The 72,089-nt window shown below is 39.7% G+C and overlaps 1 protein-coding gene across 2 annotated transcripts; it reads right to left on the bottom strand.

Moving 5' to 3' along the window:
• Nucleotides 1-21,600: 21,600 nt before the first annotated feature.
• Nucleotides 21,601-37,713, bottom strand: VGLL2 (vestigial like family member 2). Of its 2 annotated transcripts, none has more exons than XM_007432450.3 (4): nt 37,633-37,713; nt 32,747-33,056; nt 23,399-23,908; nt 21,601-21,748 (listed from the first exon to the last, which is right to left on the bottom strand). In XM_007432450.3, exons 1-4 carry the CDS (start codon nt 37,711-37,713, stop codon nt 21,705-21,707), a joined length of 945 nt encoding a protein of 314 aa, XP_007432512.1. In that variant the 3' UTR covers nt 21,601-21,704. The 2 variants fall into 2 exon arrangements, with proteins under 2 accessions (XP_007432512.1, XP_088007016.1); XM_088150890.1 differs by lacking the exon at nt 21,601-21,748 and adding an exon at nt 22,386-22,438.
• Between the last annotated feature and the right edge of the window lie 34,376 nt (nt 37,714-72,089).

Raw genomic sequence — 72,089 nt, 5'->3', positions numbered from 1 at the left:
CTTTTATGAAAATGCATTACAAAAAGAACAGTATGGTAATTTACCCTCTAAATTCTTTTTATACCTTTCATTCCTCTCTATTTTCACAAAAGTGAGGCAGTGTTTATTAAACCATTCTTGCTATACCAGTGTTTGTTTTGGAGCAGCAATGAAACTTCATACACACATACACACTCCTTTTCCCTTTGCTACTAAGGCATAGCAAGCTTATGAAATGTGAAGGATTGACAGCCATGGCATCACTAAACATATTTGATGCTGTATAAGCTTTCATCCAGGCATACTTTCCTGGTGCTGTAAACCAGCAGCATAGAGTTCTGTGAATATATGGTAGTACTGAACTACCTACGATAATATAGAGGATCTGCTAAACTTTTTTTCTTCTGTTGTCCATGTAAGGCTTTGCAAAGTTGCTCTCCCGCACCCCAAGACTGTATACCTTATAAATAAACATGTCTCCATTTAAGAAAGGACTTTTACTCTGTGTTACCACATTCCTGTTGCTGATTTAACAATCAAATGACTTTGCCTGCCAAATTATATAATGTAAATTAAGAAAGCTCATGGAGAAAAACAGGAATAGATTTTTGTGCGAAATGACTGGAGCTTGGTTCTGTTCTGGTACTGAAAAAAAATTTCTGAGCTCAGGATACACTCAGTATGCCTTTCATTTTAATTTTATTTCTTTTTCACTTGGCTCTGGTTGGGGGATAGGGAGACTCTAACAAAACAAAATAGACCCAACCAATCTGAAGACTATCCATCTATGGTCTACTTCAGTTCTTCACTTTCCTCTCCATCTGCCAGAAGCTCAGCTAATTTCTTGGTTTTGGACAACAGAAAGTGTGGGTGGGTGTGAATGACATTTGCAGTACATGCTGGGTAAATTATATTAGGATTAATGGATCTTGAGTTGACTGACAATTAGTGGCTTTTCCAGTGGCTTCTTAGTGAGTTTGCATTCTAGAGATGATTTGGCCTGTTTTACAAACATAGATGTACATGAGCACTTACTTCTGGTATGGAGGCTGCCTTTCATATAAAAGAAGGCTGGGTTGTTTATATGAGGAAAAAGCATGTGCCTTTGAAGCATTCTTGACTCCTGATGACTGCCTGGACAAATCCCTGCAGATTTCTTGGCAAGATTTTCAGAAATGGTTTGGCCATTGCCGCCTTCTTCTTCTTTCTAGGACTGAGAGAAAGTGACTATCCAAAGTCACCCAGCTGGCTTTGTGCCTAAGGCAGGACTAGAACTCACTGTCTCCTGGTTTTTATTGGTGCCTTTAACTACTACCCCAAACTGATTCTCATATGAAGAAAAAGGGTGTATGAATCCAGTTACTCTTTGGAGGTAGATTCCATATGCCAGTCCTTTGGCATCTACAGCTAAAAAGTTCTGATTGCAGGAAAGGCATTGGTCAAAAATCCTAAAGGACCTCCATTGGAATAGGCAACATTACCTAGATCAGGATCTGGAACTCAGTCAACATAAGGCAGCTTCATATAATCCAGTGTAGCTTCTCCCTTCAGTTGTAAGCAGTTGGATTGATCCTATTTGCTTGCTTGTTTGTTTGCTTGGCATATTTTTGTGGTGAGCATTGCTTCTTATTCCTGTTGGTAATCATGACAGTAAAATAATACTTCCAAAGCTAGGACTGTCATAAATAAGCAAATTATTATATATGCCTTCACAAACAAAAAGTCCACGCTAGAAATGTTTGCTTAAAAGATCTGCAATCCCACAAAAATATGCCCTCCCAAATAATTGAGATGAATAACTGTGTTTGCTGTTTATTTATTAAATTTCCAAGCTACTTTTAATACCTAAAACACTGCCAAAGTGGGAATGCTAAATATTCAAACAAGTTTATAATAAAAACAATTTTGCACTGCTCCCACCCTAAACAGCCCCAGTTTTAAAAACAGGCAACTTACTAATTGCTGTTGCAACAGTCACTTCAGGATAGCATTGAACAACAAGATAAAGTGATATTTTAGTCAGAGTTTGTACATTGTTGCTGTGGCTGACATTGTTATTTGCACATTTAATTTGCTCCAGCAATCCAGGAAGGAGAGGAGCTACGAACAGGTATGGATAAGCTCTCTTCTTAGCAATGTGGCTCTTGGAATACAAATCAGCCCCTGATTCTGATGCAGAATCTTGCTTTTCTCCATTGGCTTGCTAACATTCATTTCCTTGGGGATTATATTATTTGACAGTTCAAAATGAGACCCTGTAGAAGGGCACCGCAATATACTTGACAGCCAGCTAAAAACTATGAGAAACTTGCTGGCTGAACTGAGATGGCTTTTCCTGCCAAGGTCATGCCATTCCTTCTCTCTCAACCAGTTAAGCCTTCCACAGGAAAAGAACTCTTGGATCTTGGGCAGCCAACTAATCTCTTGTGGAGTCAGACAACCAAAGTGTATTGCTTCAGAAAATAACGCGCACACACCAGATTTTGACCTCCTGGCCACAGGGGTCAAAACTAAAAAGAGTACAAAGAATGCTCCAGCTTTCTGAATTTGGATGTGCTGTCATCTTCTTTTCTATGCCAGGCTAAAGATGTGTGGTGTTCTTCTCATCAGTATGCTATTATGATTGCCGCATTTTGCAACCAGTCAGTCCTGGAGATGTGGAATAACACAGAAGGGAGATTTTGTCTGCAGGTGCAGATTGAAAGAACTTGAGATGATGGGAAGAGGAGTAGTAAACAATACCTCTCATTACTGGCAATATGTATTGATGTGGTATATATTATAAAGGAACAAACAAGCCCTTAGTTCAAACCAATTAAAGACCATTGTAGATGATAACTAATGATGAATTATCTTTTTCCTCCTTGACTGAAGGTATGAGGAAGCCAAAACTGAACATCTTCAAATTGTTATTTTTAACAGCGAAAGCTGAAAATGAACCTCTGCACATCATGCGCTACTATATTGCTCAAGAAAGGCAAGCAGTGAACTGTGATCTGAATATAATTTATGGTCAGCTGGATTATCTGATACCTCATCTGCTCTGAAGCATGTAAGTAAGGTATATAACCATCTTCCAGGATGCTGTGAACTTAGTGTACCCTTTGAAATTAATAAAAGATGTGAGTGGCCAGCATCTTGTAATATTGGGCCTGATGCCTGGAAAAGTTGACTCATCTTTCACTGATACCTAGAGCTAGGTTTTCAAGGGTTCAGCTTTCAAATTGGCACCTAAATAAAGGACAGATTTTTTCACATGTGCTCAGAAATCAGCAGCTCCAACTTTAAAACGAAGGGCAAAAGTGCCACAGGCCCAAAATTAAAATAGCTAGGGCAATTCTGCCAAAGAACACAGACCTGGAAAAGACAAGAAAAAAATTATCCCATCCACTCCAATCTCTGTGTGTAATAAGGCACATTTTCAAATCAGAATTTTAGAAATGTGTGCTTTTCAATAGATATAGCTACAATTCATTGGTATAAATTAATACAACCGTGCAATTTCTGTGAAATTCACATGAGATTAAGCCCCCCCCATTACTGAACTTTCACTAGAAAATATACAAGGTGATCCAAAGCATGTTTAATAGGCTATCCTGCTGAATTCACTGGGGCTTCCTCTGTAGCTATTGCACGTAGGCGTGAAACCATTAGGTGCATGCTTTCAATCAATCAATCAATCAATCTGAAATCAATGAATCAAACTGTAAAATATCAATTTTGTGAGATAGTATTCTAATATTATTTGAATACATTATTTATTAAATTTAAAAACATTATAAATAACATTTCTGGAAAATCATTGATTAATAGTTTGTAATATTATATATCAACTAAGTAAGCCATACTACAATTGTGTAAAACACAATATACTTTAAAGAAGAAATCCATCCATCCATCCATCCATCCATCCATCCATCCATCCATCCATCCATCCAGTACCACTGTGTGTGTATGTGTATGTAGATGGTGGTAGGAAGTTGATAAATAAAGATGAACGGGTGGTTTGATTATAAGCCACTTTGAAATAAGTAGGAGAGAGACTACAGCTTTCGTTCCATGGAGTCATGTGGTATAGCAATTAGAGTGCTGGACTGAGATTTTGGAAACTCCACTTCAAATCTACATATAGTCATAAACCTCATGGGGTGACTTTGGACCATTCACTGTCTCTCATCATCTTCTGTCCATGTCACTCTTAGGTCCCTCTAGTCCTTTTACTCTACCCTTCCATGCCTAGCATCGATTGCCCCATTCATGTTAATGGCTGTAACCATCCACATTACAGCTGCTTAAATCCTAAAATCCTCTGGTGCTTAGCCAAGCTGGATGCAACCTGATCCGAACAGATCCCAGAGTTCCCTACAGGGACCAGCTGTCCCAGAAATTCTCCATTGGAAAAAGTAACCACTATGCATCAACGGTCTGTGAGAGCAGCTGAAAACCACTATTATTTTTATCTTACCATTTCTGACTGACTCTCATCATTCATCATCATCCTCTTCAATCTGCATCTGTTTTGAGCTAAAAGGATTTTCATCTGCATTCCTACTTAACAGTGAGTGAATCCCCTTCACCTTGTCCTTGCTATGAAACAATAAACTTGCTTTGGACTGAGAGAAACCACAAAATGATACTGAATTAAGCTGCCTGTGAAATGGGAATCAGATATATTCTCATGAGAACTCAGCATATCTTATAAAGTTGTTGTGCAGATAAACAAGGGCCAAAGAAATTAAATTTTATTTGAGGCAACCTGTGAAATGTTCAGAATTTGCCTTCTTTAGAGCAAAGGGACCACACACTGATTTGGATCTTAAAGAAATCCATGGAAAGAAGGTTTACAGTCTCCTCTGTTCCCTCAATAGATGCCTTTTTCCAGTTTTTTTTTTTTAACTCATGTTACTCAGGAAAATTTTGTTCAGTGAACTTCCTTATGTCAATTTGGCTTAGGAACCAAGCCATTGTATCTTGTGCTATCAGGGTATAATACCCACAACACAAGTTTAACGTTCAAAGATCTGATTGAATTCTCTTTGGATTCCTGCAACCATTTTTAGCTCAGCAAGGGATCACACAGCACCTGCACACACATTCAGTCAGCCAAGTAAACACCTTATTGCCCCCTACTTGTCACTGTTAGTAAAGAAATACTCCAATTCTTTGAATTCTTTTCTCCTTCTGTATTGGCCAGTGGCAGTAATTAATCACACCTCCCCTGCATTTTAGCTTCCTCACAGATATTTTACAAAATAGCAATCAAAAATAGGAAAACCCACAAAGGTTGAAATACTTGTGCTAAAAAGTGCTTTGGAGTTTGTGGGACATCTTAAAAGTGGTGAAGAACTGCCAGGGAGTTGTCAGACTTCAAACCACCTTAAGTGGATGGAAATTTGTGACACATGTAAGCAACAGAAAAGAAGGGTTTGTTCTGTTTTTATTTGAAAGAAAAATGCCTATGGAAGTTCATTACTGATTTCAAGAGAAAGCAGGACTAGCCTTCAAAACATGTTCAGAGGAGCAGGAATGAGATCAAGCACTTAGACCAGTGTTTCTCAACCTCAGCAACTTTAAGATGTGTGGACTTGAAGTCCCCCAGCATGCTGGCTGGGGGACTTGAAGTCCACACATCTTAAAGTTGCTGAGAGAGTTGAAGTCCACACATGTTAAGGTTGCTGAGAAACACTGACTTAGACTCAGCACTAGTGGAAAGTCAAAAGCATGGTCTATTGCCCTTAACTCTGTTCCTAATAATCCATACAGGGCCAGAGTTCTGTCTCCCCAGTCACACAAAGCATTTCAGCTTCCAGTAGGAGAGCCAGAAGGCAGGAAAGCAATCATGAGATTATGCAGAAAAACACTTAGTACAGGCTACTGTACTCAGGAGTAGGCTGGTGATTTAAATAGCCAAGTTCTGAGATGACATTCATTCTGGGACAGTGTTGGTTATGCTGAGGTAGAGGCTGAAAACTTCCTGTATTTAAGGACTCACATAGGTACTATACATTGCTGAAACAATTCTTTGGAGTAGTTCAACTTTATCTTGTACTTCAGACCTCTTGATCCTTACCTGGAATGGATGGTACAGATTGCCTTCTCTTGAAACTTGGTAGCTAGTAAGAGCTCTGTGTAACTGGAATGTGGACTAGAGATGTCTATAGCTTGCCTGACAAAATTCACTATTGTTATTGATTTATAACCTTGAATTGTTGGTTATCTAACTCTATTCTAAGGGACTAGAGTTACAATTATTATTTTACATTTACTGGAAAACTAGCAAAATTACTTCTTTATGATAGGTATGGTTCAGAGAAGACTTGTATATGGAAAGGCCTAATATATTTCTGTGTTTCATTATGCAGAAGGACATCAAACCCACTCCATGGTGCATCTCAGAGAAGGTCCATCAGCCAAGTCTTGGTCTCACCAAAATAAAAGTAAGGGCAGTAATGTATTGATTTAAAAGTTGTTTTTATTTAGAAGAGTATAGGAATGTGAAAAATGAATAAATAATATATATGTATACATGCATGGAAGAAAACAGCATATTCAAAGTCTCACTGAAGCTCAAGATTTCTTTTTTTTAATCCTGTGATTGATACACAGCAATGATTGGAGTATGATCTGATCTATAATGAAACATTCAAACTAGTGTTTTTGCCAGCTTACATCATTTGATTTGTGAAAAAAGGTTTAGTATCAGGGATTAGAGCAAAATGTCCAAAGCCCACGTCTCATATCATTAGCTTGCTTTTTACCCCTACAACAAAACTTAATGAAATGAAGTACTTTTCTATTTACAGCGTTACACTGAAACTATCAGCCAAAACACACAATCAAATATTTCTGCCCATGAAGGTAGACAATTCTTGGATGTGATTTGGATAAACCATAGAAAATATGGCTGAAGTCTGCAATTCTGCTACATATGCTTGCTTGCTTTCTCTCTCTCTCTCTCTCTCTCTCTAAGATAGGTGGTCAGTGGATGCCTGCTGGAATTCTTAATGAGGCCTTGCTTTACTGTGCCACACTTAACATACTTGAATTCCTACCAAGGTCTGCACTGGGATCACACTGGCAGATCTGCCTTCTTGGCCCATACTATTTCTGTGTATAGTCCTCAATACCTGCACTTTGTTCTTTGTTCATGGCAAAAGCATCATTCCTTCTCTTTTTTTATTCCTGCCTTTCCCCATAAATACAATTTGTCTTCTATAGAATTCCTAGGTGGAACTCCAGATTGCTATCCATTTCTGTCCCACAAATGTGGTTTCCGGTGTGTATGTGTGCACTGATATGGATGTGGATATGGATATAGATATAGATAAATTGGCTTTTTTGCTACAAAGCATTTTCTCAAAGAGCATCATTTCCTAGCATAGCCATAGGCGACTGGACATACAATGGCATGGCCAAGAAACTAATGAGCTGAGTTCCAAGAAATACTAGGCTCAAGACTTGTCACCTCTTCAGTAGATTGCCTTAGGTAAGCCATCACCTGGCCTCAGCTCAGTTTACAATTCGGGAGGAAAAAAAAAGCTGACTTTGCAAAGTTGCCAGGATGCATGAGATAGTCCATGGATGGGAAAAAGTTACTATATGAGTTGTTGTTCAGTCGTTAAGTCGTGTCTGACTCTTCGTGACCCCATGAACCATATTGCGCCAGGCCTTCCTGTCCTTCACTGCCTCCCTGAGTTTGCTCAGTCTCATGCTCATTGCTTCAGTGATGCTATCTAACCATCTCATCCTCTGCCGTCCCCTTCTCCTTTTTCCTTCCATCTTTCCCAGCATCAGGGTCTTTTCCAAAGAGTCCTCTCTTCGCATTAGGTGACCAAAGTATCTGAGCTTGAGCTTCATTATCAATCCTTCCAATGAGCTTATCAATCCTTCCAATGAGCACTATATGAGTAGGGTCTATTATATTTGCTCTAGGACAGTGTTTCTTAAAGTGTGGTCTTGGATCCTTGAGGGTATCTCCTCTCAAGGGTCTCTGAAATCAAAATTATTTGCCAGCTTAAGTTGAAAAATAATTCAGTATTAAAATCCCATCAAACAATCATGAGAAGCAGTAGCAACAACAAATTCATCAAATTTAATTTTTAATACAGTAAATATTGATAAATATAACCCACACAAAAGCTCTTTTGGGGTCCTCCATAATTTTTAAAAGTGGGGAGGGGTCCTGAGAGACAAAAGTTTAAGAAACACTGCTGTAGGAAATGGGTATTTGGCACCTGTTTGTGGCAATTTAAGATAAAGAATACAGATACTTATTGTGCATGTGATATGTTTTTACTTTTTACTTTTCCTCCTAGTATTGGATTGGGTTGTAGGCTCCTTTAGGACCTTCTCAAGAACATAACATATCATATGTCAGACTTCTACAACCTGGTGTTCTCTAAAGTCTCAGGACTGCAATTCCCCAAATTCCTATTTAGCTGTTCTGGGAGTGCAGACCCAACACATCTGGAGTGTGCCAGGTTGTGGGAAGATGCGTATATGTGCTTCACAGGTATTGAGCAGAATCTTGGATAAGTATTCAGTTAGGCCCTTTTCTATATGCAATTTAAATCATCTCCAGAATGCTGTGATCACCAATATATTTCTTCACATTCACATGATGCTGGCTTCATCTTGCCAGCAGTCCAGAATTTAATCTTACATGGTCACTTTGCATATGATCATAAAAGGACTTTTTTCCTTTTAACCCAACTCTGTTCTACCATAGTTTCAAATTATATTAAATCTATAGTCCTTCCCATGTATATGGTCATGGATATGAAGTCAGGTGACCTCTTGTGCATATGAACAGAGATTATTTAGAGGTCAGAGATTCAGAGATTTAAGTTATTTATAACTTTAAGATGTGTGGACTTCAATTCCCAGAATTCCCCAGCCAGCACTGACTGGGGAATTCTGGGAGTTGAAGTCCACACATCTTTCAGTTGCCAAGTTTGAAAAACATTGATTTAAAGCATCCAGAGGTACAGAGATGCTCCCTTTTCCCTGGCCAGTGGCCACCATCTGCTATTATCATTTGCCTCCCAGGGCTTACCTTTTCATTTTGGGTGAGGTCTCTACATATTTTCTGTCCTCCCTTTTTCTAAAATTACATTCTCCAAGCAGCCAGTCTTCCAAACCTACTGAAGAACAGGAGAGGACAACCAAGCTCTGTAAGTCACTGGACAGGGGAAGAAGAGGAAGCAAATTTGTACAACTCCAAAGTGGTGCCAGGAGTCAAGCGTCAGGCGGCATTCAGTAGTCCCTCATACAACATCCTGAAAATAATGAGAAATGTTGTTTTTTGTTGCTTATATGCCAGTTGCTGTGTCACATCTAAATGCTCCTTTGTGTGCTGTTGCTGCAGTGAGCTTTCACTGATCTTGCCTTTGCCTCCAAATATCAATAGTTGTGGTGCAGGGAAGGAAGAAACTTTTAGTTCCACAAATGAGGAAGGCAATAGGTTGGTAATATGAACACATGTGAATTCAGTAGGAATGTCTTTATTGATGCACGCATGGTATATGTGTTTATGTTTGTGTGTGTGTGCGTTTTCTTGATCAGGAGAACATATGATTTCATTTTAAATGCTGAGTATTTTTAGAGCTCTTTTTAGGAAATGGTGTGATCTGCAGGAACAGATAGGGTGAAAATGCTTAAATTGTATACTTTTCATCTGGTTGATGAGTAATTGTGAGTTTTCGTCAAGTACAGTGATAAAAACAAGTTTCTTACAACATATAGGCCTCTTTTCAATACATTCCCATCATTTGATGCATGATTGCTCATGTATCAAATTGGAATTTGCATATTTTAAAAGTTAATAGGGAGGAAAAAGTGAGGGGCCGATAAGCAGTATTTTGTTTATTGTGGGATCCTTTTGATAAAAGAATAAACAATCTATATACTGTATCTGGTAAAAAAACACAGTGACATCATACATATTTGTACATAGCTCGGCTCATCAGCTCTAGATATTTATGCAAGGAAAAAATGTGATTGCTTCTCCAATGTTCTAAACTTAGTTGGGTCTATTTATGATAGTCTGTCCTTTATGTCCCTGTGACAGTCTTTATTAATCAAAAAATTAAATACCAAAATAACATATTTGGAGAAAAGGTTTGAATGACTAAATATTACTTTGATTCTAACAGGACTGCAAGTATGAATTTTTTTCTTAGCTATTTGTCATCATGGTTGAGAAATTTATTTGTTTAAAAAACTCTTTCCTTCTTGTCAGCCTGGTTGTAAATGTATCTTTTGGAACTATAATTTTAACTAGTAATACTACCCATTATCCAACCATGTAAAATTAATTTAAAAACTGAACCAAAAAGAATGAAACTATATTGCCTTTTCTTCCTAAATGACTGCAAATCTGAACAATGCCTTTTGCAATACAACATGTAATGTAACGTTGAGATTAATTAAAAAGAATTAACCTACTGAATAGTTGGTATAATCATAAACAAACATTACCATAGCTTTATCTTTGTGATCATGGCACAAATAAAGCTGCATGTATTAATTCAGGTGAGGGTTGGGCAGGAATCCATTCTTCAGTTACTCTGGAGCAGGTTTTATGAGGAGGGAGTCCAAGAAGTTTCAAGGGAGAAGGTTCAATCTTTTTTTAAAAAATTATTTGTATGCTGCCCATCTCCCCCAATGGGTGACTCTGGGCGGCTCACAATTAAAATCAAAACCCCATAAACAATTAAAAATACCCCATAAATAATTAAAATTAATTAATCCATTAAAAATCTTCAGCAAAGACTAGACAACCCGTGACCTGTTGGGTTCACGTCTCAGAGATATTTTCTTATCTAAACAGAGAAACAGAATGAGTGCAGGTGGGCAAAAAAGCAGTGGGAGTGGGAGTGACTTCCAACATCCTGCTGGCTTCTCCATTAACTTTCCTTGTGGGAAGCTGGCAGGGAGCCTCCCTCCCTCCCTCCCTTCCTCCCTCCTTTCCTTCCTGACCCATGCTGCACTCCCATGCACCCTCCCTGATCTGCTTTACGCCCTCGTGCACTGTCTCTGACCCACGCTGCACCTCTTGTGCATTCCGTCGCTCCCTCCCTCACCCAGCAGCAGTCACCTGCCTGTTGGTCTTGGGCTTGCAACTTCCACTGGTTTCCCCACTGACATTGCTTATGAGAAGCTGGCAGGGAGCATCAGCAATCACAATTGAGTTTAGGCTTCCTTCTGGCTTCCCCATTGACTTGTGGGAAGCTGTCAGGGAGTGTTGGAAATGACAATCACGTGACTGCAGCTGACCGTGGTAGTGCGGTGGTGCTAAAGCGGCTACAACTTTGCCAAATTTCAATCCCACGGGAGTAATGAGTCCCAGATTTTGGACGCATCCTGTAAGTTAGCCCATTTGAGGTACCTTGGTTCAAAAATTGTTGCCCTATGACACACCTTTTCGGCCAATTGAAGGTGATGAACAGACAAACAGACAGGAGAGTTTTAGTAGTATATAGATTACTTATTCCATTCCATGAGATGGTTTATATGCTGGAGCATAAGCTTCTCAAATTAGTTGAACTTTCTCCAGCTTGCTCTTCTCAAAAAAGAGCAAAAGGAAATAAGGATGTATTTGTACTGTATACAAATATATGCAGTATTTGTAGCAGGAACAACAAAAACAATTTATCATTAACATGTTATTGTTATCTGCACTGCCTGAGTCTACGGGATGAAGTGGAATGAAATCCACTACTGTATTATACTATTTCCATTTCCCTATTGGTCACTTACAGTATCTTCTAGCATCACCCAGCAATTGCTAAAGCCTGTCATTATTGTTATATATGGACAATAATGGTTAGATGAAACTAGAAGATGCTCTAAATTACTGTTGGGGACATGGCTTGGACCCAAAGAACCCAGCACCCAGAAATTGCAGATAAAACTCCCCAGGGCTGAAAGTTCAAAGCTATGGGTATTATTCCATAATCACATAATAAGATGGTTAGCAGACAGTATGTGACTTCCTTTTATATTTTATGAAAACTGCCCTGTGTGACCTTAAGTATGCTGGCATGCCTGCAGCATATATCATAACAATGCACTGAGTTGCATGACAATATTTTTGGTGACACAAATATTTACAATGCATGAAGGTGGGCAGAAAATACAGAAGTCATCCTTATATACTTATATATTTCCAACTTTATCTTGTAGCATTTTAAATTATAAGTTGCTGTGTACAGTATGTCCATGTGTGTGTGAAGTGGGATAGGTGAAGGGAGAAGGTAAGTTATTGATAATTATTAAAATAATTATCTTAATAATTATTAAGAATTAAAAATATGGAGGGGACATATACCATGCACAACACTTCAGCACTCTCCTTTCTTCCTGGTTCCTGCTGACATCCTGCTTTCCCAAATAAGCAGTTTACATGGTAAAAAAAATTACAGTTTGATGTCAATAAAAGGTTTTTCTCTGCAAATAGCATCTTCTAAGGAGAGAGTTTCAAGACAACAGCAGGGTGGAAAAGGATGATGTCCTTTCCATATGTGCTGTAATCCAAATAAATATTGTTCCAAATTTGCCATCATTTGTTAGAGTTGCTGGTTCTTTTAAGGTTTAGTTCAGCAAAATCTGTTTTTTCTTCCCCACAATATATACAATGGGCTTGCATCTCAGTATGCATCAGCCCATTTTCTGGTAGCCTCTTCACATACAGTAAATCTTACAAACTTTAATGTGATATAAAGTCTCATTAAGTTTACTTAATTCTGTTGTGCAATTTGCCAAATGCAACAAGACTAGATTATCAGAGACCACACTTATGTACACATGCCCAACAAATACCTCATTATCAGCCCTAAAATATTTTGACATAACATATCCATCGAAATATCTTTTCACCCCTTGTTTTCAAACAGCTTGAATTTTTCTTTAAGATGTCCTTGTGTTCATATTCTGGAGAAAAGATACTTGACCTCTTAATCTACAAACTCAATTTTCTGGCTATTTTTAGCCAAATCATGGCTGCCCCATGGCTTTCTGAAAACAGGAGTCATGACAAAAGGTAAGAATCAGGACTTTTCTGGCTCTCAATGACTCAAGCTCTGTTTTTTCCCAGCTTTTTCATGCTGGACTCAGTTTAAAGGAGCCAGGATTAGGAAGCCATGAAGCCCAGTTCACAAACTTGGAGCATTACAATAATAGATGCATCCTTATCATAGCTTGCTTATATGAAAGCAAATCCCACTGTAACCAGCAATGTTTATTCCCATAAAACTGATTTAATCTTCCACATTTATAAAGCATTTTTTTTAAAGTGCTCAAAGCAGTAGCCTGTATCTAAGAGTGTTACTTCACTGCCAATTCTCCATCACATCCACCCCAAAAATCTCCATCAGATGGCTGAGGACCCTTTGAAATAGACTTAAGGGCCAAGGCTAGCTCCAGAATGTAGCAAGAAATAATGGCTGCTTTCCTTCAAATATGTCAGCTAACAGAAACATTACAGCAAAGTGTCATTATGTACCTGGAAGCAGTAATATGGTTCTTTTAAAAAGTTCCTGTTTCAAAGAAGCTCCATTAATTTATTCCTCTGTCCTAACACATGCAGTAAAGGGCAGCCAGGCAGATGGGCCCATTTTCTAACCTTCCAGAAATCAGGCCAACCCTCATTTCTGCTTTCTTGGACAGGAAGTGAGCTGAATCACTGGTGATAAAAATGGGGTTTCATATTGGCTGAGACCATTGAAGTGAGCGTTGAAGAGGTGATGATGCTTCAAATAAAAGCGGATATTCTAGCATTCCACATGACTCATCCTCCATGGAAAAAAGTACCATACCAGGACCTGACTTCTTTAAAAGCCTGGCTGCCTTGCAAAGAAGTTCTCAGTTACAAAAAAAACGACGACAACGTTATACGGAGATTTCTTCTTGGCACAACAACAGAGAAGTTCATGAACATGGTAAATAAATTAACACTGATGATTTTAACTCTTTCTCTATTTAATGTATAGCAAAAAAAAAACAAACAAACCCTGAGTCCCCTAAGTTTGGGGGGGGCGGGGGGGGGCTGAGCTGTCCCAAACTAGAATCACTGTTGGGGCATTCATGGTGTCTGTAGGTAAGGGTTGTGACTGGAATTCATATAATACAAGAAGTTTGTTCAGAAAATGTTGGGCATTTCCCCCATTCAGGATGGCAAGTATTTATTCTATATTATAGAAGGCCACCTGGAATTTCAAGTCCAAGCTCATATTTGCCCTGGGATCTCCTACCTCACAGCTTGTACTGTTCCCACTGTGTTATGGTAGGTTTAATTCATGCATTTGAAGCTGAAAATACTTAGTGGTAGGAAAGTATTTCATGACTGAAGCAGGTGATAAGTTGTTACTGCAGATTTCGGTACAGAGATGTCATTTTGTATGGTGTGGCTGCAAGTAGAACCTTTATTAACTGGGACAGTACATGAATACCAATTTGTTCTGCCATGAACAGCTGCTTGTGTGAAAAAAACTTTATGGTACAAATGTAGAATTCTATGAGAAAATAAAACAGAACTTGCTTGTTACAAAACAGAAGGTTCTGTCCTCAGAATTCATTTTCTCCTGGGGGGGAGGGGGGAGGACTACTAAATGTATGGCAAACAGTTGACTTCGCTGCTTAGTACAGTTAGATTTGGAGTATCTTTCCAGGTATAAAACTTGACCTTTATAACAATTTGTTGGAAATAACAGCCTTGGATACATATTCTGAAAAAGCACTACTGTACTGCATTCAACGGAACTGCCAAGAAAGCACGCAGAGCATTGCAGTCTAACGTCTTTGAACACTGTCTGCCTTGACAGCTTATGTATGCCCTTGTTGAGATGGATCAGGATGTCATGGCTGGTGACAACTGGGAGCTGTTCTTGGACACTGTCTTGCCTTTTTAGGTTAGGAGGGTCTCCTGTGTGTTTAGGGTAATTTGACTGACAGCTCCACTCGGGCCCCAATTAGCACCCTATAATTTATTAGCTTCTGCTTTCAGATTATGCGTTAACTTCACAAATATTTCAACCATGGAAGCCGCAGCTATCAAGTGTCTCTTCCCTGATCCAGCTTGTAAGGGCTCTGGTTAAATGCAGAGAGAGCTGTGCAGGTCTGTCAAGAGAGAATAATCATTTTCATCTTACTGTGCAATAAGCAGCATTACAGCTCTTCAGTTGTAAAGAAGCTGGAGGGGGGGACAGATATCAAATTAAAGTTCCAATTGCATTTGGGGGCTGCAGCGCATGGAAGAAGTTGAACCTGACTAGAGGAGGTTTCTGTTGATCTGTCTCCTGCTATGTACTAATATATCCACATTTCAGTTACATTGAGCCAGCAACAGAAGAACAACAACTACCATCACTGTAATAATTCCATTGCCCTGTTAATGATGAAGTGGAGAGGAAACACAAAAATATGCTACACATGAAAGAGAGAAGAAACAAATGTGGATAAAAAGTGGGAACTTAAAATGCAAGCCTAGGCATAACTTAGAAGTAATTTGCCTGGAAGTTAGTGGGGCTTTCTCCTAAATAAGTGATTATGGAGCAGCGGCTTTAAGTCAGGGCTTAGTCACAAAGCACCTGCTCTGCACACAGAATGTGCCGAGATCAATGTCCAGGGAGAGCTGAAAAATTTCTAGCCCCAAACCCTAGAGAGATGCTGCAGACCCAGTGATGAATTTCTGAATTATCTATACCCACACATCTGTCAATTTGTATTGCCCTTCTCAGCAGGCTGCAACTGAAAGTGCAGTCTGCCTTCCTGTGAGTTAACATGTATGAAGTGAAAAGTTTCACTGGTGATATCTATTTCAGTCATTGGCGGATGAGCGATAAGTCACACCTTCTAGTCATTATATCCAATGAAGAGGCATGTAAGTCATTTCTTAGTCAATGCACCATTCTGCCGAATTTGGCCCCTGTAAATCATGAAGCAATCTATTTTGTGCAGACCCTACTGATCTTCTGATGGGTCAACAGTATTTGATTTCATTTTCTTCCCAAATACGTACAGGCATACCTCGGAGATATTGCGGGTTCGGTTTCAGACCACCGCAATAAAGCGAAGATCACAGCAATAGCATTATGTCTAAAAAAGCAATGTACATACCTTAATTAAAACATTTCTTAAAATAAGACAACAGTGACGTTTGCCACATCGATTGACTCTTCCTTTCATGAAAGATTTCTCTGTTGCGTGCAACGCTGTTCGATAAAAGCAAGATCTGCAAAGCACTACAAAGTGAAGCGCAATAAAATGAGGTATGCCTGTACTAGCCTCTACGTAACATGTGACCTTCCCTTGCCTGAATATGCAAAAACACAGATGATGTAAGAATCAGATTAGATTATATCTCACCTGGCCCTGGCTTGTCTATTCTGACTAGCAGTTTTTCACTGGGCAGAGGTTTTTCCCATCATTGCAAACTCAGATGCTTCTAAAGAGAGACTACCGAAGAGTGTGCCTGGAGCCTTCGGCATGCGAACAATATGCTCTAGGGCCTCCTGACAATCAAAGAGCATAGAGCAATATTGTAGTTAAGCAAGTGAGTTCCAAATCAGTTCTGAATCTCATATTTGCTGCCAACTGCCTAAATAACTTTAGCCAAGTCCTCTTCTCCCTTGCAATACGGGAATATTAAAAATGATTTAATAATTATATTGGTAATGATTGATCTTTGAGTGTTGTTAAAAGAATTATAAGATTATAAATGGCTCTGAATATTGGAAAGCTTTGAATAAGCAGCATATTATCAATCATGATGATGCTTTCATCTTTACTGCCTGCATGGATCTAATAGGAGGCTGAGCTCATCAAGGCCAGATATTTCCTGGCTGGCTGCATTCATATTAGTGGTCCACTAGATGGCAGCAAAGAGTTGAGGTTTCCTGTGTTTGTTTGCGGCCTTCTACTGGTAATCTGGATTTTTGAAGCCAAAATATGCTAATCCTGGGATTTCTAGAAACCAGCTTGGCCAAACGCAAAAGCCCATGCAAACAGTTGCGTAGAGAAAACAAGTAAAAATCTGTGCATCTGTGTAGGTGCTTAAAGAAAGGGTTTACACTATAATAGCAGGACTTCTGCATATCCTTAAATTGTCATCTGTGTTCTTTTCCTAGTCTGTGCAAAAGAAGCTTCTTGAGAACAATCTTTCATTACAATTCCACTTCCCAAAATACAGCCCAGACTAAGAGTTGTCTCTCTGTTTCAAATGGATTGCCTTTTGTGCTAACTTTTCCTCCAGAGAAAATGTTTTAAAGTTGATCTTATGCTGAGCTTGAAAATTATTGTCTGTTTCTCCCTGCTGGACAACTTTTCTGCACGTTGATCTAGCCCAGGAGTTTGAATTGGTCCAAATCCTACTTTAAGCTATGAAATTGCTATGCAATCTCTCCCCTCCCTTCCACAATATGAAGATCATATTGGCCTTCCCCCACATGGAGTATTTTGACTATTTGAAATACAAGATATGTATATTACTACAATTCTTTCTTTTGAATACAATATTTAAAGTATTTTCCCCTGAAGAAACCTCAATGTGTACATATTTTAGCAAAACATCCAAAATATGTTATATTTTTAGAATTTCCTCTCTTAGCAAGAGCTTTGGTGTTGTTTTTCAGCTCCATTACTGAATGCCTGTGTTTTGATTTTTAAAGGGTAAACTAAGAAAATAAATTCATTAGTCTGTCCATTGCCTTCTTCAATTCATGCTGAACTGGGCATGTTTTCAAATATTATGGCAACTTCTTACATGAGATAGAAAAAAAAGCATTCAGACTGTGCAGAATGATCTGTGTAATTGGCCTCAGCTCCATGCCCCCCACCACCGGTGCCTTTGTCACCAGCACAAGGAACAAAAGCTGAATGTACAGTTGGTGATCTATGCTCCGTCAGCACACGTTTCTCTTTACTGAAGTTGCTCTATTGGACATTTATAACATTGAAAGGAACTCGTAATTAACACTTAGCTAAGAAGGAGATTCAGCAGACACTTATCTAGTTAAACTAATTATGCCATGTACCTATCACCTCCTATTCTTGCAAAGCTCCAGATACCCATTCTTAAGCTGAACCCCTGGCAAGTCTCTATTTCTGTTTGGCTGTATTCCATATCTCATAAATTGGAGCCGAATTATAGCCAGAGGGAAAGCTCAGATAAGATCCAAAGTTCAGTCACCTTGGGGAAAGCTTTCGTTGACTCTTTTGAAGTAATGCTTGTCTTGCTTGTGGTGCCTTTCTTAGGATGAGGAATTATATTGCAATGGAGAGCAGTGATTGGCTTCTGTAAACACTGATCTTAGAACAGCTACTGAGTTTACAACTAGATGAAGAAACATCTGAAACACAATGAAGTATGGAGTTCCTTTTAGCTACCTCTGATTTCCAGCAAAGACAAGATGTGAAACTGGGTGAAGATGGGAGAGATTACAAAGGTTCGGAGTGGAGGAAACCTCATCTTGCCAAGTTTACTATAAAATAGGGAGTGATAACCTACTAAGGTTCATATCATTAACTGCTTCTGTTATTCTAGACTTGGAGGAGAGAAAAGACAGGCAGGAAAAAGCTCAATGTCTCCAGTCCAGCCACATAAAAAGACAGCATGGGTAGAGGGAAAAAAGTTGGTGGAAATCACAAGAGTCTTTTACACCAAGGAAAGGCAACTTGTGACCTTCTTATTGTTCCTAAACTACCACTTTGAATCTCCCTCACTACCTAGCTTGCTGAAAATTGAATTTCAGTACAGTAAGATAATAAATTGTCCATCCCAATTGTACACCAATAGTACAGACCGATAAATGCTTGAATAAAATACAAGCCACTATGTTAAGTTAGAGGTACTCTCTATGCAGCCTGAATAATCCTACCATGCTTACTGAAAAGACAGGATACCACCAACAAACTGCAATGCAGGTAGAGACCAATAAATCACCTGTGGTCAGTGTCACCTACTACAAATAGCACATGGGGGCATCAAATTTCAATTTCAACTGCCCTAAAGTTTCAGCTCAAAGCCTTCTTCATTTGGAATTGAGTATTTAGAGCCATTTCTGGGAAAAATGCTGTACAAGCCTATGCATGCTTTCTTAGAGGCACATCGGATGGCATTCAACACAGCTTATTCTCATTAGTGTGTAACAATGCAACCTAAGTGAGGCAAATGGAACAAGATAAAATAATATTTAACATCAAATATACCCTCATAAGAACTTAGCCTCATACGAATCACCAGATAAGGTCCTAGGAAATATGTAAAATATAGCAGTTGTATACAGTATATAGGTGGGGGGTAAACAGGACAGTAAAGGCTAGTAAATGCTAGGAATAAAAACTACAACACTGTCAATAGCATAATGACTTTGTACAAAATAGTACTTGGAACACTTCCTTCTCAAGTAGAGTGCTGTATCGCAGGCAGGGAATTAGAGAACAACCAAATGGTAAAAGCAACCCACCTCTGAGGAAAGTCTACTCCACTTTTTTTAAGTTTAGAAAGTATAGATTAAAAATGATGCATAGTATGGAGATAATGGATAGACGTGTTTCCTCATGACAGTCAAAGTGGGAGGTGCAAGGTAAGGGAAAAAGGAACTTATTGATACCATTATGATATGGAAGTATAACCTTAGGCAGCTTTTAAAAAGAATTTTATTCATCTGGTGCACCAATTGCATCTTTTCCTGGATTAGGAGGAAAAGTCACTCATGTCCTTGTCACCTCAGGGCTTGACTATTGCAATGTGCTCTACATGGGGCTGCCCTTGAAAACCACTTGGAAACTGGTCCAGAATGAGGTGGCATGGGCAGTGATGGACATGCCTAGGTATGCCCATGTGGCGCCTTTGCTCCCCAAGTTGCACTGGTTGCCAGTTAGCTTCCAGGGGTGATTCAAGATACTGATTATGACCTATAAAGTCCTACATGGCGTAAGGGCTGGTTATCTGAAGAACTGCCCATCTCCTGTGGTGTCTATGTGGCTCCCACACTGAAAACATCCCAGAAAGCCCTGAACACCTGAATGTTCTCCCAGGCCTTGGAGTAAGGTGGTCAGTGCCCTTGTTGGATATGTTTGAGGGTATAGGTGTTGTTAGTCAGACATGCCATCTGTTCTTGTTTTTTTCCCCCCTTTCTTATTCCTTTGTATTTTATAATTTTATTATATTGTATTTTCCTATTTTGTTTGGTTTATTGTACATCTAGAGTCAGTTTGAGTCAGGTGGTGCCTAAACTGAATAAATGAAGTGATAGGAAGGATAAGACTATCAGTTGCTGCTAAACAGGATGCCTGTATGTCACCACCAGCATCAGAAGCATCCTATCTCAGAGTAACAGTTGCTTGGAGACAATAGGAGAGGGCTGTTGCATCTCTATATCTTATTTATGGGTTGTTTTCTCCATGTCTGATCTGCAGGTTTTACTGTGGTGGGAAACAAGATACTGAACTAATTTGCTATTTGGTCTGATCCAGATGGTCTCTAAATCAATGTTAAGCAAACCAGCAAACCGATGGAATTTTTGAAATTAAAAAATGGGGAGAGTTGGGATTCCCAATGGACCTCTGAAATCTCCAGCCTCTACTTCATAAAATGCATGCAATCAAAAGTGAAAGAAGACATCTTTAATTATCTTCCCTACAAATAAACACTTCTTATACTGTATATCCTTTTCAAAACAAAAAAGAGAGAGGAGAGACAATCTCCTGGTTGCTACAAAAAGTCATAAGGGAACATTCAATTCAGAGAATTCCTTTGTCTACCCCATTAGCCCACCCCTCCCATTTACTCCAGTTGTTTCTCCTGAAAGCTGTCAGAGTTTTTTTTTCTTTTTAAAGGATCTTTTCTGTCATCATAAATGTTTTTTATATAAAAAACTTATATATACAACTATGTGTGCAAGTATTATCCAATGCAATTTTTGTGCCAAACTCGGAGAAGTGCCACCTTGATTGTCAAGTTCCTGGAGTTGGAACAGTTGTCTCTTGAACAGCTGCATTTGTATAAGCCTGGAGGCAGGTGGCCCACACTAGTCACTTGCCACTCATCACCATGCCGAAGTCAGAAAGATCCATCCGTTTTTGGAAAAAAAAATGTCCCAAATGTGTTTAAGAGTTTAGAATTTCTTTCTTTGCTTCTAAGCAGCAAAGGACAAAAGTCCCATTCACAATGTCTGAATATCTTCCATGCTGCTTCCAAAGAGTTTTTTTTTTTAAATGCCAAATGGTAAGTATGATTTATGTCCTCAACAATATTAACAAACCCTTCAGCTTCCTAATGTCAATGTTTTTCACATCCTCCTTCATTTTACTCAGTTCTTTTGAGCAGCCTAGCCGCAGTTCTGGATGTGAAGCTGCTGTGTTCAATTTTGCCCTTTTAGGAGAAGACTGGGCCTGAGTTCCCACGTATGTCCCAGCACCTTATTTTTCTGTTGAAAAGCCAAGCTGAACAAGCTTTTAGCCTCCATCACCTTTCTTCTGTTCTTGTCTCGATGTGAGATGCTGGTATCAGAATAGTGAGGCAAGGAACGAAGATGGCATTTTTGTGTAGGAAGGGAGGATTATAATCAGCAGCTCAGCTCAGGAGTGATCCAGCACAGAAGGAATAATGGTGAGCTGAAAACCAAGATCAGAAGCTGTTACAAATTGACTTGACTTTGGCTTTGTCCCCACTCCTACATAGGCAAAAGTTTGACTAGAGGGGAAGTGACGGTAGAAGGGCAGATCTAAAACCAGTAGAGATCCTTGCTTTTATCTTGAGGCTGCAAACCTGAGAACAGAGAGAAAAGGAAAGAAAAAGAAAGAGAGAAGGTAGAAATTAAAAAGGGAAGAGAAAAGATATGAAATAAGGATAGAAAAAGCCAAATACCCCCCACATGCTTGCAAAAATAAGTAAGTTACCTAAAGTATAAGAACTGTTTTTCAGAAGAAGTGCGAAATGAGGAGGAACAGCTGGTCCATATGGATTAACCTTATACGAGAATTTAGGAAATCTAAGATGTTGTTAGCACAACCACTGGGCAAGTTACTACCACCTAAACATTAGTGCCTCATATACTGTATTCTGACAGTTGTTTACAAATGAGTCACCTTTAAAAAAAAAAAAAAATAGAAAAGTGCCAAGACTCAGATTTTTACATAATTTCTGGCATTAAAAATAGTTGCCATGATGATTCTTGACCAAAGGAAATATAAAAAAAACCCAGATTAACTCGCAAGGTTATTGTGAAGTTGACAGTAGTGGACAATATCATTCAGTAGAGTTTGAGGACAGTTACTGAAAGAAAGAAAGAAAGAAAGAAACAAACAAACAAACAAACAAACAAAAACCCCTCACACTGCTGGTGCTCTGTCTGTTTCTCCTCTCCTCCTGGTAACATGATGCAATATGAGTCATGATGTCATCATCATGCTGAGTGTTTCCTTGTCCCCTCATGGACAGCCAATGATGTGGGGAGGGCTGAGGAAACACAACAGCTTGGTTCACATCTTGTGTTAAGCAAGCCATGGTTTGTTTTAATCAAGGGTTCTTGAAGAAGCTGCAGTGCCTGGGTTCCTACCTTATGCTAAACCACAAAGCATGGTTAGCAAGTTATGATGGCTGGAGTAACAAAACAGACCAAACTCCAGGTAATACCTTTTTCTTGTTCTGTTGCCAGGATCACAACCACGCAAACCACATGATAGCTTAATACAGGGGTACAGGACTCTTGTCAGCTCAGGGCCCCACTGGGCTTTGCCAAAAGCTACAGTTCCAAATGCGATAGAAAGAAGAATTCCAATTTTGAGCTTTTGTCAGGATTCTTACGGGCTAAAATGGTGCTTTAAGCCTCTGCAAGACTTAGGGTACCTAATTTGCACTTAAAGCCTCTGGACTAAAAACAAAACACCAAAAAATCTCATCACAATAAACTATTTTGCTCCCACCCACTTTTTGTGATGGTCCCTGCTTTAGCACAAGGTATGACTCCAGTCATCTTCTTGCAATGGTGTAACTTCACAGGTGTCTGCAGGGGTGGGCAAGGGAGGGCAAATGTCAAAATAAATGTAATGCTGTTATGACACAAGTTCTGTCCCTTTTGCACACGTGTTACAATATTGCATGCATGTATGAAAGGAGCAGAACTTTGGCAATGGCGTGATGACGCTTGTGTCATCAGTTTGACAAAAGCATTGGATCCTGTAGACACTTCTGTACAATTCAAAACGGGGCATCGTATGTCATTGAGAAGAAGAGAGAAAGAAATGTGGCGGGTCAGTTTCTTCTGTGATAAGCCACAGTTTTGTCTGGAGTGGCATAGGAAATGCACTGTGGGCAAGCTGTGCAGTTGTTTACCTAATTATTTGCTCATTCATTTTGAATACAGGGGATTTTCGGTATGCGAGGAAAAGAAAGAAGAGTGGACCTGCCATGTCTTACCTGTCTCCACATTCAGCCCTAAGCTCTGTGCCATCTCTCCTGCAGGACCAGCAAAAGGAGCTGGTGTTGTCCATGACGATGTGGCAGGCTCACTCTTGCCTAGCTCACACTGAGGGCTGACTGGCGTGGGCACTGAGGCAGGAGTGAGGCGGTGGGGACGCACAGAAGCAGCAGGCACCAACAGCGAGCCGTAGCGAGGGTCAAAATGTGGGCTGTAGACCTCATGCACTGTGGTGGGCCGGGGGTAAGCAGAGCTCTGTGTACCAATGTATGGGTGGTGGTGGTGGTGATGATGGTGATGGTGGGCTGGGTGCCAAGGTTCAGGGCCCCCCTGATGAAGGTGGCTGTGCAGCGAGCCTGGAGAATAAGGGTCCGCTGTAGCAAAGGGCAGTTCACTGTGGGCAGTAGCTGCCAGCGGGCTGCCCAAAGAGGCAGGCACAGAAGAAGGTTGGTACGTGCTGTTCCAGAAAGAGGGTGGGAAGCTACGCTGGCTCATAGGAAAAGATCCCTCTGCACAAAGGAAGAAAAGAACAAAACAGGACAGCATTATAAGGATAGGAGGACAAATAATTCAGTTCTATTCTTTGTCATTTACATAGCCCCAACAACGTATTACCACCACCACCACCACCACCACCACCTCCTCCGATGCTGATGCTGATGATGGTATTATCTTTTTCCTGTTCTGTTACCAGGACCAATAGGTTTATTCTTTTAAGAATTCTCAAACAGACTGATATATCCTCCTTTTTGCATCCTTACAGAACATGCGTTTAAAACAAAAGCAGCTCCCCTAAAAGGACCCACTGAATTATTTAGACCTGCTCTGTTTCACAGATGAAACTTAAATGCTTTCTTTTGTATTTTGTTGTCAATATTTCCAAAGTGAATAAAAAACGTTGAGTGTTTACTCTCACACATATAATTAAAACTGCTTGTATCACGTATTTAGGTTTTCTACCTGCTTGTATCACACAGGTAGAAAACCTAAGTAGCTTGTATCTATGCTTCATTTCACACTGTCTCTTCCTTTTTTCTCTCCATGTAATTTATTTATTTATTTAAATTTATTGGCTACTCAACTTCAGTGGACTCTGGGTGGCATACAAAACTAGAGAAAACATAAAAACAGCTAAAAACATTAAATCCAACAGACAGCCCAGACTAAAATAATCTAATATACAGCAAAATCAACAAAAGAAAACAGGGGCCTTAGACAAATAATAAAATATCAATGCCTGGGACCAAAGCCAGGTTTCAAAGCTTTCCAGAACCCCAGAGAGAGGACGCCGTCCTTATCTCTGGGGGGTGCTGTTCCAGAGGGTGGGGGCCACGGCAGAGAAGACCCGCTTCCTAGGTCCCACAAGATGGCAACGTTTAACGGAGGGGACCCGCAGCACACCTGCTCTGCTAGAACATTCTGGGTGGGCAGAAACAGTTGGACATAAACCAGTCTCTCAGATATCCAGGTCCTATGCCATACAGGGCTTTATAGGTAAATATTCTTCATAAATGAATAACTCCGAACTGTGACTGGGAGGCTCAGAGCTGTGCTTTCTATTCTGAAACAGAGACATACATACATACATACATACATACATACATACATACACACATACACACACACACATGTTCAAAATTAACAGTATTTACATGCATCTTCAAGCTGAAATTTCTCCTCTCAAACTGAATGACACCGAAAACTTGTAGAACCATTATTTTTTAATGCGTATAACAATGGATTTAGTCCCACAAAACAATTTTCAAGACTTGCTGCTCTTAAAACAGTAGCTGGTTTCACATACTGTGTTAAACCATAACGTGTGTATTATTTTGGCTTGGTGTTAACTCAATCATAGTTTGCAAACTTTAGTATAAATCATAGTTTAGCTTATAGCTTAGCACAGACCTAGTCATTGACTTATTCCAAACATGACTAAGTGCAAAGAGTAAAGCCAATATATCTTTTCATCCTTTCACATTAGCTTTAAATCAAAATATAATCTAAATTTCTACATGATTTTTAAAAGCTCTGCTTACATTTAAAAATAGATCATGAACTGGGTTCAGATGAATGTTTAGCACTATGCATGAAAATGTCCTGTTACTTATCAATTAAAAATCATTCTTAGCACCATCTGAAAAATGAATGCCTCTTTTTCTTTCTGTGTGTATATGCATGTGCATGCACCATTGAATCAGTCTTGACTCCTGGCAACTTCATGGATCAGTCCCTGCAGTTTTCTTGACAACATGTTCAAAAATACTTTGCCATTGCCTTCTTCCTAGAGTGAGAAAGAATGACTAACCCAAGATTAACCACCTGGGTTCCATGCCTATGGCAGGTACAGAACCGATTGTCTTTTGGCTTCTAATCCAGTGCCTTTAACCACTATACTAAACTGGCTCATAAATGTTTTTAGTCATCAAGAAACCTAGTATAATGCTTGTGGAATCTTTTTTAGAACATAGTACATTAAAGGTAAAGTCTCCTTCAAGCTGAGCTCAACTGCAGGTGACTTCATGGGCATATCCATCTAGTTTTTTTGGTAGCAATATGGAAGCGGATTGCTATTCTCTTTTTCTGGATTTTTCTCTCTCTCAAATTTATAGTCTAATCTACAGCCCTGATATTAATTTACTTGAGGTCTCCCATCCATTTACAAACCAGACCCAAGCATGCTTAGTTTATGAGCCCAGACAAGGTCAGCCAGATGCTCCCATCTGCTAAGACAGTATACTAAAAATGAAACCTTCTAAAAATCAAGAATATTGAATATGTGTCACCGAAGAGGTTACCAGCAGTCCTAACTGCTCAGCTCCCCATCTCATCAAGCTGTTCTGTTTTTCATAACTCTACAGATTGTTCTGTAGGATCTTTAGTGTAGCTAAGCTCTTTGTGTACCAACATAACCTCTGGGTAGGTTAGTGATTAGCTATCCTGACTAGCTCACTAAATGTACTACTCTTTTCACTTGAGGAGGAGGAGTGGTGGTATTTTTAAGGCACTGACTAACTATGAAATAGCCAATGGCATATTTTACACCCTCCACTAAAATATAGACCCCTCCCATTTGGGAGTCTACCGATGAATGATGACGGTTGGGTTATTACATCAACACACCTCTCCAAAAATAGTGTAGGGAAGTGGAATAAAATTTGCATACTTTGGCTGTGATAAATTAACCAGGAAGGACCAGCATATATGGGATTTAGACTATGGGCTGGGAACAACCTAAGGCCAGCATTGTGTGATCACAGAAGAATGTTTGAGTTGCCAGGGTGTTTTCAAGTGAAGAAAGGGCCCAGAAACTCCAGTTATTTTCTTTTGTGAGAGACTAAAATGCAACACTTTCCCCATATCTGTTTTATAAACTTTAAAATCTTAGAAAAATGAGTAATATAACTGGGAACCAAAGCCTAGCAATTAGTTTTAAAAGGTACAGGACTAAGGAGGAAAGAAACTGTTCTACTCTTGGGCACTTAGCTATGATGGCTGAATAAGGGAAAGACAGAAAGACACTATGCCTTTCATGTTTTCTAGGGATGCAAAATTATTGTATTTCTGCTCTTGGGACACTGTCAGATGATAGCATTAAAGTGCTATCCACCAGTTCTTGAGATGGCAGAAAAGTAGTCCAGCACAAAATTTGCTGCCTTGATTGCCAAGCTTTTTTTTTTGGCCAGAGTAATAATGACAGTGAATGATGCCTTAATCTGGACAAATTCAGGAAAGTGATTGGTGGACATCTCTGCTTAATTTCCCTTCCTACCAAGCATCCCTTCCTGTAGGGGGAAAATAATCCTTTCTCTCTCCATAATGTGGGGATAATAAAATAACAGAACAGTAGAAACTTGTAATGCATCCAAAGGTGATAGAACTAGCAACACACAGCTGACACAACCTGGTTCTCTTTCCCTGTAAAATGACCTTCTAGGCAGCACAAGACTAGCCCTCTTTCTCTATCAGGAGGCCTTGCTTTGGAACCCTTTTACTAGGTATTTCACACTCCTTTGTGGTGTTTGGTTGTTCTAGGTTCCCGGAGCACAATGGAAGGCCACATCTGATGGTCTTTTAGCAAACTGTGTTTCAATGATGTCTTCATGATTGTAAAAACCACAGGGGCAGCAGCAGTATTACACTAGTGGATCAACTGCAGAGAGGCACGTAGACCTGTTTCTGTAGCTGACCCGATACCACCAGAATATAGCTGTAGTCCTGCACCTGAAGCTAAATGTTACTATGGTCACTAAGATCTAGTGGAAGCATAGAAGAGAACAAATGGTCATAAGGAGGAATATCCCAACTTGAGGAGTAACTTTACAACAGCCTTCAGTGGTACCCTCCAACTATATTGTTGCATTTTTTTTCTCTTGTTTTTTAACATTTTTTATCTGTAATTACCCAGTTCTTGGGAGTCGGGTGGCATATAAATTTAATAAATAATTTACAATAGACCACAATTCTAATAATTCCAGCTAGTGTGGGCAGTAATAGCTGAGCTGATTGGGGGTTTTCAGGAGCTGTAATCCAACACACCTGGATGGAGGGCACAAATTTGGAAGAGGTTACTTGAAGTTGTGGTAAATTCTTCCAAATAGGTTTTGTATTGCAAGACATAACACCACTTTTGAACTGAATTTTTTTTACTAGAGGAGAGTTCATTCTCTGAATACGTCTGGTAGCTGGGACCTCTAAGAGAAGTAAGAAAGCACTTTCTGATGCATTTTAAGATGAGAGATGAGTTCACCCATCCAACTGTGCTGCAATGGCTGGGAATGCCTGGCTAGGCAACAAGGAAGCAAACAACTACGCAGAGATATGTTTTATCTATTCTGATTGGCTAGGTTCACACCTCATGTTAAAACACACACCACAGTTTATAAACCACAGTGAGCTGTTATGGCACAACCATCTGAGCCCAAACCATCATGGTTTACCTCAGTATGACTTGTTTGTTTTGGTTTAGCACAATATACAGTAAGAGGAATTGGTACCACGAGCTATAACTGTGTCTGCTCATAAGCAAGCCACATTGAATGAGCCACATCAAGGTGCATGTGATGACAGTTATGGTGATTCAGTGAGGATCTCTCCCCCTCTTATATGCTTCAAGGTGTAGAGAAACACCCAGTAGACTAATTTGCCTTGCAGGCAGAAGATGCCCCAAGACAAGGTTAGGGTAGGCTAGGCTAGCTGACTGGGATGATAGTCCAATGCATCTTGATGGCTTCTGACTGGAGCAATGATCGAATGCCCTGAATTTCTGAATAAAAATAGTTGCATGAAGCAGCTCACCTTAACCAATTGGACACTTGGTAGAATACTGTATGGTCTTCCCAGAGGGAACTGCATTGTAACAGTACAAATCTATACATACTTGGTCAAAAATAAGTCCTTGTGATTTCAGTAGGGTTTATTCCGAAGGAAGATGATGTAAGACTGCAGTCTTAAACTCCCCGTTTAAGTTGGTTAGTTTCCTGAATTTTAAAGCTTTTGTATAATCAGAAATAGGCCCATAATATTTTCACAAGACAGAAATGTTATACATTATTGTATATGTTGTTGAATTATACAGAGAACAACTGCATGCTAATTTTAAATACTGTTTTTGTTTATTTGTTTACAGGGAGCAATAATAGTGACTCCTAATGCTGTTCTTCCAAAAAAACAAAAAACAAACCCCAAGTCTGGAAGAAAGATCAGTATATCTGGAATGATTATGTGTTTTAAAGTCAGTTTGGCTCTCAGAAAATGATTTAAGTGGAATTTTCTCTACGAGCACCTCATCAGCCTTGTCTCGACTTGAAAGCTAAGTAGTGCTGGTCTTGATTAGTACCTGGACGGAAGATCGCCTGAGAATACAAAGGCTGGAATTCAAAAAAGATTCCAGAAAAAGGCAATGTCAAAACATGTCCGTACTGTTGCTAAGAAAGTGACACAGTGATATCTAAGTAGTCAGTGGGAGGCAAACACTGTTCAAGGGCATCTTTTCCTTAGGTTTGTTTAGGATGTTGACAGCTGTAGCAGCACTAATCTCAGGCATAAAAACAATGAAGATGTTTTGACACCTAAAGGCAAGTCATTTATTAACCAAAGTTTATGTGATGATGAATGTGTTCATCTTTCAGGTGCCACAACACTCTTCCTGGCTATGGTTGAAATTTGAAACCCCAGCACTTCTGAAATAGCACTGTCTGCCCCAATGACAACTTTTTCCAATCTGGAAGTTTGGTTCCCACAAAAGAAACCAGGAAAATGATTATAAAAGCTTTCTGTTTAAACTTATACTGATTTTACTTTGACCAATTTATATAAGACTACTAGTTTTGGTATACCCATGGATACTGAAGTGGTAGTGGGACTATTTTAAGAGATTCTCCATTATCAGGCATGGCACTCAGATGTTCCATTTCATTCAGAACAGAGTGAAAGAGGGTTGGGCTGCAGAACCTTGCCCCTTCAAGTTTCTATCCAACAAATAAGGTTTATCTTAGACTTGAACAAAGCCTAGTGCTTTTACACAGGACCAGTGTCAGTGCCCCCCACACCCAACTGCTTGCCTTTAAAAGCTCTCAGAATGGCATAGACATTTGCTAGGAAACCCCATTCCCAAGTGCTGTCCTCACTGTGCCAAAAGTGGACTCTGCTGCCCCCCAGCGCTACATCTGCTGGTTGCTCCACTAAAAAATAATCTAGCTTGTTCTCCCAGCACCAGGCTAGCCCCAGAACTGCCCTCCCAGAAGACTTTTGCAATTCATAGGAAATATTCTCATATACCTATACATGCCCAGTGACTTGATAACTCTTTTCCCCATTTCTCTCAGGATATAGGACGATGTAAGCAATCCTTTTGTAAAGATAATAGTGAATGCCTATTATCTTCCAACACTGAATGGTGTAACCAGTTGTGGTTTATTCAACAAATCTTGGTTAACCAAACTAATCATGATAATTTTATAAACATTATCTTTCTATAGTGTCCTATACATAAAGGCTATCTATTTATGTTTTCCATCTACAGCATATAAGTAAAAAGTTGGTCTGTATTTATGCATACAGCTTAATTTAAATTATAAGAATAGCCTGTATTCTTGGCCTGTTGAAAAATGTCTGTCTATTGTTTTGTTGGGTTCATCCTTGATCATTGTTGGTTTTTTATTCTTGCTAATATATTTTTTTAATTGTTTTAAATGTTGTTAGCCACCCACCCACAGTTACATTTGCAAGATGGGTGACCAAATAAATTGATTTAATAAATAAATGTACTTAGCTCACTTTTTGAAAAAAAGATCCGATTACCTACTTAACAAATCTTCCTTCTAGACAAACACAGCTTTATTAAAACACGACTCTAAACATATTGATTCATATATGCCAAACCATGATTTAACAACTCAGAATTGCTGTGTTCACATCCTACACTAAGCCATAAACTATGGTTTCCCACCACAGTTTCTGGGTACAAACAGACACTAAGCTGAAATTAAGCCATCCAGACTACAGCTTAATGTAGTAAATGAACCAGGTCACTCTGCAACCAGTTCAGCCAGAGTGAAATATTAACTATTCCCTCAACCTGATTTTCAGTGGAAAAGATTCCAGAGAACCCTGCCTGACCGAAGCAGAGCACCATCTCGCCCAGTAATAAGTTTCTTCGCTATGGCCAGCGGGAAGGCGGCAATCAGCATGAGAAGACAAAAGAGTTTCCCTGCCACTGAACACGCAGGCTCTATAGAACTACTTCATACTCAGCTCTGTCACTGAAATCAGTTTTAGGAGTAGGTAATTTTGGCAAGATTATGCCACTATTTTAATTAACGAATGGAACCAGTGCTTATGTGCTTGGGATTTAGCATTTGTTAGCTCAATAGTTCTTTTTTCCAAGATTTTTGAGCAAGGCCACAGGATCATCTCTCATTTCTGGCAAAATGAAGACAGGTTGGTATCAGTTCCCCTTTTCTAATGCTAGTTTTTGCATGGATAAGGCTGCTGGACAGATCAAGCCATAAACTTTTATCCAGAAATATCACTGAACTGCCCTCCAACACTCCACCCTGAACGTGAACAGAGGCAGGTGGAACGTAAATTTGACAATAATAAACCTTCTTGCTCACATAAACCTCTTTTCCAGTCCTATCACACAGGCTAGTGATACTTCCCTCTTTCCTTCTCTAGAAATTACTATGGAAATGAAATATGCTGGAGCCGAGATTTATTGTATATACTTCTTTCAGTTCTGCATTCAAAAGATTTCCTGGGCTCAGAATTCTTTTATTCTTATGTTATATCTTGGGTCAGACAATTATTGGCAGTTCTGCTAAAATGAAGTAGATCTCACAAACCTGGCTGCCTTAGTGATTTTGATAGTAAAGTATATTATAGCAACTAGCAAACCATCACTGCTGCTCTCCTTTGCATACTGTACTTTAAAAGCAATCTATATTGAAAAAGAATCTTAATTATCACAGTTCCCCACCTAGCTTGGCAGTACGTGCATGGAAGTTTCCAAAGGTGATTGCAGTGACCCTGGGATACCTGCTGCGAGGAGGGAATTGCACAGACTTATCCCCAGGATATAAATTCTATCCTGCTAGTCCTCATTTCTTCAGCAGCTGCTGTCAGGTGGCCCAAGATATTTTGCTGCAAGATGGCTCCCCTGCCATTCTGCATAGCAAGATCAAGGATAGCAAAACCCTTCTTCAACACTAGCAATGGGACAATATCTGTTACATCTGAAAGCAAGGAAGACTTTTTGGAGGGGACTTTCTCACTCTGGCTAATGTTAGGGCCAGTCTTGGCCAGAATTCTATAGAAATAATGCATCCAAAGCAGTCATTCATTTGCAAGTGAACATATTGCAGTCATAGCAATCTCCTCCTTCTCTTAAAGTATTCAAGACCAGTATTCCAGTCACTGCCACCTATCCATGAACAAAAGCACCGTAGTTCCTTAGTCTTTAAAGTCTCCACAAAACTACCTCCCCACCCCCTCCAACGTATATGCATAGTTATCTCTCTGAACCTTCTTTCTGGGTCAAAACTGTAATGAAGGCTTGGAAAGCTGAGAAATGTACCCATTTGTGGCCTTCACAATAACAAAAGGAAGCATCTACATCAGGGACAGGCTACCGACAGTTTCCAGATGCCTTGGACTACAGCCCCATGTTCAGAGGATTCTGGGAGTTGTAACCCAAATCAAGACGAGGGCTCTGCAGAGTTACATCCTTCTTGAGCCTCAGGTGGGCAGGAGAACCCCTGGGACCCCCACTGGGGCAAGGGGACCCCCACTGGGGCAAGGCAAGCCTGAAGGCGGCTTTCCGGAGATGGAGAGACTACACGGCTCACCTCTCCAAGCAGCGGAGCTCCTTGCAGCGGCCTTGACGCCGGCGCTGCTGGGCGAGTAGCTGCTGGGCTGGCTGAGGGCTCGGCTGAAGTGCTCGTCCACCACGGCGCTGATGTCCCCTTGGAAATAGGTGAACAAGACGCACCTGGCGTTGATGTACTCGGCCTCGGGGGGGCGCTCTTTCTCCGGGCTGCACTCCTCCTCCTTGATGCTGGCCGGGGCAGCGTGGTTGGAGAAGGAGGAGGAGCTGCTACCACCACTGGTGCTGGCGCTCTCGGTGGCTTCCTGCATCTTCGAGTAAAAGGCTAATTTCTGTAAAGGAGACCCAGAGTGGTCAGGACCCAGTGACCGCCGCTGCCTTGCCTCCTCCCGCCCCTCGCATTTCCTGCCCAGGGGTCTCAGAACGACAGAGGGCACTTGCCCTTCCCTCCTGTCTTTTCTCTGGGAGCCCAAGGCGGTTTACAAGGAGGTCTGCTCTCATTTCATTCCCACAACACCGTTGCAAGGCGGGTGGGACAGTGGCTTTTTCCGGGCTAGCCTTTTCTCGCATACTGCGGCTCATCTAACCATCACTAGCCAATGGGGCACAATCCATCGCCACAACCAGGGCTGGGTGAAGAAGGCATCAGGGACGAAACAGTCAGGCAGCGACTGGCATAGTCACCCCGCGAGCTTGGTGGCCAGCTGGGGAGCTGAACCTGGATCTTCAACATGGTAATTATTACACCCCTGCCTTTGTAGCCGTGAAAGCGCGGGAAAAACAGCGAGGAAGGGTTCCGCTCTGCCTTGCCTATCAGCCCGCCAACTGAGCGGCTCCCCCCACCCGCCACCTTAGAGGAAAGGAGCTGTCAGAAACGCGCGCACAGTTCCTCCCGCTGCCAGGTGTCCCACGCAAGGGACGTAAGTTATGCCTAGAGAAACGCAGAGCTCTGACGAGCACCGTTGCCTTCGGATCCCCGTGAGGTCCGAGGCGGGGCCGTTTGGGCGACGAAACCTCGAGTCCCAAGAGATCAGTCTTCAATCACTACAACTCCAATCACTCCTCCCCCGTGCGGAGGGTGGCTTATGGGAGTGGTAGTCTAGCTCATTTGGAAAGCTGGAGAGGGCTGGAGAAAGACCACATTAACCCGTTGGTCGGTTTTCAAGGTGCCGCTCAGCGGAGCCATCTCGTTCGCGGTGTCTTCGCCTGGGAAGTCTCCTTTGACGGAGGCATTTCGGACGGATAGCGCGGAAGAGGCGATAACTCGCGCGAAGTCCGGGCTTGGAAGAGCCCCGTAGCTTCTGCTGCTCGGCTTCAGATACATCGGCGCGGGGGAGCTTCTGCCGTCCTGCCGCTTTCCCAGGAGCTGTCCTCTGCTCGCCTTCGCTGTGGAAATCCCGGAGAGGGGAAGAACCGATGTGGGCCCGGATCCTCCGGCCAGCGCGCGTCCTGCGCTCCCTTCCCTGGCAGGCCGGCGCCCGCGCAACCTTTAGAAACGCCGCGGTCCCGGCCGGTCAGAAGGGCTGTTTGCTGGAGCCGGGCGGACCCGAGAGGACCGCGCAGAGCTGCGTGGACAAGGAGAACTGGCGCGGGAATGGCCCAACCGAAACGGCCATCCACTTGCGCATCTGGAGAAGGCGACTATATATCACTCCCCAATAATTTAAAACTGCCAAAGGCAGCGAACAATTTCCCATCCTAAATTAATTTTATTTTCTCGTCGACAGATTTCGAGTTAGCAAATTAAACGTCCAGAATACAAAAAAGCATAGGGACGTCAAATGAATAAATTAAAATAGTACATTAAACTACTATAAACTACTCTAAACAGGTCATTGAACCGGGTTGCGATTTAAGCCACGCTGTGTGCCTTCGCCTTCAGGTTGCCACAAGACTACTGTTTTTCCTGCCCGGGTGTGACATGTTTCTCCCACTGGAAACTGGGGATCCCGAAGCTCCAGGGAAGGCCGTGATTCTCGATTTTTACAGGATTCATTAGATCCAATGTTACCGTAATGAGCGACCAAGGAAGATCTTGGGGAGCCTTGACTTCTGTCCTAAATGTACAGATTCTCAAGGATCGCGGAGCAGAGTTCCAGTTGACCGCTGTCACTTGGGCAGAAGACTGCCCTCTCTTCAGAGCGAATGCCTGCAGGGTCCTGGTTTAATTTATTTTCTTGGGAAAAATTGGGCATTAGGAATCACGAGCGTTTTGAGGGGCGTTTCACGAGGTGGACGTCCTAAAGTCACGGGACTCTTCCCCATATTTAGCCCAAGCAGAAAAATCCTTGCTGGTTACAAGTTGAGGAGAGACAGCGAAGTGGACTTGGAAACGAAGGAGACACGGCAACTCTCCCTTTCAAGATAGGTTTTGGGAAAAAACGGGAAACGCATTTCTGTGGCGAACAGAGACATTTCCGAAAGGAAGAGATTATTTTTACTAGGTTCTGAAAAAGAGCGCGCGCTCTCTCGAAAGTCTGCTGCACATTCCCGCGTTTGCTTTTCCGCGGTTAGGCTGTTTGGAGCTGCTGCATTTGGGAAGGGCCGAAACAAGTAATTTGGATTCGGATGCAGAGTTAAGTGCCTGGAAAAATAAATCGGAGAAACGCTTTTAAACGGGGCTTTGACAGCGAACAAACAAGGCTCGACCAATCTCTACATCAACAATGCTTTCTCCTCGAAAGTCAAGTGAGAGGCAACTGGAATGATTCCCAGTCACGGAGAAAGCCACTATGAATGGCTACTAACTGTGATGGCTAGTGCATTCTGATGCCCACCCCCTCCCCCCAACAAGTTGCAGGCGGTCGTCCTTTGGGAACTGGAACTTGTTTCGTCATTGGCCTGATCTGGAGGTTCTGATAAGAACTATTTGGGAAGAACATCTGACCCATTGCTGCCCAGCAAGGGGGAAGGCACATCATTGCAGACCAACAGATTGTTCATTGTTCAGTCCTGAAGACCTTCACGCCGAGCTCCCTTCCACAATCCCTCCATTCTGATGTTCAGGTTTTGCAGGCTCTTTCAGGCACATATCTACTTCTTTTATTCTGAAAATGCACTGCAGGTTAGTGCTCTTAATGTCATAATGCCGGTGCCCCAAAATTCTAAAACACCTGGTTTTCAGAGTAGCCACTGACAATATTCCAATGGAAGGTCCACTGGAATTCCACACAGGTACCAGGTAATGAAGTAAGTAATAAGTGGAGCATCTTCTCAGTGAAGACCTTTGTTCTGATTTTACTAGTAAGTATTCTTCAAGTAGAATAATGATGGTGGGTAATCTTGTTACTCTTTATACAGATTAAGACAAATTAAGACAGCGGAGAGAAATTTAAGATTACTGTGGAGGACGAGGGAACAGATGGATGAGCATACTGCCTTCACATTTCTTCATTTTATGGAGAAACTTGATTTCAGTTTCCCTGAAGATTTAAACCAAATTTATTTTAACCGATTTCTTGGGAAGCAGAAGCCGTGCACTTCAGTGGCATGCACAGACCTGCTCTTCCTTGTTGCTTGCTATTTCAGACAGCTTAGAAGGCAGCCTAAATGGTCCCATTTCTTAGTTAATGCAGTACTTCATTTCTGAACAAAAGGAGAGGACAGGAGGTGAAACAAGTGCAATTTTCTTGCAAATCCTATTTTAATCCTATTTTGTCACAGCATATTTAGAAGTTGCCCTACAGGAGCTTAATATGAATTAAACTCAATATTTTTCTGTCACTGTAACAACAATAACAATGTTGGGCCTGCTCAGAATGAATTTATTCTAAATAATAAAAACATACCTTGCCTAAAGAGGCATATTCTGTTCTCATCGCATTGATTAGCGGTTGCTCAAATGATAAAAAAGGAGGTCCTTATTTTTTAAACAAAGATCCTAAAGGGTATCCAGCTAGTGATTTATAGTCATCCAGCCATGTCATATCACTAGTGCAGACAGTCGTTATATCGCCACAGGGACGTCTGCATGACCACAAACCGCGTGTGTGGGGTGGCCTTTTAAGCATTGGCCCCATCTCGGATCGACACGCAGCATTAGAAAGAGGGAAACCTAGTGGGAAACCTAATGCCCAGGGGGTGGAGTGCCGAAAGTCTGCAAAGCAGATTAGCCGGGTTTTAGAAATCTGTGAGAAATGCCTAGCTTGTACGCAGAATATTTCGAGTTCGGAGAAACTGGCTGGCAGATGAGAGACACCGGCCCGAAGGCCCGATATGATATCATTACCTTCTTCTATGCGTATGGTCGAGCGTCTTCACGGAGCTGTCAACGAAGGGACCGTAAACGTTCGTTATGACAGAAGCTTTTGTGGACAAAGTCCACAATTGCTTAAATCATAACTAATGCAGATGCCTTTCGGATGGCACCGGGCTCTCCGTTGCTTTTGCTATCCGAGCGAGCGCTCTGGATGCACCTTTCTAAGTTGAAAGCTAAACCATAGTTGCAAGTAAGAATCTTTAATTCTGCCGATACCAATCGTTGTCGGTGAATCTGCTTGGATCCCACGGGCGTCCAGAAGGTTTACATCCGCGATTTGGCAGGGCTGCGTTTCCCATAGATCGCTTAGGATTTGCCCTCGGAGTTGTCCGCAGAAGGAAGTCGCGCGCCCGCACCGAGTCGATCCTACGCAGGGGAACCCAGCCGAACCCACAAAGAACCCGGAGAAACGGAATCCTTCGCCAAGGCCACCCGCCCCCTTGCAATCCAAGCGAGACCACCCGTCAGGCCCGACAGCATTTCACGAAGGAGGGATAATGCCCCCCCCATACCCCCCGCGCCCATCCATCCCGGGAGAGAGCTATTCGCCATCAGCGCGAATTAACCCCCAGGCGAGGAGGGCCAGTGCCAGGCCAGTCTTCCCCACGCAATCTTGCCCTTTGGAGGGAGGCGCCCGCCCGGCGACCTACCTGGTGGTAAGGACTGTAGGCTGCTGCGAAGTAAGGCTGGGGAGGACCGTAGACTTGGTACATAACATCCAGACAGCTCATGGCGGAAGGCGGCTGGGGCTGGCGCCGCAAAGCGGGCTACGAGGCCAAGCCAAGGGGCGGCTTCTTCATGGGGCTGCCCGGGAAGCAGCCGAGCCCCCTCGGCCACTAGGAGGAGGTGGAGCGGCCCTGGAAGACGCGTGCTTTGCCCTCCCCTCCTCCAACGTGCCCACAACAGCCCACCAGCTCAGGACCCAAAGGCGCGGCGGGCGCCCGTCGGGAGGCATTTAAACGGCATGGCCGGCGTCAGGCGGAGGCGGAGACGGGGCAGCCCGCGGGACCAATGGGGAAGCCGCGTGCGCGCGCGCCCCGGACGCCCTGGTGCGCCGCGGCCACTCGTGCTGAGCTGCTTTGTGCTGCTGCGAGTGGGACTGGACCGGCGGTGCTGAACTTCTCGTCCCGAGCAGCGCCTTCCCTATAGAATAGCAGCAACGGCGTCGTCCCCTGGAGGCCTCGTCGAGGATGGGTTGGCAAGCGGGGCTGCATCCCTGGTCCTCCAACAGAGGAGAACCTAAGAAGGGTCCAAAATCTGGAAATGCAGTGAGAGGGCTGGGGGTGAATGAGCACATATAGCCAGAACACTGGGGGTCGACTGGTCCTCTTCTTCATTCCCTGCCATGGACATAATTTTTTAAAACTGCTGGATGTTGCGACACTTGTTAGCTTCAGACTGGAAATGCATGGAAAGTGGAAAGGATTGGGGACGGTGGAAACCCCTCACCCTTTTTTTTCCAGTTGCTTGGCTTGGACCCTTTCTTAGTTCTAGTTAGCTAATACACTGGCTTTGTTCCCCTAACACACTTATCTCTACTTAAGACGACTCAGCCTAGTGCTGGGGTTCGTACACATTTTGTACAATAAGGTAACCACATAAGCTTGGTTTGTACAATGTAAAGCTTACTTTGTGGTTCCGTGCATAGTATAAACAGAGTCAGTCATTAACCGTACTGTGGTCCATGGCTGGCAGAAGAACTGAATTTAAAATGCTAGCTTTGTAACGGGAACCTAAAAGGGACCTAGGTTTTAAAAAGTTTCTACTATTTTTTTATCTCATCCTCTGCTTCTTAATACTTCCTCTCCTGATGAAATGTTCCAGAGAACCTGAAAGTTGCACATCTTTTGTGACATTTAGGTTGGTTTTTCCTTTTTCTTTCCTAATAAACTAATGTGGTTTTCTTTGTTCCACCACAAATCATAACAAATTATGAAATTAATGAACTAACATTATTGTTATGTACTAATGCTGATAAATTATTAGATATACTAATGTTAGTTTATTGATTCCAAAATCTATTATGATTTAGAAATACATATTTGTGATGTGTGGGTATGTATATACATAATAAAACCAACTTTAAGTACTTTCTTTTCTTTCATTCCCATATTCATCTACTTGGAATATTATTGATTTTTAATGACTGATTCCTTCCATGTTTTCAGTTCTTGGCATTTGCTTACTGCAGCAACACTAATTAAGAACAAAAAAAAGCTTGTAGAAATGAAATTTGCAGGAACGCATGCAATTATGCATAGAAGATGTTCACTTTGCCAACTTGGGGCAGAGAAGGAAGGCTGGCCCATGACATTAGGGTATCTACTTCACACCAATTGTAAACAAACCAGATAGTACTGATCAAATTAAAGTAACATCAGAGCCAATGCAAAAACAAAAATCAAATTCATAATAAGTCATGCATACGATCCCTATCTCTGAGAGAAAGAAACATAAATTTCTGAATATGCAGGGTAGTCTCTACAGAATCACCTTACTGTATTCAGAGAGGTGTCTAAGCAGGTAGCGGCACTTGATCAGTCTTGTCTCAGTTTGGATGTTAAGCTGGCTTGGGCCTGGTTAATATTTTTTCCACACTAGCAACTTGGAGCATCTTCTAGAATCATCCAGTCATTATTCTGCCAGAATAAGAGCAGTAAGGACAGGCATTCTATCACTTCAATACAGCAATAGCTAGCTGTTGGGATGAAAATGTTGTAAGTCATTAGTGGGGAAATGACCTTGGATGTGAGATCACTGGAGATTTTCAGGGCTGTAGGGTAGACTGGAAAGTTGAGAAAACATCCTGGAAGAAAGAAATAGCAAACCACTTCCATAATGTTGCCAAGAAAAGGGCATGGGCTGAGTTCTCTGTTCATATAATACAAGAAGTTGAGCTTAACCTGAGGATGTCTTTACCTTTACCCTGAATGACAGATTAGGGCAGGGTATAGGGTGAGAGAAAGGAACAACTGCTGACTCAGACAAATGCTGCTCAGGTCCTTGCTTTCTGTTAATAATCCAAACAAAATGTTTCCCCTAAAATGAAAGAAATGGTCAATATTGACATCTACTATGAAACCATTGTGCCACTCAGATCATGTACAACCAGAAGAGGCCACCACATTTTGGTTCATTCGAGAGCTGGCCATGCAAAGAGGTAATGATGGGCACATCATACAGCAAGATTAGGTAACCCAATGAATAAGCCTGCATCCATATCTAGTTTTCAGATACTGAGATTCAACATTAAGAGTCAAACTAGGTGTAGGGTCAGCATTCTGGAACAGAGTCAGGCAGCAGCTGCCAAAGTCCAGCATTTGACATGGGTGGCACTTCTGATTCTCAACTCACCCTCGCTATATTCGCCATTCAGGAACAGGACTTGGCTGCTGGTTAAATACTTCTCTCCCTCCTGTCCCCATGAGCATAACACCCCATCTACTGTAGGGACCCTGTCGCCATTAAACAGAAGAAGAGGTGATAACTGATGCAACAGCTTGTTCTCTGTTACGGGGGGACAAACAGCAGCAATGGCTGTTATGAACACCTGGCATAACATAACAGTAGTAGAAGTACCTTGTAATGGTTGCTAATTCTGGCAAGTGACCATCATCACTGATCGTGCTTTTCTTATGATCAGCTCAGCTGGCATTGGCTGTTGTTCTACCAGCTACTCCTCCTTGCTTGAATATGTATGATTGCTGACATCAGGAAGTAGGAGTTGCCACTGGTTGTTTTCTAGCTAGGAATGGGAAAGAAGAATGTGTTCACCTATGTTCCTTTGAACTGTATTTGGCCAAGGACATCCTGGCAGCTGGCCCTGAAGACTCACTTCTCCCAAATGAGCTGGAAGGTAGTGTGATGACATTTGAAATAGCGCTAATGTGGCTTGCAAACATCAGCAAGGTACACTAACTGAAACAGGAGAACATTCCTAATTGCCAGTTGAAGTGTTTCAGATGCATGTGAAGTTCAGAATCCAGGAAAACACTATATTCCCATTTGATCAAATTATATAATGTTGAATAGGTGTTACTTTAAAGAAATGTCCAATTGTTTCAGCTTGATCACAGTCTACTTGTTTTATGTCGTAATATGACACATTTTAAACTGGAATACATTCACAGAATTCATTTCCAAGTCAGTTTATCACTGCAGTCTTAAAAACATAGGGATACATCTTATTAACTGTACAATTTAAATGAACCACACATCAGCATGTTAAGTCAGTTTGTAGTTTTCTTCATTCAAACTGTAACATTTTAATTGGATAAGCTCTTCTTTTAAAAATGCAAATACTTTTTACACCACATACACACACTCTTCCCTGTTTCATGAGCTTTTGTGAAAAGACAGTGTCCCTTTCTAAAAGTTGGTTTTGATGAATACGATTCAAGTTAGATTACTGTAATGTGCTATGGGTAGAGATATTCTTGATGATTGCCTGGATACTTGCTAGGTGCACAAGTGCACAAGCTGGTAATTTGGTTGAATTTCCAAGAGAGTGTTACCAATATTTGCACTGGCTCCCAAGTCCTTTCTTGGCACAATTAAGGTGTTGGTTTTGACCTAAAGTCCTTAAATAAATAAAGAGGTGCCATTTGGAACTTTGCACAAAACAGAGAAGCCTTACCAGATGACACAGAGATTGCATTCCTCATAGACACAGATTGCCAGAATGCAATATTATCCCAGCCATGTTCTTCTGTCCTGTAGCCGCATTAGCTGTGTTGACAGAATGCAATGTAAACCAAGTATGTCATTTCTAAAACATCCAGGATTTCCTCCTATGCTAAGGGAATCCTGAGTTAGTTGCTGATGATACAGACACAAAACAGCCTTAGAAGGGGCAGACATTTAACTTCTGCTAGGGAATTTTAAGGATTAAGATACCAACAAGCATTACAATATTTGGCTTCAAACATCTGCAGTGGGAACAAGTGTGTGGCCAAACACTGAATCACTGAAACTCAGCGGGAAGCAACCAGACTACACACCATATATTAGCCTTCACAGCCATCTTATGCATGGATATAAGACTGTAATTTCTGTTGAGTTTATTGGGATTATTTTTAAACAAATGTACAGAAGAGAACCATTGCTTTCGTGTAAAAAACAAAACAAAACAAAAAATAGACCAGCAAATTCCCTGCCAGTCAGAGCAGGAGGAGAAAGAGATAACCCATCCATCCTCCAACCTATTCACTCCTGTTCCTGAGCAGATGTAATTAGTGTCATCACCAGTTTTGCCTGGCCTCTCCGAAAGAAGTAGGGAAGAAGCTGGAAAAGGCTACTGCCATGATTTAACTTATCTCAAATAGCTACGTAAGGACAGACTTGGTTAGTTCTTGGTTGAGAGACCACCAGAAAACCCAGGGCAGTAGCTGGATGAGGAGTTTAGAAAAGTGGTTTAACAAACCAGTTCCATATTGTTGCCAAGGAAACTGCATGGAAGTCTCCATGAAATCATCAGAAGCTGAGCCTGACTGGAGGAAGTCAGGATCCAGAGTGAAGAGAAGCATTAGATATTATAAATGAAGCGTTCAGAGCAATAAATGGTGTAAATAAATCATGTCCCACCATCACTATGTACTTATGGACCATTGCAAGTGACAGACACTGTTGTCAAAGTGATGGGAATGACTAGGATGCTTAGCATTATCCTGCAGTGGGTCTTTAAACAGGCAGTGAGGAGGCTATAAGCAGTCATGGGTTTGTGAGTTGCCAGCTGCTCTTTAGCCACCAACGGTTTTGATTTTTAAGATGGGACTGTAACACCAAGGTATGATTTGCTTAGTACATGAGCCATCTTAGACATATAAAAAAAGAGCTTTTGTATTATTTTCAGTTACTTTAGATAAAATATGATTTTCATTTACAAAACATGACACTGAAAAATTATGTGATATTAACTTTATTTAAAAATCTATAAAAATTATCCAGGCTCTATATAATTATTTTAAAATAAAACTATAATGCCATCCAATACGGGCATGTATCTAAAACATAATATAATGCCAACATAATAATACAATAATCTGACTGCTGATTCCATTCTCATGGCAGGTGAAATGTCAGAGAGTTTCCCTTTTGGCACATGGCTCAGTATTCCATGATGGGAAACTTTGTGCAAGCATCCTGATTCTTAGTTTTGTTTTCAAAAAGATGTATCCCTGAAATGAGACAAATTGTCATATGTATAAAAATGAAACCCTCGCAACCCATATGGATAAACATGGCTGATAGGAAGGCTGATCTCATGAGGGTAGAGAATTGGCAACTGAATCTGTATATGGATTAGGTTAATGATTATTCATTATTGTGAACTGGGATCATTATGTGGATGGCTATGGAGAATATTGGCATGGGGGGGGGCACTAGTTCTTAAGAAAAAAACTAGTGTCAGAATTATGCAACATTTGTGCACCAGCTGATAATATTCTTGCAATAGGAACAACACACTGAATAGTTTACAGTACTGAGTTTCATTAATCACATACAGAATAACATTTATTGCACACACAGGTCTGACACTACAACTTTTCTGCACCAATATCAAGCTGCTTGAAAATGTGTGGTGGCTTATTTATCAGTGAGTTTAGGCTGAGAAATAGAAATATGGCATCTGCTTTATGTCAGTCACTTTGTCCATCCAATCCTCTCTATGTCTGGAGTTGTCTATAATATCTGTCAGTCCCTACTTGAATGCTGACAATGCATATTCTCTTTGTATTTTTATCTTGAGCTGTCCACTCAATTAGCTTACTCTTTGAAAGCTATTATCTCATTCCTTATTTCCCATGACAGAGAGTCCATGTTCAGATTTACCACTTATTCTCTGTTGAATGCATCCCCAGTTCTTCTTCTACTGCTTAGTGATATCCTAGCCCAGGGAGAGAGACCTGGATCAGCCTCAAGGAGTAAATCTTTCTTCCAGCAACTTTCTCTGGGAGAAGATGCTTCCAGGTGGGAGCACCTTCACATATACATTCTTAGGGATAAGACTTCATCTGCCTTATGGAGCAGTTGAAGCACTGAACAGCTAGTGCTTGAAGGCATTTTTCACTAGGGAAAGGCATGGGGTAGTGAAGCAGAGCAATGCTCGCAGAGGCACTAAGTTAAATGCCCCTAAGTGGGATTCTTACTGCCTTTGTCCAACCTGAACCTTTCTATGGTAGCACAGTGCAAGTATTCCAACTGGAACTCTTGGTCCTTGCTGTATTTGGCTATATTTCATGATGCCTTTTAAAAAAGGAAGGCTGTAGGTAATGGGAGAAACCTCACGGCACACTTACTATTGGCTTTTCATTGACCTAAAGAAGGAAAGCATCATATGTTGTGGATCTCATGGGTAGGACATTAGATGAAATGCATTAGCAGTCACTGAGATTAGGAATCTGTAGCTGAAAAGCAGGCATGACTTCCTTTTGCACCCAACATCTTTGAACTCAGCATCTAAGGTGTGAGAATCACACCCAAATCATCTCATCAATAACTTCTGAAGTTTCTTTCAATTTGTTTAGGATTATTCCCTCTCTAAAGAGACATTTATTATCTCCTGGACCCAGCCAGTCAACTTTTTTGCTAAAGGATAATAGCAAATAGAACACGGATTGAGCAGACCCATGATAAGCCCCATTCCTTGAGGTAGTTTATGCATTATTAAGAGCATTTCCTGAATCCTCAGGTCACCACAAGAGAAATTCATCTGGCAAAAAATAAAAGGGACTATGTAATGTTCTGAACATATCCTGAACATATCCATAAATAAAATTGCAGAACTGATGGCGTCCAAGGCTCAGCAGATGTAAGACAATTTTATTCTTGAAGTCCTTGGTAGAAAGGTCACAATGTCCTTTGAAACATTCCTTTGCTTTACTTTGTGGGCCAAGCCAACTAGGGTCTTAAGGCACTTGGAAAAACTCCACCAGATGGCAGCACATGGACATAGCGGTGGCCCATTATAGTTCCTTCACCACCAAATAGCTCTCTATATCCATATTCACTTAGGAATTTCTGCCACTTGTGTTGAGCCTGCCCCTATTTGCTTTAAAGCTCCCAATTCCTTGGGATTGCAAGATGCTAGAAAGCAACCAACCATATTAGCAATAATCAGTGCTTTTCAATAGCATTCTTCATAACAAGGAGAAAAAAACAAAAGAAAGCAAGTTTGCAGGCAGGTTCTAGACTTATTTACATGGATATGTGGGTCAGAATACTGAAACTCTGAATAGGTCTCTTACTATCTATCCGAACTTAATAGTAGCACAAAAAATATCTTTTTATTTTATAAAAAATATCTATTTATTCTCCCAAACTTTCAAATTTTCATTTGGAGCCTGTAGTTTCTAGATATTGGCCCTGTCCTTGCTACTGAAAATTTTTTAGACCAGTTAAGCCAAAAATGGTATGCAAGCGTAAATAATAAATGCTCAATTGAGCTTATTAGTCTTGTATAACAAGCTATTATAGACTAATTTTGAAGCTTACTTTGGACTCAGTTGCAAAAACAAAGTCAGTGTCTCTTGCTTGAAGATAGTCTTGAAGGCATTGGATAAGATGATGCTGATGATTCAACCCAATTATTGGGTGGATGGAATAATAATAATAATTATTATTATCATGTTAATAATTAAAATTCTCTGAGTAGATTAAAATTAGTTAAAACACTTGAAAACTGTAGAACAGTTTAAAACGCATTTATAAACCTTTTAACTGCCTTGTGTTTAAAACCTTAATGCCTCTGAAATTTTAAGCACTGCTCTTGATTATTTGAATATTTTAATTATGTTTTGTTTATGATCTTCTGTAAATTGCTCTGGGAACAAAATTAGGATTGATGATAACGATGAGGATACTGTGGAATCCAAAGTCATGCAATTCTGCTTTAAAATGATAAAATATCCAGTTCTAGGGATATTTGGTGGTGGTGGTGGTGGTGGTGGTGGTGGGTGAATCTTCCTCCTCTTCCTGATCTTTGTTAATCTCTGAACCCTGAGTGTGTAAAGACGCATGCATGTCTTTCAGTCTTCCAGCTTTTTCAGGATGCTCTTGCCAAGCCATACTTCAGCCTCTCGCCTTCCAGTTCCATGCAAACACTACACAGTCCACACATTCCTGCAGTGCAGCAGCAAGCTTTCACATTTCTTTCAACAAGAAGCATAGATTACTGTCACAGGAAGCAAAGCTGAAGTCACTGCTGAAACTCATATTTGCTTCTTTCTGTTTGTCACTTTTATGCCAGGACAGTGGGGTAAGGAGTGGTATCTTGTGACCACATGTGCAGGATCAATCTTTATTAAAAGGGTCTTATTTCTCCTGGTTGGACCTTTGATGCATCTTCTTTTTCTCTCCAACAGCACTCATACAAACAAACAGATGCAGACTTTCTTGAACTGCGTGCAGTATAATTTCATGAGGTGTTATGTTTCTCATGAAACTACAGGCTCCTTCTCTGTGCACATCAATCCCAAACTTGGCATTTAGCAAACATTTCCCTTCCCCAGATCACTGCTAAACTTTAGCTGGAATGTGCACAGCGAATACTACCCACATGCTACATGGCAGTCTGAGATTGGAAGAAGAAAGGAAGAGAATTAGGCATCAAAACTCCAGTTTGGCATCATAGGCCCTGCCAGAACCAGCAGGGTTGGCAAGCTCCAGGTCTCTTCCATTAGGAAATGCCCTCTTGTTGGACCTAGGAGTCATGCCTTCTCTGTCACAGCACCTGCCCTATAGAACAGCATTCTCCCAGAGATCTGGATAACTCCGACCCTTCTGGCCTTTTGTAAGGCATTACTGTAGACTTGAAAGTTTCCTTGGACACTTGGGTTGGGAGATTAAACCAATCTTGTTGGTGGATTTGTTTGCTAGGTCTGAAAATGGTAATACATAGCCTTATAAAGAGAATCATACCAAATACAGTTTCAGCTCAAATTCAGCCTATAGTAAACTACTGTGTTTTATGATGGAGGCATTTAAATGCAGAGTATTAGAACTCCGGAATGAACTGATAGAATTCCATGGGTATAGACATCAATGAGTGTGATAGTAGCCACAGAAATGCAGCTAATCATTTATCAGGGACTGCTATTGCTGCTGCAGCTAAATTATTATAATCATGACAAAACAACAAGAATAATGATGACATGACAAGTCAACAGCTGATTTGCTGCAAATATCTGGGAATCAATTGTATGCATGGAGTTAACATGTGGCTTACCTATTCAATGTAATTTATTTGAAGTTCTATACATGTCAAGAAGCTTCTTCCACTGAAGGAAGCACAGAAATCCATTGGCTCTGTAGCTCTAGCAGGAACTTGATACAGATTTGGGACTCAAAGTTACAACTGTGACAAGTGGAAGATTGACTTGATGGGTTAATAGCAGCTTCCAGCAGAAAAGCAAAATGTAAAATTTAGATCTTGAAATAGCTTCATGAAAAGGTTTAGAGTGATCAAACAGGACTGAGTTACTGGTGTAAACAGAGACACAAAATAAATCACAGCCATGAAGCTGTGGGCCAAAAAGATCATGCATAGTATGAACAAATATCTTCCTCAGACACTGAGGATGTCAAGGAATGTTTAAGATCCATTCCTTGCATTTTTTGAAGTTATTTGTGAAATAGCACAGCATGGTGAATTACACTGAAATATTTTTACTAACCATTGCAGAAGTTGTGGTACACATTTTCACAGTGCTGGGTAAGTTCTGAAGCTCATCTTCCCATGGAAACATCCTCCTTGTTAGTTTCAAATGACAGTTCAGGGCACTAGAGAGATCCACTTGTGTATAAAGAGGAGAAGAGACAGAGAAAGATTTAGCACTGCATTTTCACAGGGGCAAGAAATTCCATCCCTCTCCAATGTGTTTTGGCAGGCAGCCTGGCTCCTTGTCAAGCACATGATCATCCCATTGTCTCCTATTTCTGGCTTGGATCTAGATCTTGGTGGTTTAGCAAGCCATGTTAAGAGGTTAAAATTAGGCAGCTGAAGCTATGAGATCAAAAACCTATCTCCAACAAAGGGAAGACCAAGAAAAACAAAACAAACAAATCAAGGTCATGGATTTTAAGACTGAATGTCAGCACTACATACAGGTTCTGTATTTACTCAGATGACACAGTAGTATAAGAAAGACCTATCTGGTTATCCTTCTGTTTTGGGTCTAGTGTTGCTATCCTGGCGACTAAATGGCAGGAACTGGGGAAGCAGGTATGCCAAGTCAGGTCATTGGTTTCTCTAGTTATCAGTACCAGAGGGGAAGCCTGTGACCTTGGGGCCACATTTAATTCTCAGCATGTTATGCAGATCTTGAAACCTGGAACATTTTCCCTGCAAGGCATGTATTTTTCTTCTGAGCTGTGAGGTCCTTCATAAATCAAATCATTGTACAATTGAGATCTACAGGAAGTATAGTGATCATCTGTCCTGAAATTGCACTATACAGAAGACAAGATGGAAATTCACATTTATGTCATCTCTACCTCTTTATCTCCCTCCTCTCCTCTTTAGAAATATGTTAAAAGCATTCAGAATAGAAGCTCTTACAGTGGATAGTGTTGTGAATCCAGGACCAACCATGATTCCCAGGAAAGTCATGCAAAAAAATAATAAAAAAGAAAAAAAATGTATATAAAAAAGAAAACCCCTCCCCCCCAAGAAAACAACCCCCCAACCTCATCACGGCAAGTACCCTAATCTCTTCACCTCCTCTTAGTTAAGAAATGTAAAAGTCTTCATCCCATAACCCATTTCTTAACGAAAGCCAAATCAAATAAGTAACGTCTTCTTCAATCCAGTTACCAGCAAAAGATCCAAAAAGATTTTAACAATGATTAACATATATAAAGCTCAGCATTCCACATCTCACCTCTTAACCAAAGCCAAATCCCATTTAAAACTCATAAAATGGTCCCAATATCCTAACATTAAAAAAAAACAAAACCAAGTTTAACATGACAAAAGGAGACCATTTCTCCTTTACAAAAGACAAGCCCCAATACACAACATTCCAAATAATAACTTATCCCATTCAAATACACATTCCATATCTCCACTCTAAACTGTAGGCACATCTACGTTTCACAAATATAAAGTAATCCCAATATCTTATTATAGACAAAAAGCTAAAGTTTAACATAACAAAGAGAAATAATTTCTCCTTAAAAAAGAAAGCAAATTCTCCAAACTTCCTTATTTTGAATAAAGAGAAACAGTTAAAGATCAAGCCAATTTAAGTACTATAAAATTAGGATTACATAGAATAACTATAGAGTAAAAAGCTTTTACATCACATTCAGTGTAGGTAAATCCAGTGCACCATATTTTCTAATTAATATATCAATAAATCCAGAAAGAACCATCCAGAAGCAACATATCCCATTTTATCCCTGATCAAATAAACCAACTTTGGAGTCTTTTTTTTTTTTTCCTTTTCTTCTATACAGGGCAATCTTTCTCTGTAATCCATTTAGACGATTGTTGATCCTGGTTACAAATTTCTTTAGCACTTTAAACAGTCTCTTTTGTAAATCCAACAACCAGAAATTATTCCAATTGTTCTCTGGGATTATCATTTTTATTTCTTTCTTGAGTTTTAGAAACTTATCCAGTTTTCTTTCTGTATCTGGTTACAGATTCTTACTCAAAGTCTCTATATTTTCCTCAAGTAAATTTTGCTGCTTATCTCATTCTGTAATATCTTCATTTGGGAGCAAACTGTTCTCAGGAAGACACAACAGAGCTGACATTTCATGATGCAGGTCTATACGCAGTTCTTCAATGATGTCTCTAAATGCCATTGTAAATTGCTTGTCTTATACCTCCAATCTCATAAAACAATTTTTCTTTTCCACAAGCATACTTTTATCTTTTTAAAAAACAATAGTTTCAAAATCTTAATATTCAAAGTCCAAAACTCCAACATTCTCTGAGCCCTTAAAACTTTCTATAGCCAAAACTTTGTCTTACTTTTTGCTGTTTATTTTGAGTTCCTAAAGATTATAAGGGTAGATCTTCATATTCTTACATTGAGGATTGAAAGCACTCACTCACTCACCCGGTGTTCCCAATCTTGTCATTCCGAAGGCTTCTAAGTTCTTTAAATCCATTAATAGCAAATTCCAAAAATAGTTAGCAAGGGAAGTGAATGAACTTAGTGTGCAGATGGAGCAAATATGGCGAATTCCCTCATCTCTCAGTTCCCCACCACCACCTGAAACTTCTGTCCTGCAATCTCTTCATAAGGAAAAGGCACAAACATAAAAAGAAACAGCTTGGGCAATCTTATATCTTTCTCTTTAATCCACAGAGGATCAAAGGGAGCCGATCATCAGCTCTGCTTGTCAGCAGAGCTGTCTTCAGTCTGCCATTTTCTCTTGCAAACATCAGCTCTGCTTGTCAGCGAAGCTGTCTTCAGTCTGCCATTTTCTCCTGGAAGCTCATAATCAACAGAATTTGTTAATTCATTATTGAATTAATATTTGTCACCTTTGTGATATATTCATTATAGACTAATAATACATTATACATCACATCAGACAGTCTGGTGTAGTGATTAAACTGTCGGACTAGGACTGGGGAAACTAGGTTCATATCCATCTTCAGCCATGGAAGTTCACTGGTGACTTTGGACCAGGTTTTGCTGCATAGCCCTGTCCTGCATTCTGTCTCCTATGACAGAAAGTCACAGGAATAAAAAGAAGTGTTGAAAACAGGTTTTCATGGTACAGTTACCCTAACGATGGCATATTCTTCAATATTCTATCCTGCTTTAGAGATTGTTTTTATTAAGAAAAAGTGAGACAGAACTTTTGCTTATGTAAGTTTTAAGAATGTTTTGAAAGTGTCTTGGCATTTTCATAAATAAATATCAGATTCTCAGTTCTTGATGTTGGCATATTTACAGAAGCAGCAGAAGCCATTCAGACAATGTATACAGTATAATTGGCAGTCAGCGATACCAGTAAAAATAGGGAATAATGTCTGACCTCCAAGCCTACAACAATATTGTTCTTTATAACAGAAATTCACTGATCCACAACAAACCCAATTCCCGATCAGGAATACACCATCAGTTCTGAATTGTAAAATTTCTTGGAGTTATTTGATAACTTGTTCTTCCTTAAATTGAGATGAATTACCATAAAACTCTGCTGATAACAGCCATTTCCCCATCATCTACGTAGATGCACATGTCTTTACTTTGTACTATTGATCTTGTTAAGTTCTTCTTCTTAAACTTCATATTTCAGATTAACACACACTGTAGACTTCCCCATTGTCCCAGTTCTCCTTCCCCTACATCGAAGTCCTTGTAGGAAGCAAATGACCTCATCTAGTTTGACATGGCCATGCATCTTTGACTGTATGTTAGAAACAAATGTCATCTATATATGGCAGCTACTCACATATCTTTTTTGGCTGGCATTATTAATGTTTCTTATTACTGGTTTTGGGTGTTGGCTAATAGCAATTGCCACAGCTTTGAAAGCAAGTAGCAGAGGATCACAGCCAAGCATTAGCTTTACAACAAGGCAGCTGTAGAACCACTGCTATAATATCAAAGAGACACCTCTCTTCCAATGTGTTTCCATTGCTCGTGAACAGCAGGTGAAGGTAACACAGAAGTTCTGCTAATGCAAAGAGAAAAGGGCAGCAGGCAATAAATTCATGTATCTCAGCAGTAGTAACAGGAAGCAGGCACATAGCCAGAGCTGAAATACAAATGTGGTGAGGACAACAACCCTATCAGACAATCTTATCTTCTGTGACAATGCGGCACTCTAAAACCTACATCGAGATTTTAGAAGTATAAGTGCCCCAGAAAACCATGTTATTAATTTGATTTATACATTGATCTTCCCTCTAAACAATAATAAATACACTAAGTATTTACAATAAATATGATTATTATATAAATATATAAAATAATAATAAACAATACTGTTTATAATTAACAATAATTAATAATACACTACACTATTAGCTGTACAATATTTAAAACTTACCTACATAAGTTGTATGCTTGCCTATGTCTGAATATGTATATAAGGGTGTCCTGATGACCATACTTTGTCCAGCTGAGATCTAATTGGGTGTGGTGTGATGATGTGAGTTCTCAGTACCAGTGCTCACTACATGGAACCATCTTTTGGTGGAATTTCCATGAGCTCTCATTGTCAAAGATTTTTGGCAAAACCTTAAAAAATCCTGCTTCCCAGGCTTCTCTTCATCATTTCATTTTTTTTTCAAGTTTCCCTGCTTAGTAATTCAATGCTAAAATTTAAAAGCAATAAAACAATGTTTAACTGACAATTAAATGTTGGTTTTAGAGTCTTATCATTTTGATGTTCTTACTATTTAATCATTATATAGATAATGTTAAACAGCTTTTATTTTATTGGAGAAACAGCACAGAAATACTATAAACACATACACACAGATACACATTTATTACTAATATTGTGATCTGGAGCAATATTTGTCCTGCAAATGCCTGGTGAACAGATATCTGTTAAACCACCCACTAACAGTAGACAGCATGGGAGCCATCCTTATTTCTCCAAGGTGATATGTATTTAAGATGCCACCACCATTACAAGTCCCCATACCATACAGCACAAGTGAAAACAGGGCTTCCTCATTTTTAGATGTAAACATTATTAATTAGCTGATCTTGGGGGAGATGGTCTTTCAAGTATTGGGATCCTGAGCCTTTTAGACCTTGATAGACCCCAACCCTAATATCTTGAACAGGACCTAGTAGCTCATAGGAAGCCAGTACAATGATTTAAGGAATGGTGTTATACAATCACCTTTAGCTGCTTTTAAATCTCGCAGCTCTGCATTTACTGCAGTTTCTAGACAGTCTTCTATAATACTTCCATGTACAGCACATAACAGTAATCCAAATGTGGAGTTATTAGGGCACAAATCACTTGGTCCAGCTGATACAATGAATAGGAAGATGAGTACTGAAAACTGTACTGCATTACATTTTCTAATATGGTGTTGATCTCTTATGACCCTCTGCAGTACACTACATATCTGTCTTTTATTTACCTCATCCATTATTGTTTAAAATATCAAATACTACATAGCTTTTTCCTGTAAATTCATATGATCAAAAGAAAAACAGCAAATGCCTTTTGTTTTATAATGACTCTGAGTTCTCTCCACATTTTTCCTGCTGATTTTTAAAATAATTTATAAGAAATCTAGCTTCTCTTTTTCCTTGCTTTTTCTGTCTATTTGATAAACATCCATATCTAAAAGTATTAAAAATCTTTCAAAAGTATACTTGCATGAAACTCTTTAGTATAAAAATATACAACAAAACTATTTTTATATCCAAATGCCACTGATAAAATGAAACAGTACTCTCACTTAGGACTAAGAATAGAAGTTTAGAAAGTTGGTGGGGAGAGAAAATTGTTGGGCGTATTACTAATACATTTTAAAAGTTGTATTTCTTTTTGAGTTGTCCTTAGATGTTTTCACTTTCACTCATCCAGAAACTCACAGTAGGCTGGTTGTATCTGTATCCTATGAATCAACTTCACAGTCCGTAAAGTAAATATAGGTCTGTTGTCTTGTCTACAGAATGACAAAACAGAATAACATTGGACTCAATGGATTTGGTTTTTACTCATTGTTAAAAAAACGCATTGAGTAAAAACACATTCACATCTTGTATTTGTACAATTGGCACTCAAGGGTACCATGCCTAGCTGTGGAATTATCTTTTTCTAATGATGGAAGAAGCAGCAAAATTTATTTTTTTAGCCACTTGTAATGATTGCCTTCTTATTTTCCTTAATACCTTTGATACTGTGTTATCTGCCAGTGGGAGATACCATTGTGTGGTTTTGTGATTATGCCCCTGTGTAATACAATGCACTTGGTACACTGAGAAAATACAATAGTGCTGTCCCATGGTGTCATTTAATATCAAAACTGCCAGTACTGGCAATCCAAAGGGGGCACCAGAATCCATAAAGAAAGAGAAGGGAAGAATGATCAAACAAATGCACTTCATAAAAACAGATGGCAAATCGATGTATGAATAATATTAAAACCCTGGAGTTTAATTAATAAGTACAAATAGTAGCTTTTCTAAATTATGAGATGTCTTGAGTGCCCTCTAGGAAGAAATGCAGGATGATGATGATGATGATGATGATGATGATGATGATGATGATGATCCTCTTCATCATAGTGATTATCTCTAAAAGTTAAACAGGAGCCAGGTTATCCTTCACTCTATCTTTCAAAGAGCTAAGCAGTAACTATGGCTCGCCTAAGGACTTGTTTCTAGCTGATATTTTAATATACTAATACTATTTTCATCTGCTGCAGTGACCATTCTTATTATTCCTATTTTGTAAAGAAATCTTGAATATCACTTTGAGATAGAAAAATAGCACAGGATTATTCCAAATAAGTACAGTAATCAATATGCACACTGGTTGATTCTTTAGTGCTTGCATTCTTTAATATTTTGGCACAGACATGTGGCTTTGTAAGATCGCTCTGTTCTGGGGCAGTATGGATAACTGGATTTCCAAAGCAACAAAGAGGTCTGTAGTAACTAAAATATGTAACCAAATGTATAAGGGCGTAAAAAGGTTTTCATAGACTAGGGCTCATTCTGAACTGTCAAAGCTGCTGCTCTAATAAATGTGACTTCTCCAAGGTACAACAAGACACTTTAATTGCAAGAGGCTTATATAGCTGCTTGCTTCAAATGTTCCAATACCCATTTCAGCTGGGAATGCCAATGCTCCAACTATTTTAGAAAGATTAACAGGGCAGTCATTTGGATCACCCTCTATGCTTACAGCAAATGTTCCAGGTGATAGGTATGCTATCAGCATTGTTTAATCCAAGACCCATAAACTAAAGGAAGCAGCAATTGGCTTTGGGCACAGAGAGCTGTGCAAATAGTATTTTAACTCTTTTATAAAACTGGATGCCTCCACGTGATTTGCTAGCCTCTTTTGATTTTATCCTGTGGCAAAGGACAAACCCACTGCTGCCCTTTAATGTCTTCCCACCTGCTTTGTGAACATAAACCGAACACGTGTCATTTCACACAGCTTAATTCATGCAATCAGTTACGTTGCCTCTGCTTTACAGCCAGTACTTAACACTGGGCTTTTGGCTGCAAAAATGAAAGCAGATGTACCACTGTTAAAAGAATAGAGATGCTGTCACTCTCTTCCATTTGTTTTACTGAAGTGCTGCTACTGTCTTGTCTTTAGAGTTCAGCTGTTTGAATCTGGAGGATGACCAGAAATTAATCAAAGAACCAAGCATCTTAATTTGGCTCAGCATTTTCTCTGGTAGGATTCATAATGCCACTGGGAATTGAGGCAGATTTTAAGAAGCACCTTTCTGTCTGCAGCTATGTTTCTCTTGTGGTTGTAGCTGAACAAGACCACATGAGGGTGCATCAGTAAGAATTCAAATAATGGAAGACTTACCCTAAAATCTCAGGATTGGGAGACATTTCATCCAAAATTTTTACAATATGCTTTTTTCCCTCAAAACAAAGGAAAAATCAGATCTTGTTAAATCCCATTTATCCTCACTGGAAAAGTATGTAGAAATCAGAACTTAACTGATCTCCGCAACTGATTGAAGGAGATTTCCAAATGCCTGACACTTGCCTTCAGTTCTTAACAGACCTATCCCAAGTTTAAGGAAATCTTAGTGATGGATTCTATGAGCTTTAGGCTGCAGTTCTGTATGTACTTACTTAGAAGTAAGCCTCACTGAAAAATTATATACTTCTGAAAATAGATACATAGGATTGCACTGCTATTTCATGAACTAACAAATAATCAGTTGTATCGTTAATAAAAAAAATGTTCTAAAGAAAAAAGTAGTTTGTCTCTAAATAATGATGACATCCTAGAAGAGGCATCCCATTAATTCTTTTACACAGTATCGAATGCTTCTTCTAAGAAAACACTTTTCTATGACAGATGTCTTTTTTTCCCTAAAAAGTATAAATATAATTAAACATTATTAAATAGAGTTCAATATTGTTTGATTTGAAGGCCCATTTTCATTGTTCTTTACTGACTAATCCAAGCATGTACTGGACTAATTAAGCAATTGTATACATGCCTACTATTATGTAGGAAGTGTGTCCTAAAGCTTTCCTCATTGTATTCCCCTTTTATGACATGCAGTTGCACTATTAAACACAAATAACTTAAAAATACTTGTTCTTCTTGCTGTTCCTGGTGAAAACTCAACTTATAAGTGAGCCTAAATATGTGATCTATCTGTGAAAGAAAAGGTTCTTTCCAAACAGGAGTTGGGCTCATTCAGCTTGTAAGAAAGGAATACAGAGAAAAACTGAACCCAATGGAGAGAAACATGTTTGAAATTTGGAGGATAGAAATTTGGTGCCCTGGAAATTGCCTTTTTAGCCTAAATTCTGTTCAAACCCGACTCATAAGGGATGGGTCTAGTAAAGGGATCCCCGGCCAGCTTAAAAATTGATTTCTTAACTTGGCTTAAAAAAAATAAAATAAAACAAGTGCTTTTAAAAATAGACAGCTGTTGGTGAGGCAATCAGACTAGAGAGGGGGAGTCTATGGAAAAGAGTGGCATTTACAGAGACAGGACTTCTTTCATATCATCCAGCCGGTGGTGGTGACAGAGCCATCTGTCCTGTCTTTTTGCCCTTCCCTGTCTGCCATCAATTTCCCACGAAGTCTCCAAGTGACAGCTCCCTCATAGTGACCATACTTGGAAAGAAGGTGTAACGCAGGGAGGAAAATAAGATTAATCTATAGAGCTTGAACTCTTTTCAAGATGGAGGTGGAAAAAAAAAAGAAGGTAAAATGAGTACCAGATGAGGTAATAGGCAAAAGGTGACCTGGTCACTCCAGGTTCTCTTTGAGTAAGGAATAAAACATTAAAAGTACTATTGCATATTAGTATTAACTTAAAGGAATACTCCATGGCAAGTATTTCTGAAGCAGCTGTATGTATGTATGTATATATGTATGTATGTATGTATGTATGTATGTATGTATGAATTAAAAAAAAGCAGGAAGAGGGGGTTATATTGTGAAGAAAACTCCATACTTCATGATTTGCAATGGAATGAATACTTTGCGAATGCACACAAAGTCCCCTGTGATATTTTAAAAACTATTCCATTCTTACAGAGATATGAAAGATTGTGCTTATAAGGTTTGATAGATAGATAGATAGATAGATAGATAGATAGATAGATAGATAGATAGATAGATAGATAGATGTAGAGTAATATATTAAGTTAATATATATATTCTTCCACCTATTATACCCAGGTCCACATTAGGTCCCAAAGCCTTGAGTAGATCTACCACACATCTGCTGCAAAACTTCAACAGATAGCTTAATAACTGCCAGGAGTAGCTTGTTGCCTTTCTATAGAACCCTTACTAATAACTTTCAATTAAGGCCCAAAAATCAAGATCACAGTTCTTGATGATTTTTATAAATAAGATGATTTTGTCATCAGTTCTGGTGTTGTGTTGAGTTATATTAATGAATGTCACATTGAGGATCAAATCACTAAGGATGTCTCCCAAAAAACACACATTTGCTGTTCCTTTTCAATCTTCACTTAACTTTATTCTGCTGAGGCTAATCTTGCTATTTTCCTTGTTTTCTACTTGCTATTGTTAAAAACAGAGTCCATCCAGATTTGTTGAACATTTCCCTAGAAGACTAAAATTATCCCCTAATCATGATTAAAGGCTAATATCCATATGATGCACAAGCTATCATGACCATTATACACCTAATCTGCATTGCCCAGAATTAGTGGGGTATACACAATTGATTGATCTACTGGTAGGCAGATGAACCATTTCTATAAAGTAGTTTGTTATCTGGCTTGGATATTTTGTCATGTTCCTGCAAGCACATTAAAAGTAATATTTTATGGAAAAATGTGCAGATTATTTCAGGAGTTATCTTTAACTCCTGGGTGTTGCTGGTGACTGTAAAATTGTTCTAGTCCTGACAAAATAGAATCTTCAACATTTGCAGATTGACCATTGAAGTACCACTTTTGAGGAGTATGGCCTCAAAGTGATATCAGATTATATGCATTATGCTTGTATCACATATGGGAAACTGGCCTTGTCACAGTCTCTTCAGAGCTTCAGCTTTTCAAAAAGAAATTGATTGAACTGAAATTTGAGATACATTGCATTTGAAGTGAAAATAAAAGGAATCAACTGATGAACAGAGATAATGATATGGTATCACACAAATATAGTGAAATTTGACAGAAGTTGTGAGTGGAAGTGTCATGCCAACATTTGACGAATCCTTGGATGAGCAGGGAGACCAGCCACTCTGGTAGGTCTCAAAAGACCCAGCTGAAGCACAGATTTTAGATCAAGCTGATGCAGGACACACATTGCTACCAGAGATGAGGGAGTTGGTCAGGAAGACCTTCCAGAGACTGTACCAGCTATAGTGTGCCCTTCTTTATCTAGGAAATATGATGCTTGAAGATGAAGGAAACTTGCTGTAGTGAATGCTCAAGACAGCAATCTTGCAGAATTAAGATTCCTGCAAAGTCCTAGGCAAGTAGCAACACTTGGGCTCAGAGGAGATGCCCCTGTTACACTACAGTATTTAAGCCTGCACTAGCTGCTTTCAGTGTTGCCAGGAACTGTCAGTCAATGCTCAGCTGTTCTTAACTGTTCCTGGCCATGACTATATGTTCTTCTATGACCTGCATTGCCTTTTTATTTCTCTGTGCCAGCACTTTGAAATTGATGAACCCAATGTACAGACTTCAGGTATCAACCTGCTTTCCTTATGGAGCTATCTTCTCTCTTCTCCACAATGGCTTTTCCTTTGTAAGTTAAGATTTACAACTACTGATAGAAAAGGAAATACATTCATGCCAATCTCCTCACTACCTCGTAACTAAGTAAGGACAAGAACACCATACTCTGTCCCACAATAAGTTTTCTCAAACTTTCTCCTTTGAAAGAATTTTTAAGGCAAATTCTCTTGCCCAAGGGTAATCTAAAACACCAGCCCAAGTCATGATTCCAAGTTGAGAAAGGCTAACCTAGGACATTAAGATTGTTTTGAAAACAAAATGCTCCATTTCCAGGAGCTGGTAGTGGCTCCTAGACAATTTTGGCTGTTTTTGAAAAAGCTAAGCAGGGTAGACCTGATCAGTATTTAGATAGGATTCCACTGAAAAACTGGGGTGGGGTGGGGGGGACCACCTAGGATATTCTGGGAGAAAATAATAGCAAACCACTATATTCATTGTTGAAACCCCAGCTAAGTCTATAGTGTGGAAGGCTGGAGATTTCAAATCTCCTGCCCCAGAAGCTCTTAGGTCTTCACAGCCTGCCCCCAATTCCTGCTTTGGAATAGTGATACCATTGTCCCTGCTGCCACCATCTATCTTCCAGGGGCTGTTCTACTTGGCATCCACCCCCTTAAGCCTGGTGTGTGAGAAAGACTGGGCTCTCACACCCTATCCTGCATTTCTGGCAATTAAAAAGTAAAAATGAAATAATTCTTATAGTGTCATCTCCTGGCTGCGTAGCATTTAAACATATGGCTAGGGTTTTTCCTTGTAACATGGAATAATCTCACATGAGATCAAGAAAAACAATCTTTATTTTTTAAAAAGGAAAAATAAACTGTAAGGAGAAAAATAAACCGGTAGGAGGTTATTACGATTGGACAGACAGAAACAGCACATAAGGACCTTTTTGTAAACCAGATCATTTTTTTTTCTTTCTCCATAAAATTTAAAGATAAAAAAAGTTTTAGTTAATGCAAATGGCATTCAATGGAAGTGTTAGGCTAATATAGAGATCAAATCAAGAGATCAACTTCACAGGAAGGCTAAAACTACTTTTATTAATATTGGGTATAAGAGAATCTTAAAAATCTGACTGTGCTTTACTTTCCCACCTCCCCTTATACTTATGTGAATTAGGAAAGTGCCTGCCTGAGTCAGTTTTGCATACTTTCTGTTTGTTTTGGACTTAAGCCATGTTTTAACCCTTGTCGCTTTGGTAGCAGATCTGGCCTACCTCTGTCAAGGTAATCTTCCTTACTTTATACAAGAAGTATATAAACTGATACCTCTTCTTTCCTGATTCTGAATTCTGAATTCAGAAAAAAGTGGAATGTGACAAATTGATTTATGTCCTTAATTGCTTCACCATTCAGAGATTAATTATCATCCTACCTGCAACTATAATGCTTCTGCTATTATATCAACATGCATACCTGAAGTTATTGCTAATTTTGTACTACTAAAGTTTCCAAAAAGTTAATCAATAGCTTTAGTTAAAAATAAGTTGGAAGCTTCAACCTTCTTGTTGGGTTTTTGGAACCTCTTCTCTCTTCCTGGACATCTGCACTGGGTAGCCATGATCCCATAAAATATTGTCTTCTTCCATGCATAGTGACCTCTATGCCAACCCATCTCTGATGACCCTGAATCATCTAGGAACTTGCATCTCTTTAGTAACCCGATACTGCCTGATCTCTTGTTTGCTTGCTAACCATGTTTTCCCTTATTTCCCTTCTCTGAGTCCAACTCAACTCCTTATGCTTGTTCTTTAGCTCATTTCAAATTCCTCTTGCTCATCTGAGAGGCTTTCCCTGTGTGAAAAAAACCTCAAACAACATATCTGTTTTCTCCCAGCTGTTAACCATTCTCAGGTCATCAGCCACAGATATAATCTGTATATCTGGGAACATGTAACAGCGTGGCAGACCACATTTAACTTTTCTGTTTTGTCACAAATTTTAGATATTAAAATACCAAATTCCTTTTTTCCACCTGATAGGAATCATGAGCCTTTCTCATAGTCCTAAAAGTCCTTCTTGCACTTTCTGCTGTTAGTCCTAGAAGAGATATCATTACTGTCTTGAATATTGAATTATTGACCATATCACTCCAAAATATTTGTAGATCACTGACAACACAGAATGAGTTAAATGTGATTGCAAAAACTATATGTACTGATTTCCCCCACCTTGTAGCCCTGGGAAATCCTCTCAGAATTGTCCAGGAAATGATCAAGATCCTCACATTTCCCTGTTTTCTGGAAACCTGAACTTTTTAATAGGAGCTGTAAATATTGGATTGATTGTGGTGAGAGGCTACACTCTTTCCAACCTCTCCATTTTTCAGTGATGAGTGTATTATCCTCTTTCCAGCTTAATTTTAATGGCTTTTCTCCTGTTAGAATTCCAGCTCCATTCTTTTTCATTTGAGCTGGATTTCTAACTTCTTTAACTTAATTGGGTTGAATGGTCCCATTAAGTCGATTGGCCTGGGTGCCTGGTCTCAGGCACAATAGTCTTGGAGTGTGAACTGTTGTCACAGAAGACGTTTGCTGGTGTCTAGGCAGGCAAAGATGTCTTCCCACTCCTCAGTAACATATTCAGTAGGAGTTTTGTCCCCTAACACAACCCTAGCTAGCCCACTGAATCTGGAAGATAAGAATAAAAATAGCTTTTGTATGTGCAAATCTCTTTATTTCTCTGTTAAAAAGAATTTAGGGGGAAAAAATGGAAGGAAGGGAGGGAATGAATTTGTATGTACCAGAGACAAAACAATATCTTAAAAAAAAAAAAACCTTGAAAGAAAGAGGGGAAAAGAAGAAAGTTGACTATAGGCTGCTTTCTAGTACCCATTTGATTCCACCTCTGTTACTATTCAGATAGTGCCCCATTTAAGAACGAGTTCCATTCCCAAGGTCTGTCCTTAAGTTGAATTTGTATGTAAGCCAGAAAAGTATTATTGTATAATACTGTATTAGTAGTAGTGTGAAATTAACTCGAACTATTTTGTATTTAACTCGAATCATTGTGTATTTAACTTGAATTTTGCTACAGTAGATTCCATTCTTAACTATGGGTCATCCTTAAACCAGGCGTTCTTAACCCAGGGACTACCTGTACAGCAGAAACCCCAACCTAGTCCATTGGATAGAAGTCTAGAGTTCTCAGGCCTCCTGTCCCAGAAGACCTTGTCTTCATGCCCTAGCATTGTCAGGAGTGAGTTGGGCTTTCCTGCAGTTGCCACCTCTCTTTTAGGGAGAGCCTCATCTGGCATCTACCCTCTTAACCGCAGTGTGTGTGTGTGTGTGTATGTGTGTGCGTGTGTCTGTGAGGGGGAGGGGCTCTCACACCCTGTACTACCTTTCTGGCAATTAATTAAAAGGTATTTTTCCCCAAAAATTATGAAATAACTAATCTTGCACCATCCCCTGGCCATATAATGTTTAAGGGTATGCCCATAGCTTTCAACCTTTTATTGGGAAATAAACCAATCTCACAAGAATTAGACAAATTTAAAATTTTATTTTAAAAAGAAGACAAAGTATAATAGCTTCTAACTTTATATATTAAAATGCCACCATCCCTATTGAAGGAGGTAAATACAGAGATGTTCAATTCACAGAAAAAAGCCTTTAAAATGTAACTAAAATAAATGTTCTTGGCTGTCAGGTGTAGCCCAAGGAACTCCAAGAGACAATGCAAAATCAGTTCAGCTATGTTTATTAGCTACAACCTCTAGCAAGAATCTTCCCAGACTGAAACCCCAGCTCCCAAGCCAGCCAGCCACAACACCGTGAATTCCTTAGGGAGGTGCCAGCCTCATCCTCTTGTAGTTCCCATGCTCTTTCGGTGAACTAAGAAAACGCTTATCTCCCTGAGCCTGGCCTTCATAATTCCATTCCATCACACTGGCAGAACACAGTACAGCGCTAGTCTGCTACAAATAATAGTAATAATAATGATGATGATGATGATGATGATGATGATGATGATGATGATGATGATGATAAAAACTTGCTGTTAGGAATTGGAGTGGGATTTTAAATTATAAGTCAAAATCACAAAAAAGAAATGATTGCCTTACATATAATCTGAGATATTCATTAAAGCCTGAAGTACATATGATTACTGAACTTGTACACAGAAATAAAGATCAGGAGACTTACACAACAGAGATAAATTAACATCACAATTCTAAGGCAAATTCTTTCCCAGATTTGTAACTTGTTCCTTTAGAAATAGTACTTGAAACAGTTCTTTGTCTGCTTCAATGTTCCTGGACTTTCTTTCTGGAAATTCCAAACTTTAATCTGAGGTTCTGGGGAACCATGTTAGTCTCCTCTTTTCTCAGCCTCTGTCCAGTAACTTCTGGCCCAGTTTTAAAAGGATGAAAAACTTTTCTGTCCCAAATAGAATGAGGAGCTGTGGCATCTCTCTGTATATATGACAGAGAACACTGAAGATGTGGGGTCTATATTTTTGCCTATACATCCATACGGTCATAAGGAGTCAAGTCCAACTTATGGGAAGCTTTATTACTTTATTATTGCAGTGCAATTGTTGTGTTAATCAATCAGACACCTTGTGATTTATATAGAGTTCAGTGGTAAATTGTCCAGCCCTATGCTTGATTCAATCATAGACCAGCCTCTATTTCAAAATGTTTTCATTGGTCTACAAGGCTGGAGATGCAGTGTCCTGTTCTACAGCCACAGTTGCTATAATTCACTATTAGTAAATAGATTTAGCAGGGAAAGCCAAGGGAAGCAGGTTTGAGTGTCCAAGACTGTTAGCATAATCCATTTTCCATTGCCTAATCTTTTTCTAGGTTCAGTGGCAGCAGACTTGTCCAGTGGAGTAATTTAGAAAAGGAGGTCACCTAGAATCATAGGATTGGAAGGACCTAGGAAAACCTCTAGCCCAACTCCCTGCCCAGGGCAGGAGTCTTGAGACTATCCCAGGCAAATGGCTGTTCAGCCTTTGAAAACCTCCAGAGATTAAGCATCCACAAGTCCAGGAGACAAGCTTCTCCACCGCTTAAGCGCTCTCACAATCAGGAAATTCCTCCTTATTTCAGATTTGGATATCTTTCGGTAATGCTTCCACCCATTTGTTCTTGTCATACCTTGGGCACTATGGAAAATAAATTCATACCTTCTTCCATGCAATAGCCCTTCAGGTATTGGAAGACTGCTATCATGACTCTCCTAAGTCTTATTTTCTCTAGGCTAAACGTGTGCATTTTCTTTAAACTGTCCTTCATAGGATTTAACCTTCAGCCCCCTCACTGTCTCTAATGCTGTTCTCTGTACTCTTTCCAGTTCCTCAGAATCCTTCGTGTACTGTGGTAATCAAAGCTGGACATGTTGGTCCTATGGTCCTGATATATGGTTTTGTATATACGTGAGAGAGTTCATAAGATGCTCAAGGAACTTTTTTTTTTTTAATTAGACACCTGGTTACTGTATTAATGGTTTCTCTTCATTAAACCCCACATTGTCATAGATTCATAGTTCTGCATTTGCCTCCCACAATAATGTAGTGTTATTTCATTCTATTTTCCCTGTGAACCATTTCTCCAATGAAAAATGATTACTGAAGAAGTTTTCTATGACATGGGCCCAGTAATACCAGATAAGCGCCAAATATTTTGCAAAACTCTGGGGACTTCTAAATATGAGTGTGCTTTTCCTATGACTCAATGCCTAGGTAGTCACCACTGAACAAGTATGAATTTCCTGCACTCACAGCCCAATGTTATGCAGAAGAGCTTGGATTTCAGCCAGTGTACTCTCATACCTATTAATGGGATTAAACATTTAAATCTGAGCAGCACAACTTGGCGTTGGCCTATTTTTTATTCTGGTAAGTGCTGTACACATTCTTGTGAAGCTTTCAGAAGAAGTAAACCACTTTCATTTACTTTCTAACTAGGGAACCTTTTCCTTGTAACTAAGTCTTCAGAACAATTAGGAATTCCAATCTTCTATAGAACCTTTTTAAAAAAAATAACACCCTTGAATAATATAGACACTAATGACCTTAACAGTATCTTAAAACAATTTTAAGACACGTTCCTGTGTTTGGAAGGATTCTCTTTAAACTTCACAGAAGAGGGAAAATTTCCTCATATGGTTCACAACAAATGGTGGGTAGGTTGAACCAGGGAATGATTTTTAAAAATAAGAACTGGAGTGGGTTTAAAGAATGGTCATAAAATGTGTGAAGGCCCACAAGGGAAATTCTTTTAAAGTACAGGGAGTGGGGGGCAACCTTGTCATGGCTGTTATAACTTGATTGGCATAGTGTCACTGAAAGTCAGCAGCAAATTACAAAATTGTAGATAACAGGCTCTGCTTCTGATATTAACAAGAAAACCAAAGAAGCAGATATGGAACCTTTATGCAATGAAAAAGAAAGAAAAATAAGAACCTTAACTCCCACACCCTTTAAAAAAATCCATCCCTGCCAACTTACAAGACATCGTGACACAACTGTGCTGTCTCTCCCATCCCCAATCACAGAAAAACAGAACAATAAATAACATCAGTCTCCAACTTCCACAAGATTGCCCACCCTTATTTTAAAATTATGTAATGGAATCTCTAGTGGTTTATAATAGCTAAACAGGCTGCTGAAGGGATCCAAATAACTAATTGAACATGTCACATGTCATAAACTAACCCTTTCATCCAGACATCAGTGTTGTGATGGCTGAAATGCATTCATGCTTATTTTTAGTGGCAATTTTCCCCTTGAAAATATTTACCAGCACTTAAAATACCATCTAGGCATACACGGTAGGGTCTGCTATGTTGACTGGACCCTCGGACCAGAGCTGAGTGGGATCCAAGGGCACTTCTGCCAATGAGATCAGATTGTAGGCAGCTTCGCTAATCTGCCTCTCATCAGAAATAGCCAGAGGGAAAATGTACAAATGTAAACATAAAAGGGGATCTTCATAATTTGCATACTCCTCATGTTTCAACATAAAGCAATTCTGAGCACTCAGTCATGGCAGAAGAGAGAGCCAAAATTTAGGCCTGCTTCTTGTTGTCTTATCTTTTAACAAGATGGCAGGTCTCAGTGATATTAATTGATCAATTGTTTTCACTATTCTGAGCATGAGCAAAAAAATCCCTCTCCTTTTTACCTAGGCTTCTGTTTATTGACCAAGTGTGCCAAGCCGCTGGGCTAAATGAAAATATACCCTGCAGAAATCATGCATGGCATCCCCCATAACAAGCTGCAGAAACTCTCTAAAGCATGGCTGTTATGTTGTGGGGAATCTTGGGAATGTTCAGCTTCACTCACCAGGCCTTTAAAACCATCCACCACAAAATGGGCCAGTCGGAAGCCAAGTGGCTTTGTGGAGTTGTGGAAATGGTTTCTTCTCATACTAACATTTGTCAGATTTTGGGATTCTGCACACGTGCAAAATACTGGTGGCTGGACATTTGTGCAAAACTATCATGTTTTGAAAATACAAACAGAGCAATATAACAAAAGGTCTGTGAGCATAAAAATATCTTTGCCTGCTGTCCAAAAGAGCACAAAATAGGTGCCAGATATGCCTGATTGGAGAGGACATTCCCCCAGGGGCTATCATAGAGAAGAATGGCTCCCAGATAGTCATGCTTCAACATGGAAAGGTGTCTGAAGCAGGGCCTCCAAGGATGACTTCGGGATACAATTAATACTGTTCAGGAAGAGGCATTCCAGATACACTGTGGTCCCAACCCACAGTATTTTTACAGGTCTTGCATAGCTTTGTACTGGTGAATATCAGTACCTTGAATTAGAACTGAAAATGAACTGTGGGCCACTAAAGTTCATGTAAAACTGAACACTATTCTTCTGGATCAACAACTCATCCACTAACTTTTTAGATTTAGCCCTTTAACACTTTCATATGACAAGTAACCCTTTTATATGACAAATGCAATTGGATCACTTCCTGGTATTTACCTATCAGAGAAATACTCCAGTACTTCAGAAGAAAAAGAATATGCAGCATTTATGGATCTATGGGCAGTTTTGACTGTTTCTAGAGCCAAGCTTTCATTAAAAGTCGAGAGACTTCATTTTGATAGAATATTTATTTTATTTATTAAGGGCTCGCATAAAGACAGCCTTCTGAAAGACATTGTAAAGAAAATGCTCTTCAGAATGAGGTAATCCAAGACTCTAGTTTTTGAGGGGAAAAAATTTACAAATAGCAAATAGACCAGGTTAGAAGCTTTAATGACCAAGGAGTTTTGTTCACCAATGATTATTATGGTCTCCACATGGTAGCTTTGTATGATAGAAAATTTAAGGCACATTCTCTGCTTTGCTCCATTTTTTCTATTCTCAAGAATGGAAGTTTGCTCCAGCTGTTATACCAGATGTTAATATTAAGTTATCAAAGCAGTTTCTATATAAATAGCAAATCTGAATTAAGATAGCTTTTAAAGATTTAAACAATTTCAGGTACAATTCTTAAAGGCCATTTTAAATGTCCCACGTTGCCTTCTTCTCCTTGAGACTGAATAATGCTGCTTTGAAACTGAAGCTATGATTTAAAATATACAGACCGAACTATTTCCTTTTTGTATGACAATTGTTTTAAATGTTATGATTGTGATGCTATAGCTTTTAGTGAATTTGTATTCTTCTTCTCTTATTAATGACCCAGATTTGGGCAGAAATGCAAAGTACAAGTCAAATAAATAAAAATTGGCTTTTTGCCCCCTCCTAAAATCCCTCTCCCTTTCTGTATTTTTGAAATCCTTGGGGGTTGTGAACCCCTTGATCTTTCATATCTCATTTTGGGTATGTAAGTAACCACTTTGAGAATAACTGCAAAAAATATTCACTTTGAAGGGGACCATGGAACTAAACACATGGTCCTACAACTCACACTGCTTGTCTTTCACATAAATAACGCCTGTATAAATGACTAAAAGTTTATTCTTTTGATAAAAGCTCAAAGTAGTTTTCATGTATGTGAGGTGGGCTTGTGCACCAGCAACACTGGAGAACATCCAGTGTAACATTTTAATGGGTAATCCATCAAAAATCTCTAGCAAGTGGAACTAATGGAGGCAGACAGAGTTCTGAAATATAAGCTCCAAAGGTCTCCAAGGAAAGGTATTGGTTCCACTCTCCTCTTAAGCTTTACTTTCCAGAAATCTCAATTAAAGGGAAAAAGAAGGGAAAACAAAGCAAAGAAGAACAGTTTGATCCACATGGTCTTTCATATCATTCTAACTTACTGACATGAATGTGACTAAACTGATTTAAATGCAGTTCAGTGCAATGTGTGCATCACAATTTAGAGGGCCATACTAACCGGTTAAAAACAGTACTGGATGGTTTCTACTAATTCTCAAAATCATGCTATCCTTGTAATAATGCCTCTTTGTGACTTGGGATTCTTTTGTGGGCATCCATAGTAAGGCAAGGGAATATTTAAAACCATATAGATCTTTTTTTCTATTAGAAGAAAAAAATTAACCTTTCAGGAAATGCATTCTTCTCAAACCTAACCATATTTTTCCTATCTTAACAAAGTAAAATACTCTGTTTATAAAGTATTTAGCATATAAAATTGTACTATTTGGCATATTTTTGAGATATGGAGATCAGTTTTGATCACTGAGTATTTTTTCTCTAGGACATTTTTAAGAGTAAAAAGGTTTCCAAAGATTGTGTATGAAAGAATCTGAAGTCTTTTTATTCAGAAATAAAGTACTCTCTTACTATAATATTTTCCGTTGGCTTAATAAAGGTGTGAATTCAATAGATTTGGGGTTTTCTTTCTCATGGTGAACATTATAACTTTTTATAGTGAGTATGTATACTTTCCAGGGATGTTTTTAATAAATTTTTCTTTTCTGTTACATTAAATATTACACTTTGACAACAACTTTTAAGTTGTTAGAGTTGGCGACACTTAGGTTTTAATCAATTCTCAGCCACAGAAGTTTGCTGCGTGATTTTAGGTGAATTGCTGTCTTTCAGTGCAACCTACTTCACAGGGTTGCTATTGACCTATTTGAATATAATCTTGTTTTATAATAAATAAATCAATGCTTGGGCAATTTATAGAAGTGATCAATTATGGGTCAGTTATCATAAAAGTGGATATTAAAGTTATAATAAAACATTCTATAAAACGTGAATATAAATATGACAAAGTCATATAGAAACACATTATGGACTCTCACTTTGAATTATTAAAACTACAGTAACTTCTGATATGTAGCTTGAACATTGTGGTTTCATGATGCAACAACAAAATATTATAGGTTTTTTTGTTCCAAATCCAGTACTAATTCCCATTTTTCATAGGAGCCCAAGTCATTTGTAACATTCTTACTGAAGTAGTTCAGCTTTTCAATGCAAGCGTTTCTGCATGGTTTTCAGTATATTACGTTATTATAAAATACTGATATTTTGGCACTGTTAAACCCAGATTAGATTCAACCAAGATTAATGTTAACATTTCTTTTACTTGAGTTTCCTTGTATGTTCCTACCGAGTAGGCATGTGGTCTCATTTTTCACATCTTTGACCAAAAGAAGGCGTTTCATTCATATGTAATGAAATCAGAACATTTGGAAATGGGGAAATGTAATACATTAATGTAACTACAAAAAGCTGCAAATGTTATGGAGTAAAGATTAAGAAAAACTGCTGTGTTATTAAATTCCATAAGGATTTAGTCAATTTGATTCTGTTTTTCACTCCCAGTAATGAGATTCTAAAGCCACTGTTCTGCAAGGATCAAATTTATCATATTCTTGGTCACCCAGATGTGTGAAAATAGTAGCCTAAAAAAATATGGGGAAATACACAATTTTTATAGCTTTAGGGATTTATTGTACAATGGTAAACAAATTAACTCAGAAGTAAGTTCTATTGGGAGTACTCCAAGTAAACCCTATATAGGATTGTGATCTTTGATTCAGATCTTATATGTATTTTTTTTTAGTATAATTAAAAATGTCTGTCCTCACTTGCCCATCAAAATGCATCTCCTAATTATGAAGAAATAAACTCCTAACCCACAGTTTATGTAATTATAGTTATTTTGAACAAGGTCGAATGTTCTGATGCACACAGAATACTAATCCAATGGTGGGCAACCTTTGTCAATTTGGGGCCATCTTTTTTCCATTATTGTAGGGAGTGAGGAAGATGACCTTGACAGAGGAGAAAAACAAGTCCAAAACAAGCACAGAGTATGCATAAGTGGCTCAGACACACCCCTCACTAATTCACAAGGGTATAAGAAGGCGAGAAGGCAGAGCACAATTGGACTTGCAAGATTCTGTTATTATAGCTACCCTCAATAAAATAATCTTAGCCTTCCTATGGAATTGATTCTTGGTCTGGTCTACCTCATGGGGCCGACAGTTGTTTTTGATCTCTGAAGTCCACAGGAAATGTGCCCATAACATGTTCATAGAATTGTGGAATAATAGAGCTGGAAGGGATTATAGAGCTGATGTGGTCCAACCCCCAGCTTGATGCAGGACTCTCATTCCACAACAAGCTGGTTTCCGGCCAGGGAAGTCCTGCACAGGCCAGATACTTAAACTCGTTCAGCACATAGAGAATGGCTTTCAGCTAGGTCTAATTATGGGAGCTGCTTTTGTGGACTTATCTGCAGCCTACAACACAGTTAATTATAGGAAGCTTCTCCTGAAATTATATAATATTACACATGATCTTGCTCTGACTAAATGTCAATACTTGAAAATTGATGATTTTTCGTCGACTTCCAGGGAAAAAAAGAGCTGGTGGAGAGCCCAGCAACATGGTCTTCCACAGGGGAGAGTTCTTGCCCCCCTGTTATTTAATATATATATCTATGATCAGCCTGTTGGTCCTGATACATTGTCTTTCATCTATGCTGATGACTTGGCACTTACTGCTCAGAGAGCCAGCTTCGAGGAGGTGGAAGTTAGGCTTACTCTGGTTCTTAAGAATATGTCAGAATATTATAATGAGAGTGGACTAAAACCTAATCCATTAAAAATTAATGTCTGTGCGTTCCATCTTAAAAACAGGCAGGCCAGACATAGGCTTGATATTATCTGGGATGGAATGAGTCTGGTACATTGTGAGGTACCATGTTACCTTGGTGTTACATTGGATTGAACATTAACCTTTAAAAGACATTGTTGTAATTTAAAGCAAAAGATCTCCACCCGTAATAATCTCCTCAGAAAGTTGGCTGGAACTATCTGGGGTGCCCACCCTATCACACTACGTATGGCTGCCCTTGCATTGTGTTACTCAGCAGCAGAGTACGCCCACCCTCTTTGGGGCCGGTCTGCACATTCTATACATGTGGATAAGGCACTTAGTGATACATGTCACATTGTTACTGGATGTTTGCACCCCACTCCACTTGATAAACTGTACTGTATATCTTGGAGGGAATAGCCCCGCCAGGTGTTAGAAGGAGTGTGGCACAAGACATGGAATATGGAAAGGTGTTACATGATCTGGCACACCCATTATTTGGTCAAGTACCTCCCACAAAAAGATGGAAATCAAGAAGGAGTTTTTAGCTTATGCCAAGGAGATTGTTACCACACCTCAAACAGAGTGATTAAAAAGATGGAAATCCCAAGCAAAACATCTTTATGATTGGATAGAACCGCTTGAGGAGTTGCCTAGAGGTTCGGAGGAGGAGTGGACTGTTTGGAGATGTTTAAAGGGACTGCACACTGGCTTGGGTAGAACTAAAGATCAAATGGAAAAATGGGGGTTTCTTCCTGAGTACAAGGATGTTTACTGTGAATGTGGCACTGTCCAACCAACTATCCATCTTTTACAGTGCCCTTTGGGACCGACATGCACACAGAATGACTTGCTCATCGGAAATATCTTTGCCATTAACGTGGCCCAGTATTGGGCAAGAATTATATAAATCTATGTTTTTATTAAAGTTTTTTAATTTTTTAAATTTAGATTAATAATTATCTCCTTTCTAGTTCCTGCATTTCTGAGACGAGACGATGCAGGATCCATTAGAGCAGTGTTTCTCAACCTGGTCAACTTTAAGATGAATGAATGGACTTCAACTCCCAGAATTCCCCAGCAACCTGTCTTGAGGTTGCAGCTTTTATAAGCAACTCTGCAGTGGTGATGCTGGGGAGAAGGCTCATGTAGGAGAGGAGGGAGGCAGCACAGGTGCCTGCAATTGTTCCTCAATAGCCTGCTCTTCTACAAAGAGCCAACTCA

This window comes from Python bivittatus, unplaced genomic scaffold, assembly GCF_059951505.1.
Source record: "Python bivittatus isolate LINGU-HERP-01145 unplaced genomic scaffold, Pbiv_v1 ctg000020_np1212, whole genome shotgun sequence".
NCBI classification, from domain to species: Eukaryota; Metazoa; Chordata; class Lepidosauria; order Squamata; family Pythonidae; genus Python; species Python bivittatus.
This window is presented reverse-complemented; position numbering and strand designations above follow the sequence as displayed.

What these genes read in the sequence shown, in the direction of transcription:
- VGLL2 (XM_088150890.1), bottom strand. Translation starts at nt 37,713, where the DNA reads ATGAGCTGTCTGGATGTTATGTACCAAGTCTACGGTCCTCCCCAGCCT. An exon ending in GAGCTCCGCTGCTTGGAGAG is followed by an intron (nt 23,909 to 32,746) that starts GTGAGCCGTGTA and finishes TCCTTTGTGCAG; the next exon opens with AGGGATCTTTTCCTATGAGC. An exon ending in AGGGCTGAATGTGGAGACAG is followed by an intron (nt 22,439 to 23,398) that starts GTAAGACATGGC and finishes GTGTTTCCTCAG; the next exon opens with CCCTCCCCACATCATTGGCT.